Source organism: Mercurialis annua, linkage group LG4, assembly GCF_937616625.2.
Source record: "Mercurialis annua linkage group LG4, ddMerAnnu1.2, whole genome shotgun sequence".
In the NCBI taxonomy this organism is placed as follows: Eukaryota; Viridiplantae; Streptophyta; class Magnoliopsida; order Malpighiales; family Euphorbiaceae; genus Mercurialis; species Mercurialis annua.
In genome coordinates this window covers 18,944,725-19,004,697 of record NC_065573.1, presented here as the reverse complement: position 1 = coordinate 19,004,697, position 59,973 = coordinate 18,944,725, and the positions used below count along the sequence as shown (strand labels likewise).

The following is a 59,973-nucleotide window of genomic DNA, read 5'->3' as shown; positions in this document are numbered from 1 at the left end:
ATAAAAACATAACATCGCATCTCAAGAAAACAATAGTATAAAACATATAAACATGTATTTGATCCGTACGAAACTAATATCCTAGCATGCGACACATCTCTCGAATAATCATATATCACTCAACCCAATCGTAAATATCAATTGCGAGTCCAACTCGCTGGTGGCCCAGCCACTAGATACGGGGACTTCCAGGCTACACCGTAGCCGAGTTCACTCTGCGTATCGAAATCATAACTCAATCGTAAATATCATATTCATCAACAGCTCCCAGCTGTGTCAAGTCATTTCTCAATGCAAACATACTAGACTGACTCGATACTGGTGATCACACAGCCTATTGACACCCAATAGGTAGCTAGTTTCTTCGGATCGCATACTAGTCTTTCATATATAAACTTGATAAAACATATAACATCTCAATCAATCATATATAATGCGATGCGTATAAACAATATACGTATATATATGAAATTAACTTTTATATTAATAATACGCGAAAGTAAATTTGCCACTCACAGTGACCGCTATTCCTTATATCCAAACGTAAGCTCCTGGAGACTGGTCCGTCAATCCTCGTCGAGCTTCTTGGTTCGTTATACTCGTAGTCCGTTACATCTATCATAGGATTCTATCGTTAAAACATATACTTAGAGAATCCTATTCTTAAAAACTGCACTAGATACCTAACACGACAAAAGCACGAAACATAACCGTCGTGCTCTAAACATATCTTTCTCTGCAGATATCTATTCATATCTTGATTACTTATCATGCTAATGTTCATTGCTATAATTTCTTTATTAATATTCATTTTAAGACATTAGTCAGAGTTCTACACCCGTATCATGCCATCGGAAGCCAGTTTTCGCTCCCGGAAGTCCCAGGGAGGTCACAATCAAAGTAGGGCACGTCGTGCCAGCTTGGCACATCGTGCCCTTCATTTTTCATGAAGGGCACGACGTGCCCTTCACTGGTGCACGTCGTGCACCCTTGTGGTGCACGTCGTGCACCCCTGTGGTGCACGTCGCGCACCAGCACGACGTGCTGAAGTGCAGCACGTCGTGCGCACTTTGGAAGCAGCGGTTTTGAGGCTCCTAGACCTTTTTCAAAGCCCCAAATTACTCCAAATTCATTCCAACACATACCTAGATCATTTAAACACATTATTAACACTTTTATCACTTCGAAATCAACCGTAAACGTCTCAATTCCGACGTACGCGATTCGAGCGTAACATTTTCGTTGAGACAGCCTATAACCTCAACTTTTAACATCCAAATCAGCAATATTACCTTGATATGATGCTTAGGATTGATAGACAATCCTTTCCTCTTTCCAACACAACGAGAATCGCTCAATTCCGAGTCCGAACGAAGAAATTATGCCAATCGCAAGTCCGCTCGCGTCGCGAGGTTATGTCGCACGTCGTGAGACCTTGTCGCACGTCGTGCGACACCATAGAACAGCCCCAAATATCATCTCGACATGCTCCCGACATCCCTAACTCATTCCGACATGTTTCTACATCAATATAACACAATATTCAACTCAATAATCATCAAAAACGTCAAAAATAACGTGACTACGGTTGATACGATTCGATCTCGACATGGCAGCCCTATATTCTTCAATTTCAGCAACTAAAACGTCAAGATTACCTCGATTTGAAGCTTAACGATGATAGAGAATTGAATTCTGGACGAATCGATATAAAGAACTCGCGATTTGGACGAGAAAACGGCGAAACCGCGACGGATCGCATTTGATCGTCGAAACCTTCTGTAGGTTTCTTCTTTCTCTGATCACTTTTCCCCTTTTCCTTATTCATAAGGAAAGAAACATATATATCTTGGTTAACTAGCCACTTTGGTCCTTCATTTCTTTAATTTAAACCATTTCTCTTTTAAACTTTCTAATTTAACTAAATGGTTTAATTATCCTTTTAATTCGATTATTTACGTATTATTTATATCCGATAAATAATACTAACTCAATATTTTATTTTTCCGTCATTAATCTTCAAATTGCTATTCTCTAAGCTTAATTGGCTAATTTACACTTTAGCCCTTGAAACTTTTCAAAAGTTACAATTTAGCCCAAACGCATCCGCGTCCAAATTTTTAAAAGGTCTCCGATTGACCCGAAACTTTTACCACATATATTATAAAACATTTCGCGGACCTTGGCGAAATAATTTCCATTTTTATCTCAAAGTGGCTAAATTACCACTTTGGTCCCTATACTTTATTTTGGGCTTTTCTTAACACTTTTCCTTTTAATTCCAATTTACAACTATCATATGATATTAATAACTTCGTCGTTAACTTCCCGAAACCGACCTACTAACATTATGCATTTTAATCTTTATCAGAAATCTTTCTGATATCGCCACTCCGGCGAATCCAAACTGTACACGTGGTCCAATTAGTTAATTAATTATTTTGGGGTATTACATTCTTCCCCCCTTATAAAAATTCGTCCTCGAATTTTCATATACTTTTCTTGACTTATCTTAAACTCTTAACATCTTGAATTCCCTTCATGATAGGTACACCGTGTTCATTTCACGACGCCTATTGGTGCGTGAAGTTATCATTTCAGTTATGTACTTCCTGTACAATAGCGTCATTCATCATTGACGATCTTCATGTTACCACCTTCTTCTATCGTGATGTCAGGTGTATTTTGATGCCTCGTGATCCCTTATCTTTAATCTCTTCGCTTCGATCTTATATACATGACACTTTCATCTGTTCCTTGTTGAGTGATGTAAACACTCAAATGATCCGTACTTCGCTACTTGCGTAGTCTCTTTCGTACTGCTGTTGTCACCATCTGATTACTATTCGTTGTGGTATTTGGAATCTAATTCCATTATCCACCATCCTCACTTGTTTTGTTATACTTATGCAACTTCATCCTTTACTATTGTCGTTTATCAACTGTCGTATATGAGATATTTCTCATAGTGCATCCGTATAATGTCTTTGCTTTCCCTGCAAGGACTTACTTGATCTTCTTCTTTTTATGTTCTTGTACCTTACGTACTACTTCCTTTGTCGTATTCTCGTTGACTTATTTCCTTTTCCCTAAATGCAATGCACTAAACATTGAAATTTCTTACCTCTTTTTACTTCTCATCATTCTGTTTCATCTTTCATTCGTTACATTCTTGGATAACTGTCTTTATTATCCCGTCCTCTATTCTACTTTACGATTATTGCTAACATCTTTTAAAGATTGTTAGTCTTACGTGATGTTTCTTTATACCACAGACACTTGTACATTACTGCTTGATATCCCATAAGAAAGAGATGTTTAGTCTTTATGTAAACCTTCTTGGTTCAAGTGTAGCTGTTATGCGTACGATCTTTGTACTAGGGGAATAATAATTGTCGTCATATTGGAGCTCCACTCTTGATCTATTTGGTGTATCTCGTTTACTCACTTCTAATGAAAATCATTAATTCTTTCAACTCTCGTCGTTGTGTGTTTCTTTTGACAGTGTCATTACTGTCGTCATCCCTACTTATCGCATATATGTTTCACTAATCTTCAATTCGTCAATCTACTCTCTTACTTATCCAATTTCTCTCTGCACTTTTTGCGAAGTTCTTTGCTTATACGTATTATGAACGTAAACATTGTTTACGATGTTCATACCATACTGATCCTTATGATCATTTCGATATTCAAATCCTTATTGCCGTATTTGGCACGTACAATCTCTTCATATCAATCTCCTCTTGATATCAATTTCTCCTTTACTTTTTCGTTTTATCTTATCTATGTTCTTCCTTCTTTCGTCGTCTTCTTAACGTTGATCGTATTACGACCTTTAAGGATGCTTTTAGCATTTATCATTATATTTCACTATTCTTTTTCCGTTCTTCCTTTCAACATTGTATCTTAGTTTGACCTTTCTTATGTTCCATATTCATGTTCTTATCACAAGCCTCGTTTGTCTTCTATTGCATTCTTATTATTCTTCTTCATTATACTTTGTATCTCTTATATTTCTTATTTTAACATCTTTAACCTCGACTATCAATAGAGGTTTGCAATCTATTTCCTTCGAATTACTCGATATGTTACGCTCTCGACTATGCACATATACACTTATTGTACTCTTACTGACAGTTTAACTGTCAGTGGATCCAATCCTATGTCTCTATCCTCTTTATTCTTCTTTGTTTCTATATATCCGCGACTACATAGAATTCCATTTCTCTAATCTCCTTGTCAACTCTCCACGTGACTTTTCTCTTTTCTTTTCCTCGATCACTCTTATCGAGTTCCTTGCGACATACGCAGGTTATTCGTACTTTATTAATACTTATTACCTTAACTGATCTCTTACTATCCATGACTTACTTTTGAATCCTTATATCTTATTATGCATACCTCATTCCTCCTTCCACATGGTTACTCTCCTGTAGATATCTTACTTCTACCTCTTGTCTTATATTTCGATCTATCTGGCGTTACTTTCTTTAGTATAGCCCAGTTCTGACATTAAGTCTCTTCTTTACATCCTTTCACGCATTTCAATACTTGAAGTTTCAATCACATACAAAACAGGTTATATAATGTATTTTAATCCTTCATATAGTGTTTACGTCTTTACTAAAGGATTACTATTAATTCTCCAAATCGATCGCACTATGCATTTCACCTTTTAATCATTCGAGCTTAAAGCTTGAGACTCTACACTTCACATACGTTCGTTACGTTTATACCTTTCTTGGTTTACTAATCCGCTTCATAGTTGCAATCTTGTAATGAAAGTTCCAACTCCTAATTCACTTATTGCAGCACTTATCGTTTATCTCCCTTTCCATTTGCTTTCATGTGGGGTTAATGTTGGCAATACTTAGCTGATCAACTCTCATACTTTATACCATTCAATTCCACACTCCGTACTTTATATTCTTGTCACATGTCTTCTTAGCTCGTCGCTTTTATCGACATATAACCATTATCGATATTCTTATGAAATCTACTTCACGTTCTCGGTTTGTCGATCGTAATGGTTAACACTTAGGTTACCGTCTTAGGGACATCGTGTCCCAGTGTCAACTTGATCCACCGGTTCGATAAAGAGTTGTCACGATCTTATTAAACCTGACGACTTTCTAACATTACGTACTATTCATATTATCCTTTCATAAGGGTAATCTTCTAGCTTCAGGGTGTAAACTGTGAGTCTATTTCTATGCTCGACTATCCTCTTTATTACTTCTATGGTGTGGTAGTATGATGCTCTAATCACTTCGTTTAAAGATAGGAATATCCCAGTTCATCGTTCGATTAGTTACATTTTGCTACTCACATACATCTTACCATACGCTTCTAGTATATAAACTTCATTCTTCTTATAAACTTCTTCCCTTATATCGTAGTTTAATATCTATGACGTCATGTCAAAGAGATACTTACTTTCTAGCTTACCACTAACCTGGTACGCGTCACTTTCCAATACATCTGCGATTTCTAGCTATATTCTAGCTCGTTAACTCGAAACTAAGTTCATATCCTAAAGGCATAACTCCTATGTTCTCGCAACTATACGTATTCAATCTTCTCGTGGCCTTGATCGTAGCTTGCTCGCGAGTACTTCACTTCCTTCACAGAGTTATGGTCTAGGTATACTTACATAAAAACAAAACTCTTTGGAAACTTTCTCAAATAAAACATCTCATTTCGAGATTTAAATCAAAATTCCATTGAAACTTTAGCAAAATTGTGCACTAGGGTGATGACGTCTCTCATCCCCAAAGAGTTGCCACAGCTCACCTTTTGGTCTGAGCGTAATGCATATGATGCATGTACTATTAATGCATGTCTTCATTGATTATTCTTTCATTAATAATGTATGTAGTGATGCACTTCTATCAATGTCGTGGCAATCATACATTTCTATATCGGGTCTAGGCACAATTATGCTTTCAAAATTGTTAAACAAATAACTTTTTTTTTAAAAAAAAAAATTATAAACATCGAGTTTTGTAAGTTCTCTAGACCTTCAAACTCTGTATCCAGAAAGTTTTTCAACTTCTGCCACTTTACATTCCTTCTTCATACTCTTCCCAAAGTTTCGATTGATCGAATTCAATAGCATCTCTTACGTTATAAGATGCTAAACACACATACATACATATCATCAAATCACATTCACAACAATTATACTCTAGTCATAGGAGGCAACACCTCTCCTAGAAACTTCATTTCAAAAAGCATATCTTATATGCATGTCTCATCAAAACAACATATGCGTATATATCTCGTATATACGTGTCACAAAAACACATAAGTATTTCACAAATCAATCAATTATACTTATCGTAAAACAACAATGCAAACTACTTGGATCAGACAGAGCTCAACTCTATAGCTGCAGTAGTTCCTAGGTCACTTAACTGACAAAACTTATATTAGCAGAGGTAACTGGACCAACTGCTCTGATACCACAATTGTCACGACCCAAATTATTGAGCCGAGACCGGCGCTAGGGAATGGGAGTGGTTGCTCCGAAACCCGTAGCAAGCCTAAAACCGTTATAAATTTTTCGCGATTAAAACATATTACTATATACAATACGTTTTCAGAAATCTTCTTTAAATAATATAATTCAATTATTAAAACATCGGATTTCTTTTCTGAAAACATTCGCGAACAAATTCTTAGAAACCAGGGTCTTACCGAGCGATATCTCATATCCAGCACCGCCCTGTTTCTGACCACAGACATAACCAATTCCTCTTAAGGCAATTGGTACACAATTCAAACGAATAAAACGCCATCTTTATAAACAACTTACTTATATAATTATATCAGAGTTTACTTTTCAAATACCGTTTGAAATTAAATCATACACCTTATACTGACACCTACTGACTACTGCAGCTCTATAAAACTTGTACTTTGTGTAAGCCAAAAGGCTGCCAACACAAAGGAGATGGTCTGTCTGATCCGATTCCGGTCACCTGAAAGGAAACACTGTGAGGGGGTCAGTATTTTGGGAAATACTGAGTGAGCTTGCAAGTTACTAACGGTATTAATATAAAAACATAACATCGCATCTCAAGAAAACAATAGTATAAAACATATAAACATGTATTTGATCCGTACGAAACTAATATCCTAGCATGCGACACATCTCTCGAATAATCATATATCACTCAACCCAATCGTAAATATCAATTGCGAGTCCAACTCGCTGGTGGCCCAGCCACTAGATACGGGGACTTCCAGGCTACACCGTAGCCGAGTTCACTCTGCGTATCGAAATCATAACTCAATCGTAAATATCATATTCATCAACAGCTCCCAGCTGTGTCAAGTCATTTCTCAATGCAAACATACTAGACTGACTCGATACTGGTGATCACACAGCCTATTGACACCCAATAGGTAGCTAGTTTCTTCGGATCGCATACTAGTCTTTCATATATAAACTTGATAAAACATATAACATCTCAATCAATCATATATAATGCGATGCGTATAAACAATATACGTATATATATGAAATTAACTTTTATATTAATAATACGCGAAAGTAAATTTGCCACTCACAGTGACCGCTATTCCTTATATCCAAACGTAAGCTCCTGGAGACTGGTCCGTCAATCCTCGTCGAGCTTCTTGGTTCGTTATACTCGTAGTCCGTTACATCTATCATAGGATTCTATCGTTAAAACATATACTTAGAGAATCCTATTCTTAAAAACTGCACTAGATACCTAACACGACAAAAGCACGAAACATAACCGTCGTGCTCTAAACATATCTTTCTCTGCAGATATCTATTCATATCTTGATTACTTATCATGCTAATGTTCATTGCTATAATTTCTTTATTAATATTCATTTTAAGACATTAGTCAGAGTTCTACACCCGTATCATGCCATCGGAAGCCAGTTTTCGCTCCCGGAAGTCCCAGGGAGGTCACAATCAAAGTAGGGCACGTCGTGCCAGCTTGGCACATCGTGTCCTTCATTTTTCATGAAGGGCACGACGTGCCCTTCACTGGTGCACGTCGTGCACCCTTGTGGTGCACGTCGTGCACCCCTGTGGTGCACGTCGTGCACCCCTGTGGTGCACGTCGTGCACCCCTGTGGTGCACGTCGTGCACCCCTGTGGTGCACGTCGCGCACCAGCACGACGTGCTGAAGTGCAGCACGTCGTGCGCACTTTGGAAGCAGCGGTTTTGAGGCTCCTAGACCTTTTTCAAAGCCCCAAATTACTCCAAATTCATTCCAACACATACCTAGATCATTTAAACACATTATTAACACTTTTATCACTTCGAAATCAACCGTAAACGTCTCAATTCCGACGTACGCGATTCGAGCGTAACATTTTCGTTGAGACAGCCTATAACCTCAACTTTTAACATCCAAATCAGCAATATTACCTTGATATGATGCTTAGGATTGATAGACAATCCTTTCCTCTTTCCAACACAACGAGAATCGCTCAATTCCGAGTCCGAACGAAGAAATTATGCCAATCGCAAGTCCGCTCGCGTCGCGAGGTTATGTCGCACGTCGTGAGACCTTGTCGCACGTCGTGCGACACCATAGAACAGCCCCAAATATCATCTCGACATGCTCCCGACATCCCTAACTCATTCCGACATGTTTCTACATCAATATAACACAATATTCAACTCAATAATCATCAAAAACGTCAAAAATAACGTGACTACGGTTGATACGATTCGATCTCGACATGGCAGCCCTATATTCTTCAATTTCAGCAACTAAAACGTCAAGATTACCTCGATTTGAAGCTTAACGATGATAGAGAATTGAATTCTGGACGAATCGATATAAAGAACTCGCGATTTGGACGAGAAACGGCGAAACCGCGACGGATCGCATTTGATCGTCGAAACCTTCTGTAGGTTTCTTCTTTCTCTGATCACTTTTCCCCTTTTCCTTATTCATAAGGAAAGAAACATATATATCTTGGTTAACTAGCCACTTTGGTCCTTCATTTCTTTAATTTAAACCATTTCTCTTTTAAACTTTCTAATTTAACTAAATGGTTTAATTATCCTTTTAATTCGATTATTTACGTATTATTTATATCCGATAAATAATACTAACTCAATATTTTATTTTTCCGTCATTAATCTTCAAATTGCTATTCTCTAAGCTTAATTGGCTAATTTACACTTTAGCCCTTGAAACTTTTCAAAAGTTACAATTTAGCCCAAACGCATCCGCGTCCAAATTTTTAAAAGGTCTCCGATTGACCCGAAACTTTTACCACATATATTATAAAACATTTCGCGGACCTTGGCGAAATAATTTCCATTTTTATCTCAAAGTGGCTAAATTACCACTTTGGTCCCTATACTTTATTTTGGGCTTTTCTTAACACTTTTCCTTTTAATTCCAATTTACAACTATCATATGATATTAATAACTTCGTCGTTAACTTCCCGAAACCGACCTACTAACATTATGCATTTTAATCTTTATCAGAAATCTTTCTGATATCGCCACTCCGGCGAATCCAAACTGTACACGTGGTCCAATTAGTTAATTAATTATTTTGGGGTATTACAAGTAGCTACTAAAAACCTACAAAAAAAACTAAGTAAACGAGAACGTACATAGAATAACAATAACAACCGAAACCTAAAAACTAGCTACTAATAACATACGATTATAAGCTAATTATGAGCTACAATATTAAATTTACAAGTAATCGTAGTAAAACGTGATTGTTGAAGCTGATTCATGAGATGTAAAATATCCTGAAAAATACCACAAGCATGAGCAAAAGCTAAATTGCGAGTATTAATAGCCTGCGATACTTTAAAGTCATCTCCTTCAAAAATCACACTACCCCTTTGTTGAGAAATGGCCCAAAGCAAAGCTTCATGCATTGCTAAAATTTGTAAGATACCAGGGTTCTAAATATGTCGAAAAAAACTGAAAATATGCCTCGAACATAACTCGTACAATCTCTAGCAATCACTGCAATAACTCCTAACTTGGCTGTAATGTTAGATGTAACTGCATAATTCAATTTAATCATGGAAACAGGGGGTAATTGCCAAGATAATTGACAAACAGAATTAGAACCAATTAATCTGTCTCTTTCATTCTGAGAGGTCTGAACATATAAGAATTCATTATAAGCTTCTATCTTTACATCCAGTAATTGTGGTCTTGTAAAAGATGTTTAGAATTATAGTCAATAAATCTCAAGGCGCATGTAACTTGATAATACGCTCTTCCGATTTAAGTGAGGTTGTCGGTCCAAACCATACCCATATATGCAGCCATTTAAAATTTAGAGCCTCCCACAAGTGACCTACACTATTCGAGTGAGGATTAGTCTGAATGTGAAAGGGTTAAAGGTGTCATCTCAAACTTGAAGACTCATTCAGAAAATATCATGAACTATGTGCAAAAAAAAATTATAGTCATTAATGTTAGAAATAAAATGAAAAATATGCCTAATCACTTAAGAATATCTCACTTTTTTGGTTTTGTTTGTTTATGTTTTTATCGTTTAAAATTTTCAATTTTAACCCATATTTCAATTTTTACTTTCAATTATAGCCATTTGTTTAAATTGAAGTGAAAAAAAAAATGAAATAAACCTCTTATATTGCTTTATTTTTGAAATTAATTATGATAAATATACAAATTGAAATAATATAAGTAACATAAACCACAAATTTAACTTTTTCTCACTCCAATTTGAAAAAATTGCTATAATTAAAAGTGAAAATTAAAAAATGGGCTAAAAGTAAGGACTTTGAAAGATGAGACCATAAACGATCTTTTTTTTTGAAAACATGGAGTATTTTTTGGTGATTAAGCTTAAAAAATAATAATAATAAAACTCTATAAAAATTAACACATAATTTAATTTAAACATTTTTAATGAGACATAAAAAATAATATATTCTCTTTTAAATGGGACAGAAAGAGTAACTAATAAAGTATACTTAATTTCTTTTTTAGATACATACATATATATTAAAAATATTTACAATAATATTATAAAATTTTAAAAATTCCATTTGGTACTTGGCTATTTAAATATTTTTAACTTTTATTTATAAAAATACTGAACCTATGAAGATCCTTTAACCATTGTGCAATCTACCTGTAACAGAACATAGAAGTGTAGGGGCTGGTCCTGCTCCTTCACTTGGTAAGGGATGCTGCAGTCTTCATTGCTAGCTGTAATCCAGCTCATCAACAGCTGGAAGCCAGCTCATCAACAGCTCAACAACGTACTTATTTTCATATGTAAAGCAATTATTCAATTGTCTATAAATAAAGGCTTATGTTTATTGTTAATGGTTAATCTTGTAATCTTCAAGCTTTAATCAATATACAAGTTTTTTTTTCAGTTTGAATTTTGATATGGTATTAGAGCGGGTCAGAGCCCGGGAGATGACGTTGCCACCGGTGTTGCCGCCGCGTTTCAGATTGAGTATTTCTTCTCCGGTTAATTGTACTAGATGTCTAGTCTCAACAGATTTGTGATTTCAGATTTATTGATTTGTTTCTTTAGTCCTAGCAATCCAGATTGATTTCAGTTTATGAATTTCAAGCTCAACTTCGATTTCAGATTACAATTTCAATATGAGGTTCTTTCTCATCAATTTATTTTTTTGATCAATCTTTGGTTTGTTCAATTCATAGTTGTTGATTTCAGTTCATATTTGGTTTCAGATTTGCTTTTAATTAGCGTTCACAGGTGGAAATTGTTTGTTCTTCCACTGTATTCCTTAATCTTTCTTCTATCAAATTTTCTCCATTATGTAATTAATTCAAAATTCAAAATCTCTTCCAAATCAACGCTTGTTTTATTCATATAAAGTAGTTCCAGTTTAATTTGTTTTTTAGTTTAGTGTTTCACAACCTCTGCTCCTTTATTTCAAGCTTCGGATGATGATTTTAAAGATATAATTGGAATCAGATTATTGTTTTTCAATTATGCTCATTAACTGTTTATTAAAATCCTTCAATGAAATAGTATTTACTTGAGTAAGGTACAAGGACAAGACGGCTATTATATTGAGGATCTTATTCATTTTACTGATGACTTAGACCGGTTCGTTTCCGATTAAATTTCTTGTCATGGATCTTGAAATGTCTATACGTTCAAGCTCATCTCCATTATGAACTATGGAGTGAACAAATCCTGTCTTCTTTTGAGGTTTTTTGGTGATTCATTTTTTGATAGTTTATTAGCATGATTGAAGTTAAGTTTGTTGATTAACGAAAATTGAAGTTGTACACATAAATGGGGACAAATTATAGCTGTCAAGAGCTAATTTGTGGTTCATGCAAATTAACAAAGGTCATTCATTATGTCGGTCCTCTAGAAGCAATGCTACTGCAAACTGTTGTGAAGGTTTTACTGTCATGTTCAATTTTATAAGGATGGTGTACCCACTGAAGCTCATAAGGCCATACTAAATGCTCTTAATGTACATTTTATGGGTTTGTTCTACCCAATGCTTTTGTTTCAGATGTTTATCCTCCAGTATCATGTTGGCTGCTGCTACATCTCATATGCATGTGCTGCAAAAGTGGCTATATCAAGGCTGTTGTTGCAAGCATCTGTTACCTGCATCTATTTTGTTGCTTTTGTTGTTGCTTCTTCTACTACTCTTACGAAGGGCTGTTGCTGTGAATAAAAGTTGATGCGAATAAAAGTTGATGCACCAATATCATTTCCCAAGCTCGGAATATTGGATACATATGCCAAGCTTGAAAGGGGTAACAGAACATAGAAGTGTAGGGGTTGCTACTACTCCTTCAATTGGTAAGGGATGCTACTGCCTTCATTGCTAGTTGGAATCCAGCTCATCAAAAGTTGGATAACAGCTGGAATCCAGCTCATCAACAGCTCACCAACATGCTTATTTTCATATGTAAAACGGTTATTCAATTTTCTATAAAAGGCTTAGGTTTATTGTTAATGGTTAATCTTGTAATATTCAAGGTTCAATCAATATATAGGTTTTATTTTCGGTTTTAATTCTGATAACCTAACCACCGTTGCAGTTTTGTTGTAATCTTAAGACCAATTATTTATCTCAGGCGAAAAATGTATACTTCATTATTCTATAGAATCCACAAGGCACGTTCTTGAATTATGAAAATCTTGGTATTGTTGTTGCCGACGCTAAGTACTTTAATGGAAATTTTGATAGATTGGTGAAAGTGAAAAGTTTTTTTGATCCATAGAATTTCATCAAAAATGAACCGAGCACTCTTGTTCTTTCTAGTAAGGCGAAAAAAATGATGGCTCTGTTGATTTATTAGAGCATCTCCACTCTTTATTAAAAATGTTGAGATGATATAAAGATGACGGTTCTATTGATTTATTGATTAAAATTATTTATTAAAAATGTATATTTTAATATTTAATTAATAATTATTAATAAGTTTTAAATATTAAATTAAAGCTAAAATTACTAAGAAATGTTTTATGTTTTTTGCATATAAAATAAAAGTCACGATAAAATTAAAATTCCGTCATTCAATATAGCACTATGCACAGAGGTCTAAGTTTAAAATTTATGTTAAAATAGCATTTTGCTATATTTTGTGCTAAAAAGAGTACAAAATATAACACTTACAATAAAGATGCTCTTACTATTCTTAACCAATATCATTTTATTGGTGTATCATCATTAACAATATTATAAATATAATTATTGACGGAGTCTGACCTTCACAACAGGTTTGATCCTGCAAAACAAGGTAGATGGCTTATCGGACGGTAGTTGTCCAATCATCTGTCCGATACTTAAGTCAATATTAAGTTTAAGGGAGTATTATTGTAAATTCATAATTAGTGTTTATGTAGGCATACCCTAATAAGCATGGAGTAATACCTGATAGAATCGAAATAGGGGATTCCTATTCATCAAATGAGTTCAAATAGGAAAGGAATTCATATTCAGTAAAAGTCATATTTAGGGATGAGTGCTAAATAGGATAAACTCCTAAATAGAAATGTGTTTACAAATAGAAAAGTATCCCTTGAGATTCTAGAAGATTTGGGTCTTATAGAATCTCCTTTATTATTAGTATTGTAGTTGAATTATATTTAGAATTTTTGATGAGTTGTATTAGATCTGATTATTGAATCCTATTGGATTCAGTCGTTGTATCTGTTAGGTGAATTCTCTTAGATTACTTTAAGTAGACAAGCTCTAAAGGGCTCGGTATCAGGTTTAACTTGGTTCTCTCTAGACTGGTCCCGAGTTTCACTTCAGTGGGCGAATCCTGTGGGACTCGGCCCATTATATTACTCTGAAATTATATTTCCATCATTAGCTCCCCCGCAAATAAACAAGTATCTTGGTATTCATGTCTTGTTTGATTTTTAGTTTCATTTGGCGGAACTCTTCACTTTTTTGGCGAGTCTTTTTGATTTTGTTTTATCCTTTGACACGTGTCCGTCATGGTTCAAGGATCTTAAACATGTCTCACCTTAGTCACCACGTGTCATTCATCCTGAATGTATTGTAGGGTTTCAACCCTGTAGTTCCCTATCTTATAACATTCTTGGGTTGCGTGCGCATTACATATTTAATCTTCTTTTTCTTCATTTTAATTTTCTATTTAAAAACCATATTTTCTTGAACTTGAAATTTTTGTTTTGAAATTTTCTTCCTACGTTTGCTTTTTTTCAAGATTCGTCGTTGTTTACCGCTTTCAAACGTGTTTATTTTCTAGCATTATATCTTGTGGATTGCAATTGAGTGTTGAGATGATATAAAGTATGTCCAGTAATTAAAAGCGGAAATTGATAAGTTAAGAACACGAGTTTCGGGGAGGTCCACGAACCTGGTCTTTTGGTTGAGCGTACGATAATCTTACCCATAAGCGAATAAGGTTACCAAGTTGTTATAAAAGGAATTTTCTAGCTGGGCTTGGTGGCGATTCCATATTTATTTCAAAACCCTTTCAGGAATAGAGATCTGCCATAAGTCTAGGCAAACGGGACCCTAAATCCCCCGCTTTTGCTCACAGTTGCGACTCCACCGGAGATGTATACAAATCAACTATTTTTAATATATAAACACAAAAACATTTTTAGAATGGTTTTCAAAAATGGTTGCCATGGACCTAAACCGCACGGCTTTGGCGTTATTGAGCTCCGCTTTTACGTACTAGACATATTCACTTGCTGCATACATTAGAACTTCTCTTCTCATCTTACTCTCTAGGAGTCCTTTATCAACCCTGATGCTCATAGCCGATCATATGTCCCGGCGTTGCACTCCAATGTCCGGAATGTTTTTTGCGGAGTAGCATCACTCGCAGCCCAGTACCTAGGTCGCTTGTACTCGTGATTCAGGAGACCCATCAAAGGTATATCATCATGTGGTAGCCTTGAAACAGGTTACTACCAAAACCCAGTGACTCAGCCCACATGCATAAATCTTAGACACTACCCTCTATAAAAATATCCAGCATAATGTGTGTATTTGAGGCATGAATGTCGATGTAAGGATTCCGAGTCCATTTTTTAGATTACCATTTTAATCTTAGTCTTAGGTCAGGCCTAAAGAAATTTTCTAGTTTCAAAACATAATGTTAAGCCAGACGTTAATACAAACTCTGGTCAAGTAAAACTCCTTTTCTTGATTAAGCTACCAATATCCAGTCTAGTGAAGTGTCTGCCCATGCGTTTGACTAGCCGTAAGACTAAATCCTTCCCAGATTTTAAAATGGAACCGTCAGGTCCACTCTCTATGTTTGCACACCTTCAAAAAAGGATAAATAAATTCTTACATCGACTATTGCCGCTTGTCTGTTTAGAACTGCTAAAGAGAGCTTGCAGGTATACGTCGACTCTTGCATTGCAATGCCAGGGTCCGGACCAAAAAAACCTAGGAATGAAACCTCGCCTGGAACACATCTGTGTGAGGAATAAGGTTGGAAGGAACAACTTGTCTCTATGATATTAAACTGCTCTACGTGCTAAATGCTAAATGATAAGTGCTATGTGTTAAAACTAACCCTGCATATCATACATCCTGAATGCAACACATCATAAACTAACCCCTTGTGGATGCAGCCACTAAGGAAACGCGTCCGACTTCTCTTTGGCAAAGACAATCAAGAAGACTCACCAGGATGGCTAGCCTTACCAAGAGACCGGCAACTCTAATCACACCAGCGCAAATAGCCAAATAAGTTTACGAGCAGCTAATCAACTCCATCTCAAGAAAGTCTTCCACCGGTAGAATCTTCAGATCAACCAGTACCTCCGACATGTCAGAAACAGCAAAAGGAGCACAATCCGTAACACAAGCTAATCTCGATCAGTTGAGGGAGGAGGTTATGGACTCCGTCAAGAGGAAAAATGATAACCTGGAGAAGTGGTTTGCGAATTCATGAAGTCCCAAAAGGGGGCAGGAATTGGTCAAAAGACAAACCATCATCCACTATAAAAGGGGGAAATACTGCTAATGACCTCATGAAAGAAATAAGGAAGAAAGATGAAGCCGAGAAGAGGCGTAGAGAAGAGTATGACAAATATACGGGGAAAAACCTAAACCGCCAACTACCGATCAGAATTGGTTCACCAACAATACGAGGAACGACAAAAAGTGGAAACCAAGAGCGAAAAGCTTAAAAACCTGGGATCAACTCAATTTGATTCCTACCAGGACCTGGCAAGAAAAGTGGAACAACTCCAGGCCAATATTCTAGGAAAGAGTAGCAGCTAATTCATCAACTTGGATGAATATTCTTTAAGAAGGGATGAGAAGCTACCGGCAAAGTTTAAGATGCATGACCTCAGCCATTTTAATGAAAGAGCAGATCCTCGCACCCATCTCAACTAGTTCATCTATGTGATGACCACAATAATCTCGACCACAAAATAAATTGTCAGGGCCTTTACAAGGTCGTTATAAGAAAACGCAGCACGTTGGTATTATGACCTGCCAATGAAAACAAGGGGAGACTCGAGCGAGTTGTCCTCCGCTTTCTTGAGCCAGTACAGTCGTCGCTCTAAGCTAGAAGTCACCCTGAGTGACTTAGAATTGATGAAGCGGAAACCTGCAGAGCCATTCTCCGAATTCCTCGCCAGATGATTAGAAAAGGCCGCTTTGTTGAAGGAGAAGCCGTTTGAGAAGGACCGAGTCAGAATTGTGGTTAAGAACGTTCATCCACATTGGGTTGAGCGACTTCAAAATATGAATCCCAAGACCTTTGACGATCTGCTAGATGACGGGATGGAAGTGGAGGAAATAGAATCTGAAAAAGAAACTTAGCGCGCTAACATGAGGTAATCGATCGAATTATCAGTCGGCCAACAAAAGCGCAAGTGTCAACTTTGTCTAAAGGCCAGGGACATGGAATAGGAAGTATTCAGAATTCTATATCCCTCTTACTAAGATTCTAGACATACTAATGAAACAAGACCTCTTACAACCTAGGTCTCTGAAGAATCCTCCAAATCCTAATGCGATGAATTAGAACCCCAACACGCATTGCAAGTTCCATTAGACACTCGGGCATCATACCGATTCATGTACCATGTTGAAACATGCCATCCAGGATCTGACAGACGACGGAAAGGTCACTGATTTTTCATTAGGACAGCCCAGCACACATGTGTGTGGATTTCACGGATCTCAACTAATCCTGCCCCAAAGATTGTTCCCGACTACCAACATTGACCAACTGGTGGATGCAACCATGTGTTATAATCTTTACAGTCTCGCGGATATGGCACAAGGTCTTAGTGATATGAATTAGGTCAATCATGTTTGACCATGTATTGAATTTATCTTTTTATTATTAAGAAGTAGGCACTTTCATTATCATTTTATATTATACCAACTGACTAAAAAAGAGAAACCTTTTCATGAAAGTTTCACAAAAGTCCAAACCTTTCAATTTTATTCAATTTGTTCTAAAACACAGGATTTCGTTTCAATAATGTCCAACTATGCAATTTTGCTGATGCGGCGCCTACGTGATGCTGATGTGGCATTGCCACACATCAGCGCCACATAAGTAAAATCACATAGTTGGACATAATTGAAACGAAATCCTGTGTTTTAAGACAAATTGGATAAAATTGAAAGGTTTGCACTTTTGTGGAATTTTCTTTAGAGGTTTGACCTTTTTAGTCATCTGGCCTTTATATTATAATAAGTTCCTTGGATGGTTAATTCTTCCTAAGATCCTCAAGTATGTGACTTGATAGTAAAACCCTTAGGTCTATTAAAGAGTAATATTCAAACTATCCCTTGTCTTAATAGAACATTAAGATTAGTATTATGTTGACTCGTGATTTTGTTTGAATAATCATGTATATGAGTTATTAAGTCAAATTATAGGCGCTATTTGAGAAATGATGCACTAAATGACTCATCATGAGAATACTACGTAGATAACTGTCATAAGTAATTCTTATTACAGTAATATTAATCTAATCATTTGACCTTAGAATCATCATGGATTTTTACATATCTATTTCATATTTTGATACATTCTAACATTATCTTTAATAGTAATAAATAACCAAAAACAGGGAATGGATCCGATACAACTTCGTGAACTGAGAAGAGAACACACGGTTAGATATAATGCCGGAAGGGATTTTCCAGGAGCTAACTCAAATGCTCAAGTAAATATTGGGTGAAGAGGAAGAGTAAAGTTAAAAGAGTAAGAGTTGAGATAAAAAAAGGAGGTACCTTATGGTTTAAGGATAAAGTGGTTTATATAATGTACTTCTTCTTTTTCACTCGTGCTTCTTGTAATGAGGTGTCCCTCTATTCCGTAGGCTGAGCCGGCCCTTTCTGTTATTTGGTATTCAGAGCGTGGATGGCGCGATGTAAGTATGTTTTCTTGTTAAAGAATCTTCAGTGGTCTTCTAAGTTATTGTGGTCTTTTTTCAATTTTTTTCTCAACTAACGCTTTTGAAGATCTATAATGAATGGCCCGAGATAGGTTATAAAGAAATCCCAAGGTCGAAGAGCTCTCTTTCGGGATTGGATTTCCCAAGCCAAATAGAACAGAAAATTAATCAAAATCCATGCAAATCCTCTATCTAATTTTAAAATTCTTGTAAGCATAATAAGACTACACTTTCATATACACAATAAGCCCCTGAAGCTCTCAAAGGCGGAGAAATATTTTATATATGCTTAGATATTTTAATACAAAATAAATGAACAACATACTATTTGTGGTTGATAATTGATAGTCATATCACTTTACATATGGCTTTTGCCTTCTTGATTAGTGCGTATACAATTACAAACTCTTCAACATTGAAAAAAAAAAACAGTCTCTCCATATATAGCCTAATGGTTGAGACATTATCATTCGACCGGAGAGTTTTAAGTTTAACTTTTTTTTTTCTCTCGACGTTTTAATAAAAAAATACTTGAAGAAAAGAAAACAAAGGTAATATTTTGATACAATATTGACAATGTTTTTCAATTATCCAAGGACTAAGTAATGGGAGATCTCAAACCCTCTTGAGAAGCTAATGATTGGAGTGGATGTTGTTGATGTCTCTTAGAAGAAGCAAAACCATTTCTTACCCTAACCACCCTCTTGCCAACACTATTGAGAGTTCTTCTTGTATGAATAGATTTTGAAAATAATGATAAAACCTTATTCTTATACTTGAGTGACAAGTAAAAGAATATTCTATGGGCTACTAATAGAAACATAAGTGTAGTTAAATCCCACCATTTTGAGTGACTAGTTGGAACCCCAAACAATGTTTCTAAGATTACTTCTCCCTTCATCTTTTTTCCTGGAATCAATGATTCGAACTCGAGCCCGACCATGTCGTTTTTATATTGACCCTACATTAAACATGTTAGATAATATAATTATATCGAACCAGAAATGCCACTCATATAGTATTAAAGTTGTTTTCGAGATTATAAGATTTTATTATTGAGTCCGATCAATAATACCTGAATCGCCCATGTCGCGAAGCTAAGATAAGACATTGGATAGCGCCAAAATATTTTTGGAAGGTCATCTAAGGGTCTAGAGATTTCTGATGCCATCATCATAAGTACCTGCATTTTAATAAAAATACAAAATAATACTATAAACATTCTAGTAGTATGGTTAATTTAATAAAAGTGTTTATTAATTAAGACATATTAATTTTTTCTTAGTTCTTATGTCAAAGTTAAATGCGACAAATATTGTGGATCGGAGGAAGTAATAAGATATAATTAAAAGAAAAATGTTATAGTGATATAAATATTGATATAGACAATGAGAAGGTGACTTACAATTGCACCTGTTCCAGTTCCTATACCCATCAAGACATTTGGCACAAGTGAAGCAACAATCATCATGATACTCTCTATAACAGAAACACAACAAAATAGATTGAGACAGAAAAATGCATAGTGAGAAAATCCTGGACGGAATTTCACCATGAAATACATTGTTGTTCCTGAACAGAGAGCTATAAGAATCAAGTATGGGAACGATGAGAAGAAATTCGACAATACGAACACAGCCTCTCCGTAATGTCCGCCAAGCCTTTCTCGACGAGAAACCTAATTCGTACCATAAGAATAAACTAAATAAATAATTCGTTGGCCTATTTGTATTAAAAAATCAATTAACTTTTGCATTGTTGGCAATTTAAACCAAATCTTTTAGTTCTTGTAATACTATTTCAATTTCATTTTTCGCTTCAATTCTATCCATTTTCTAATCAGTTTTATTATCCCAATTTTCGGTTGAATTTATTTACTAACGCCGTAATTAGCAAAACTCATTTTTTAGAATTTCAACATATAACTTCTAATCCAAAAAAAAATTGTTAAAATATAATTTTAAGTTATCTAACTTTCGGTGGTTGGAATAAAATAAAAAAGCAAGTTTGAAGTTAAAAATGATAAAAAAAACCCAAATAAAGCAAATAATATTGTATTGAGGTAAAAGATTGAAAAAATTAAAATAATTAAAATTGCAATGAAATTATCAGATTGAGACAGTATTACAAAAATTAAAAGTCTTATTTAAATATAAACGCACGTAAAGATTTGAATTTTTTTTCCCGTTAAATCTAATTCTTTAAGAAGAGAAAAAGTAAATACCTTCATTTCTTCAATAAAAAAAGGTAAGCCTCCATTGGACAAACAAATCATGAAACCGTAAATGAAGTTCACAACCTTAACTCTTGCCAACATTGTACCATCTTTTTCGCCAACATGAAAATAGAGAGTGCCGATACTAATTGCAACCATAATGTAGAGAAGAATTCTTAGCCAATAATAACCCATGTCCCTGTGCATGTTCACAAATGATCGATGAGTCATCGTGCAAAGTTGCTTCCATACACTAGCTTTGCTCCCATTATTTCTTTCTATGCCATCTTTTTCCTGCAATGTATCGAATCACGAAACACAAAAATGAAGAAAAACGGGTTAAAAGTTCGAGCTTTTTTAACCCTATTAGCTTTATGCAAGAGGCGCATAATAGATCGATATGAACATTATGAGCTGTCCCGTAATAAACCTCACGTTTGAAAAAAATATCGCATCAATAACTAAAAACGTGATTTAAGTGTAAAAAAATAAACTAAAAGGGCTAAGGTAATCTTTTTGTAAAGTTTAAAAGCGGTGAGAGTCCAAATAGTCTAAAAAAATTAAAAGAATTTTTGTGCTTTTTCTGAATAGTATGAATAATTTTGTTTTTTTTTTGTTACTTTTAGCCTTTATTAATGCTAAAACTATTTTTGGGACATGTGAATATTCTTGAATTTAAACTAATTTAATTTGCCTAAAGTAGACGACAAAATACATACCAATGTGGCCATTTCTTGAATCTTTCTGGTTAGATAGAGTGAGAACTGGGAAGATTTGTACTTGTCAATAAGAGCTGCTCTAATCTCCGATGTTCTTAAATTGAACAGATAATTAGTAGGACTTTCCTATAATTATCAATAAAATAAATAAATATCACAGTAATATTATATAAAAATCCATTCCAAAAAAATAAAAATTAATTACATATAAAATTATGACTTTTATACTAAATTTTAAAAATAACATAACTTTTGAAACGTATCACAGACACCACCTTTCATTTTTTTCAAAAATAACATCGGCGATTTTAGTGGCATTTTGCTGACGTGGCAGACTCATCGGATGTCTAAATCAGCAAAATTTCACCGAAAAATATGTGCATGATGAAATTGAAAAGAAATAAAAGGTGGTGTCTGTGATTAACATGTTTTAAAGATCATGTTATTTTTAAAATTTGGTGCAAAAATCATAATTTTATATGTCATTAATTAAAAAAAAAACAACTTACAGGATGCTTTTGAGATAGGCGGAGAACTTCGTTAATAGTATCAAAGTCTAAACTAATACATCTTAGGAAATGATCTGAAGGGTTTCTTCTAGTTGGACAAGGGAACCCAGCATCTGCAAAAAACTATTTCACTAAATTCTCTTAATTACATTATGTTAAATCATATCAAAATATCAAATAAAAAAGATGAACATAATCGATATAAATAAAATATATTTTAATCCCTCAACTTATTTTTAACAATTAAAGAAAAACTCATAAAAGCTTGAGAAATTAATTATTCAATTTATCAAACAAGAATTTGGCTGTTATTAAATTATCTTATGAGTTTTTAATTAAAAAAATGTGCAATTAATTTTCTGAAAATACGGTGATTATGATCCGCAAATTTAATTATATCGCGGAATTAAATAAATTCAATTCGATCAATCAATACCAAAAACACCCAAAACATTCTAAAATTAGATCAAATAAATCCAAATCGAAATGGAATAAAAGATCCAATTTGAATTTATATGACCTAAAATTATGAATTTCTTGGTCTATTTAATCGTAACGGATAAAACGGAGCCTAATTGATTTTTTTCATATAAGTATATAGACCAAAATGACAATTTTCCCAAAAAACAATTAATAGATAAAAGAAAAATACCTTGACAGCAAGACTGAGTTGTCCAAAATAAACAGTTTCACCATTAGAGAGAAGAAGCAAATCATCAAACAAATTGAAGAGATCACTACTTGGTTGGTGAATTGAGCAAATTACAATTTTGCCATCACAAGCAATATTTCTTAGAGCTTGAATCACAAAAAAAGCTGAAGCACTGTCTAATCCAGAAGTTGGCTCGTCAAGAAACAAAATATAGGGACGTGTCAAAATTTCAATACTGATGCTTAATCTTTTCTTTTCACCATTACTTATCCCTCTCATGTGCCAATTTCCAATCATTGTATTTGCACAATCTTCAAGTCCCATTTCTTCAATTGTTTTTTCAACCACTTTATTTATTTCTTGTTTGCTCATTTTATCAGGAAATCTCATTTGAGCTGAGTATGCTATTGTTTCTCTTACTGTTAATGTTCCTAAGAAATAATCTTCTTGAGTCACATATGACTGCAATTTAGAGAAGAAAATTAATTAAATTAATATTGCAAATTGAATGCACAATATCCAAATTAATTTTTAGTAGTAGAAATGAATAAGGTACAATTTGATCCTTGAACTTTTGAGTTTGGCTAGTTCAAAATCTGAGACTAATCAAATAAACAAACCGATAAATGTAGTCTGATTCGCCTCGATATAATAAAATTAAATTCTTAAAATTGATTCATTGTGGAAGTAAAAAAAAATCAGTTCAGCATTAGTACAAATCGAACTGAAAAATCAAATCAAAATAAAATAAGGCACCGATATACGATAATTAACAGTTTGATAGCCCTAATTTCAAAGTTCTACTTAATTGTCTATCACTTTCAAATTCGTTAACTATTAGGCCTTTCGATTAATTTCGACACTTACTTTCAAACACCCTATTTTCAATTTTGAAAACGATTTGACCCCTCACTATTAATTAATTAAACGATTTAGTATCTCACTTTCAAACGATTTGGTAACCCACTTTCAATTCCGTTAACAATTTGGTACCCCAAATTAACAGAAAGGCCTAATGGTTAACGAAATTTAAAGCGAGGGACCATTAAGTAGGATTTTCAAACAAGGAATATCTAACTGTTAATTATTATATATGTGAAGGGTCTAATGGTAATTTTCTCTATAAAGAATTAGTGGAATTATTGCATTATGAATGAAAATAATTTTTTATATCAAATTATTTTTTTGTGTCATATTCAAATATAATCAAATTTTTTAATTTTTATAATTATATTTCAATTTTTTTATAATTATGTCCAATCCTTTAAATTTCATTTTTTAATTAAAATATTTAGATTTTTTATCAATACAAATGTGATTTAAGATGTTCTTATTTGACCGGCGAGTTCACAAATAAAATATACTATTCGTTTTATCTTTTAATCTACTTTTCCCATAAGACCTTTAAAAATATGTTATCTCCTTTATTTTCGTATTCTATTTCACTTTCGAAAGTTTAAGAAGGGCATAATATATAATATTATCAATTTTTTTTATAATTTGTATCTGCAAAATAAAAAAATAAGAATAATGTAATTATAGAAGTGATATATATGACAAAGTATAAAAATTAAATTTTCTGGAAAGAAAGTTGGGTGATTTAAATACTAGTATTTTGATTTGTGAAATTTTTCTATTTTGGCATGAAACATGAACCCACACATGCATTAGGTTAGTTTGGAGAAAGTAGGAACTTGTTAAATTGGCTACATGGTGTACTTTGAAATTTACAAATTTAGTAGTTGCTATCCATCATCAAATTTTGGCACCTACTCCAAATATCGGATTCAACTAAGGCCATGTTTGGTTCATGAAATAGATGCGGAATAGAATAACTATTTCATATAGAATGACAATTTTTTACTTTGGTTCATGTAATAAGTATTTCATAAAATTGCTATTCTATGATTTTATAGAATAAGTACTCCTCTCAAAAACTAAAAAATGATTATTCCATTTCTTATGAAATAGCAATTCTATTCCAAACTAATGCATTCCATGAACCAAACATGGTTTAAGGGCAGTGATTAGTATTTATTTGTAGATCAAAGAGAACCAATATCCCTTTATTGGGAAATTTTAAATGACGACACTTGTATTTTGGCATGGAATAATATATCAACTAAACTACTTAATGTTTATGACTTTAAGATGTTTAAAGCACATCATCATATGATTCATATTGCAATTTGATATATGACTATATAGCATACCACTAGAATTTCAAGGCTTGGCCTAATGGGCAAATCATTCGATATACACGAGGTAGAGGTTCGATCTCCAATTCTCTTCGTACTTCAGACTATAGTTTGTCTGATTTAAAAAAAGTTTAACTGTACTAAAAATCACCAACTTTTACGTGTTTTTAATATTTAAAATAATAATTTTTTTTAACATATATTTAACATTAACTTTCATTTTTTTTGCATATTTGTCCACGGTTGCGTTTTCTTTGAAAAATTATGATGGTTTGGATGCAAAACGTCGCCGTTTTACATCCAAAACGGCGCCGTTTTACATCCAAAACGGCGCCGTTTTACATCCAAAACGGCATCAAAAATGGTCCACCGCATAATGTTAAATATGTCAAAAAAAATATTATGTTAAATACCAAAAACTAACAAAAATTAGCTAGTACAACGGCGCCGTTTTGCTAACAATTAACATAGGGGGTGTTTGGTTCAGCTTTTTGGTGGAGCTTTTAGCTTTTGCTTTTCAAAAAGTTCCACCAAAGCCAGAGACGGATCTAGGGTAGGGCCAGGCAGTGCCTGGGCGCTATCTCAAATCCTTTTTCAATAATATTACCTTAGGCATTATTTGTAAGTTACATTTGTACAGATTTTTTAGTTGTCCTACAACGATGCATATAATGTTTTCTTCTATCAATATACTTATCTTTTGAAAAAAATTAAAACATTTGTTCTTTATATAAATGTCCTATTTTATAATTTAAAACTTAAATTTCTTTGTATATTATTTAGGCTTAATCACAAAAAAATACCAATTGTGTACGAGTTTCGTCAGTTATATTCAAATATTTAAAAATTGGCCCATTAGCCTGTTTTAGCATATTTGATACTTTTTATAGCTATTTTTTTTTAAATCGAACCGATTTTTTAGACGATACGTCGGCCACGTCACTGCCAATTCAACGAATAGTGACATGGCAACATTACTCATCCAACTAAACCACATAAAAATTAAATATTTTGGCAAAAAATTGGTTTGATTCAAAAAAATGGTTATAAAAGATACCAAATATGCTAGATCGGGTTAAATGTGCTATTTTAAAAGTTCGGATATAACTGACAAAACTCGTAAAAACTTGATATTTTTTGTTGATTAAGTCTGTTATTTATAGTATAAAATTTTATTTTTTTTAGTTATATTGTGCCCAGTCTCATATTAGGGTCTGGCTTCGTCACTGACCAAAGCGTTTGGTGAGATTATTTTAGAAGCTTTTTGCAGCTTTTTGAACCTCCAACAGCTGCTGTTTGAGAAGCTCCATTTTGGAGCTTTTTGCCAACAGCTGATAGCTGTTTCAGTTTTTTTAATGATTTAGACAAAATTACTCCTATTAGAATATATCCTTTTTTTAATATATAAAATTATTTAAATTATTTTTAAATACTCTAATTGTTTATAAATTACATAAAAAAATTTATTTATATTAAAACAACTATAATATAATAATTTTTTAAAAATAAATCATAAATTTATCAAAAAAAATCTCTAAATAAAATTAAACTAAAATATTGCCTCTTATAAAAAAATAATTATTAATATTTTATTAAATATTATATAATATAATATATTTATAGTTTAATAAATAAAAATAAAAAATATACCCTTTACAGTCATTTTATATATAAACAGCAACAACTAATCAAATCTCACCAAACACGTATGGTCTATCAGCTATCAGCTAACAGCTATCAGCAACAGCTAATAGCTGCCAGCTACAAGAAACAGCTGAACCAAACAGGCACATAAAATAGGTCTACTTTTAATAAAAAAAACATACAACCATAGTATTTTTAATAGTGTATTTAGTGGTAATATTTCACTAATCAGTTTGATTATTTGGATAAAGTTATTTATTTAACAAACTTACTTTATTCCTTACTAGTACTTTAATAACTTTTTAATATAACTTTTCTAGTATAATATTTTTTTTACTAAAGGTAAATTAAGATAAATGTTTAAATTTAAAAAATAAAACTTAAATTTTTAAATACAACTAGACAAAATCTTTTAAATTGGAATACAATTAAAAATTAAAAAAATTAGTCATAATTGATTAAAAAAATATAAAAGATTAAATTTTATAATTGATTTCGTCTTGTTTTTATATACTTACAATATCTTTGCATTCTAAGGTTCGAGTCTTTCCATTAATTAGAACTTTGCCAGTCATTTTAACATTTGCAGCCAGCCTTCCTGTATGTCCAAATTAAAACAAAAAGATACATAAATCTGTAAAAATTTGCAATAACATAATAATTATCTATGAACAAAATTATAGAGATTAAATAATTCTTGGAAAGATTTCGGTAATTTTTGGGCATGCAGTTCAATTTCAAAGAGGTCCTTTTTGTATATACTTTGTCTTTTTGTTTTTTTTGGATATGAAGAGAGAAGGATCATATTGGTTCATAAATTTATGTAGCCAAATCAATAATTTAATTTAATTAATTAAAATCAAATTAATTCAGAAATTTATAGTTTTAAATAAAATGAATTCAATTTTTATTGATTTAATTAAATTTTTTTACTAATGAACTATAGCTCAAATAGTATAAGTGCTAGGCGGTAAATTGCTAGGTCGTGGGTTTGATTCCTCCCACAAGCGCTCCCGGCCTCCTCAATTATAAAAAAATATATAATTTTTTAATTATGCAATATAAATTTATTAGCCGAACTTGAAAAAAAAAATTAATTGCCAAAGCAGAAAAAAAAATTGCAATTATTTATTTGATAATTTGTCATCACCCATGGAAATTGGCATTTAAATTGTGAGAAGTATAATTAATTTTTAGAAATTTAATTATAGTAGTCTCAATTGGGGCGGAGTCCAGGAGTGGCCTAAAGGGACTTTTGGCCTTTCAAACTTTATAAAATTATCACCTCACCTCTATATTTGTTTCTGAAAAAACTCCTAGATATATAGGTCTTTCCAAACTTGATAAAATAGCATGAAAAATTGCAATTGACTCCAATAATGAGCTAAATATTTAAAAATAAAAACAGAATTTAATTATCTTATTCAAACTGTTTAAAAGTAAAATTAATTAGCAATCTATATTTTTATTTTCTAATAGAATGTGAATTATAAAATAAACTTTTCTGGTATATCCAGTTTTTATTTAGTTGTGGATTTAAGAAAATGTAATTTATATCAATAGATGATATTTTAGGATTTTTAGGTGACTTTTATAATTATATTATAAATTTATCTCATTTATTAAATCACTCCATTATATAGGTAATTTAATTTTTAAAGTTAAATTTTTCACTAATTGAACTTATATATAGGATTATTTTAGTTTTTGTCTTTATAATTTAAGATAAAAAGAAATACTTTTTTAATAATAATAATTTAATTTATAATGAAAACTAAAAATACATGGAGATAATATTACTTATGACCCTTCCAACTTCAGAGCATCACCATCAAACCCTCTCTCACAGTATTTATAGTTCAATAGAAAATTGATGACTTGCCATTGAATCACATCAGTTTGAAATAAATTTCATAATAAATTTTATTATTCATTTATTTTTTGATAATTATAGAAAATAGAGTTCTATTTGAAGAAATTGAACTTACAATCTTAACAGTTTGTTGATCAGCGCTTATACCATTTCAGTTACAGCTCGTTGATACATGTTATTATTTAATAAAAAAAACACTTAAATTTATTTATAAAAAATAATAAATTTCAAAATATTTAAGAATAATATATTTTAAGAGATTTTAATTTATTAAAATTTGAAAGAGTGAAACTATAAATAATTTAGTGCTTAATTATATGAGAAATTATGCATAACTATAATATTACATAAATAAAAAAATTGTCCATAAATAAACTTATTACATAACTCTAATACATTATAGAATAAATAAAGCGAATAAGAATTATTAAAATGAAAATCATTTATTTTAATCTTTAATCTCTCTAAAATATTGTCAATTTTTCTGATTTTGTGGTCCTCTCAAATTAAATGTTACTTAAAATTAGGTAGGAAAAAAAGTATATTACAGTTATTTGTAAGTCAAACATGTCTTGTATTCTGTGGGTAACTCTTATATTTCAAATATAAAGCATTTTAATAAATTGTCGGCAAGAATTGATGCTTGTATTTATGTGTGCATGAAAATAAAAAAAAAGTATATTTATCTGAAAAAAAGTATATAAATATTATATTAAATAATGCAAGAAAAGTTAAATTTGTATATTAGTAATAAATAATTTAGGTTATTTTAAAGCATAATATGTTTCTTATAATATGTCAAATAGTATTTTCCTGTCAATAAGAAATCTTTCATCGCTAAAAAAAATCTTTCACATTAAAAAGTACAGTTTTAAAGTTAACGGCATTATTTATTAATTAAGTTCGTCAAAGAATATAAAAAATTTGACCAAATTCGGGGGTAATGGTCCCTCTCTGGCCCCATAATAATTCACCCGGTGCTTCTTCATCTTCCGAGAATTTCCTTTGATTAGAAATAATAATTTTACATTTCATCTTCTATATTAAAAAATGAATAATAATTTATCTATCTGTATATTCTAATTCGGTAGAATTAAACATTTAAAGTATGTTAATTTTGATTTTTAAAAGGCATAATAGCAAAATAATCAAACTGTTGCCGGTTATTGCACTTTGTACCAAAGCTTTTAATTTTTATAACAATGTCTTAATTGTTGCTATTTTATCAAAAAAAAATCTAATCAATTGAATTGTTCTAATTTTTAGTTAAATTTTATAAATTAACTATATAATTAGCAAAATTTATTTTTAAAATTTTAAAATTTGACTTCTAATATAAAAAAAATCAGAAATAATGTTATCTAATTTTAAATTTTCTAAATTTTTGGTGATTGAAGAAAAAGAAAAAGAAGAGTTTGAAGCTAAAAATGACATGAAAAACCAAAAAAAAACTAATACTCCCTCCGTCCCGTTTAAGAAGGGACAAATGACTTTTTCACATATATTAAGAAAGCATTAATTATTATAGTGTTTTCTTATTTTACCCCTATTTATGATAGTGTTGTATTTTGTGTATAAGCTTATAGTCATTAATTATGGAAAGAGAAAAGGGGGTAAAAAAGGAAAATTCATATAAATTGGCACAAAAAATACGATATGGCCTTCTTAAGTGGGACAAATAAAAATGGGATATGTCCCTTCTTAAATGGGACGGAGGGAGTATGTATTATATTGAGTTGAAAGATTGAAAAAACTTAAATTGATTTAAAAAAAATGGCTAAAAAGTACAATTAACTGTTAAATTATGACATTTTTACAAAAATAAAAAAAATTGATTAAAATTCAACCATGCATAGAGATTTGAAATAATTTTATTATTAGACCATTCTAAAACATAGAGGCCTAAACACTCAAAAATGCCTTATTGTTTTTGATTTTTTTCATTTATATTTAAACTTTCAAAAACGTCATTTTGATATAATTTTGATAGTTACATTTTAATCGTAGTCAAATATAATTTTGATAGTTACATTTTAATCGTATATCAAAAAAATCAAACCCTTAAATTTTTTAATTATAGCTCAACCTTTTATTTCAACAAATATATACTTATCAAATTGAAAATACAATTAACACATTAAACATTTTGGTCATAAATAAAAAATAAAAAAAAGTTTTATATTCTTTTAAAATAATTTAAATAATTACCTATAATTGAAATATACTCAAAACTAGACCAAAACAGATATTTTTAAAAGGAATATAAGATAAAAGAAAAAAGGGTTATTAATGCCCTTAAAATTTTACTTTAAGATCAAGTAAGCTCTCAACGTCTGCAAAGGTTAAATATGCACCCAGCGTCTTGAAAAGTGAACAATCACACCCTCCCAATTACGACAACCAACCCCCCAACGTTTCATTTATAAGTCAAAATGGGTCCTGCTTCACTTTTTAAGACGTTAGTGGTATATTTGAATCTTTTCGAAAGTAGAGGGCTTGTTTGATCCTAAAGTCAAACCTTAAAAGAATAAATGACTCTTTTTCCTAAATAAAAAGGGCGGAAAAAATTCTCATGTACAGTTTAACGGGAATGACTCCCCTCAAATTCACAATTTCCTCCGTTTCCCTCAATTCCACTTAGATTTTGACACCTAAGCGAAATGATAAAAATGGAGAGAATTAATTATTATTTTGTTTAAGTGTCAAAAATCTAAGTGGGCTGCCCGCACGGGTTTGGTCTAGTGGTATAAGTCTCAGCCATCGGGACGCCAAAGGTCGTGGGTTCAAACTCCGGCTACGCCCTTTCTTAATATGGAGTGGTTGAGGCTGGGTTGCTAGCCATTATAGCCCGGATTTACCAGGTATGTGGGTTTGCGGGCGGTCTACATCTCGGGGTTTGACAATGATATTGAATTTTGGCTCAGTAGAGTGAGTTCTCGTCACCAAAAAAAAAAATCTAAGTGGGCTTGAGGAAATGGGAATCGTGAACGTCAGCTGATGTACTTAGATTTTTGAACTGAATTGAACGGCAAAATAATTTGTAGGTTACCTTTTCTGAACTGAATTGTTATGAATTACTAAAAAGCAAAATATTTACATGAGTTGTACAATTATGTATCCCAAATTGGAAACTGAAACTACTCATATGTTAACCTATTATTTGCTCTTCTAGAGCTGAAACAGGATCGCGAGAAATATTATGGTTATAAATATTTAATCAAAACTCAAATATATAACCTTCCAACCTTAAAAATTTATATAAAAATGCATAAATTTCATTTTTTTCCTATGTTGCAAGATGCACTAAATTGTATTTTCACTAATACAAAGAATTACTGAAGCTAATTAGATAAAAATAAATGAATTTTACATGATAGACTAATTGATGAACACTGCTAGGATTACGTACCAGCCAGGGAATCAAGAAGGGTTGATTTGCCGGAGCCAGAAGGACCCATAACAGCCATGATCCGACCCGGATCAGCAAAACCATTCAGCTTATTAAGCAATACCTTATTTTTATTATCATTGCTTGAAGAACCATTCCCTTTATTTGGTACCTCAACACTTAAATTTTCCCACACTAAGTACATTCTCTATTCCTATACCTTCCTTTGCTTTCACTTTTCTAACATCTATATATAGTAGAGCACTTGATTTCTCTTTTGCCAAACATATTTTTTCCTATTTAAAAGTTATTTTCGGATAGGGACCAAATCGAGGGACCGGTTCGACGATAATCTATTATGACCGTTGCTTATTGGTTGTTTATCTCTTTGAAAAATTAATTTTTGTAGTCGTTTTATCCTGTTTTTTTCAGTAGGGTGGTGGTGGTCATCTCTTTAGACCGTCAATTGTCGGTTACTTTTAATTCTTCTTTTACTCCTTTCAGTATTATTATTTCTTTCTTCATTTTATGTCGTTATTTTTTTTTTCAGCTATTGTTTTTTTTATTAATTATTTTTTGATTCTACAACGGTTTTAGGCTTCCACTAATATAAAGTCAAGAGATTTGAATTGACAAGCATATTAAAATTTAATTTCCAAATTATTTATATAAAATTTATTCATTATTCATGTTATCCACCGGCAGAATAAATAAAGTTTTCCACATACATCAATAAATTAAATGTGTGAAACTTTAATTTGTTAAATATTATTATTGATATTATTTTTAATAATGTGATAAATATAATTGATTTTATTTAATACAACACCTCATTAAAATGATGGCAATATCGTAATATCACCATTAAGATTTGAATGCATTTATTGCACAATTATTACGATATTGCCATCATTTTAACGAGGTAGCATTATGAGTGTCTTAGTCTACGGATGACGTGTTAGACTCGGTCTATCTAAGAATTTCTTCTATTTAGAAATGATGTATCGCATAATATTTATAAAAAAAATATCATTTCTGATAAAAAAAATTATTTTTTATTCATAACATTCGATCACCATAAATTTATTTTATCTTAAAAATAAAATTCCTTATCAATCGTAAAGCCTATACATATCACAAGTTTCTCCATAATTAGCTTCAACTACCATAATGTCCAACATGATTCTAGATATACGGTAGAGTAAATGGAAGTCTTTTTTACAGCCACGGCAGCAACGTCATAAATTGCCGCAACTACATTATCTAACTTTTGTAAACTACTTTTACCAGTTAAAGAAACTAATTTTAGGGCAGCATGTGCAATTTTTTCTGGTATATATACTTTTTCTATACTCATGTTATATGTTGGTAAAATGTCAACTATTGTCTTCTAATTCAGCACTTAATTTTTTTAAATTGATTTGATAATTACAAATAGACCAATTTAAGTATTTTTTTTTAGAGGAAAAGGAGTATTATTGCAACTATAAGTCAGACATTACAATAGATTGCATATCATCTGTAACGATATTTTTAGAAAAGTAATCAATTTGATGTTTCAATCCCCAACTAGGTAACCTAGTTCGCCACGTAAAAGTATAAATCATCTATTAAATATATGACACGTAATTAAATGTCATAGCCAATCACAAAATAGCATTTAATTCTAATTAAAAGATCATTAATTAATTATATTTAATGATTGGCTATAATATTTAATTACGCCACGTGTCATATATTTAATGGATAGTTTTATAATCCTACGTGACGAATTAGGTTCAGACAAATATTTCTGGTGAGATAGACCGTTAAATTACCCCTTTTTCAGTGTAATTTTAGCAACACAGTAATTTAATACCGAGTGTCAATTAACCTATTCACTATGGGCGGAACTGGGGCCATAATCGAAGCTGGCCAATCCAACCATTCTTGTAGTACAATTGTTCAGATCTAATAGAGAAACATGTAAAATGGATCTATCTTTAATGTTAATGGTCCACTCGTATACTTTAGACAATAAAAAAGTCCACTGATTATTAAATATAGCATTTAAGATGGATTGTCAGTAGGTGAAATGTTATATTTTGGTCCTGTTTGGTTCAACTGTTTCTTTTCTAGCCAGTAACTATTGCTAGCTGTTGGTTGATAGCTGATAACTGATTAACCATATATTTTAGTGAGATTTGATTAGTTGTTGGCTTTTATATATAAAACAACTGTAAATGACATAATTTTTATTTTTATTTATTAAATGAATAAATACATTATATTATATTTTATCATATTATATTTAATAAAAATATTAATAATCATTTTTTTATCAAAATCAATATTTACTTTAAATTTATTTAGATTTTTAAAATAAATTATGATTTTTTTAAAATAAATTATAATTATTTTAATATAAATAATATAAATTTATATAATTTATTAATGATTAGAGTATTTGAAAATAGTTTAAATAATTTTATATATTAAAGAAACGACATATTCTAATAGGAGTAATTTTGTTTAAATAATTAAAAATATTGAAACGGGAACTCAATTTAACTTGATTGTTGTATAACTTTGGCATTGGACTAAATATGGGTGATTACTCTATGTTTGGCTTATTCTTTGGCTTGATTTGATGTTTGTGCTAGTATATGTGGTGTCTAGTACTCTCTAGATTTGGGGAATGATTTTAATTATTATTTATATTTTCTTAGACTCTGTAATACCCCGTATTTTTATAAGCTACGTGTAAAGCTTTTATTAGCCGGGAATACGTAAATTAAATTTAAGCGTAAATTTAATTTATAAGTATTCCTAAGATTATATCGTAATAATAGGAGTTTAAAATTTAAATTGAGAATTTAAATTTTAATAAAAGAATATGACGGGACTAATAGAACCAGAAATACGACTAGAGTCGTAAGATAAAAATATATTGATAATTAATATATCAATATACCACTCTTATTGGAGAGTTTTATATTTCGGATAAAACCCCAAAATTAAAATATCGAAACTCGGAAGTCTCGACGTGTTATTAACGAATATAAGTTAAGATATATATATATATATACTAGTTTCGCATTACGTGCTATGCACGTGGCTCGTAACGTAACTCGTCAATGTACATATTTGTAAATTTATTATAATTATATCAATATTTTTTTTATAATTAATATTAAATTAGTTAAAAAAATTTGTAAAAATAAATATAATATATCCGGTTATTAAATTTTTTTTCCATACTGAATTTATTTTTCTTTTGGTTTTATAATAAGCATATTTAAATAATTAACTTAATTTTATTAATAATATCTTTAAAAATAATAAGATTGAAATTTAAATATAATATATTGACCAAAAACAGTGTTTTAATTTTATAGTTCAATTAAACTAAAAGATAGATATTCCTACTAATTTGGAGACAATTTAGTTATTTTTTACATACTAAAAATTAAATTGGAGATAATTTAGCTACCTATTCTAATTAGGACTTTAATTATAATAGTGATTAATTAAATAACTAATTAGTTAATGACTATAAAACCTTTATTTAGTAATAAACTGAAAAGGATTATTCAGTAAATTTGCCTGTCCCCTCCCCCCATCCGTGCTTTTATATATAGTATATATATATATATATAATAAATAAATATATAAAAAAAAAATGAATTATAGGTGAGGCGGTTATGAGTGAGGGGAAAGTAAGGAAAAATGTTTTCTTTAATCCCTAAACTTTTACTTTAATTAGTTTTCAATTATTAACTAATTAAGTATAATTTATTAGTCCAAATTAAAATAAAATAATTTATAAGCCCCGAGAGAATAATTTTGGTGTCAATATTCGCAAAATAATTTGACGAAGCTATCGTCAAAATTTCATGAAATTTGGACGTAGAAAGTTTAATCAAGTGGGGCTAATTTGGACCTCATAAATCTTTAGAGATTTATTAAGAATAAAATATAAGTCGGATAAGAATAAAAATTATATTTTTATTCTTACTATATTTTATTAGATTTTTGGGTAAAATTTTACGAAATTTGAAAGTCGTTTCCGTTTGGGCTACGGACGACTAGTTTAGAAGTTGGTTTAAAGTGCATGATTGAGCTAGTACTAAAGAGCACTTTAACCGAATCTATATATATAACATTTGAGAGCCATATTAGGGCATCTGAGCCCATTTCTTTCAAATGAAAGAAATGGAGAGCTGCTATGCTCTCTGAGTGTGCGGCGACGTTACGGTTTCGAGCCGATCCGTCCGATTTTCGATTCTAACTCCGTTTCTTCGACAATTACTCGAGTAATCGAGGTATTAAACCCGTATTAAACGTTTATTTTAATATATTTCGATATATTTCGAATATATATTCGTTTATAAACGGTTACCGTATCGAACGATTGAAATATACGTCCGAATTGTGATTGGATTGTGTATACGTGTATTAGGACGTTAAAATAGGGCGTTTTTGACATTTTTGGAAAAAAGGAACACGTCGGAACAGCCCGGGAATCGAAATTCCCGGGGCTGACTTGTTGTGCGCCCGCACAGCAAGCTGTGCGAACGCACAGTGACTTAGCGGGACGTGTGCGTAGGGACTTTTCCGGACTTTTTCGGCGGACTTTCGAGGGGCGATTTTGAAATGTTTTCGCCAAGTAACTCAATGTGTTGTCTGACCGAAACTAAAATATTTTAAATAAATATTTTTAAACATAAGTCAAAGACTTTTAAAATGAGATTTTAAAAGTAAAGTTAAACGTTTAAAAAGGACTTTAAAAGAGTTAAAGTCGACGTTTAACCAGTTTAAAAGATTTAGCAAACGATGTTGCTAAATAATTAGTATACGACTATGAATTGTTTTGGCAATCAAGTCTATACTATTAAATGATTTTAATTAGGTATTGTTATACCTAAAAGGACTTCTAGAGTAAAGTTTAAATGTTTTCTTGAGATGAAAACAGTTTAAATAATTTTAAAAAGAACGAGACCATACGTGTTAAGTGTTACATGTTAGCCTAAACTTAGGTTTCGGAACCTAGATATTTATATTGGAAACAAGTATTGATGTGTTGTCTTGTGTGTTTTGTATGTTTGATCCGACTAGCTGTCCAGCAGTCAGACCAGGACTCCAGGGAGTCTGTCACACATACGGCAGGGCTAAGTAGTTACTTAGCAGTACTATGAGTTTACGTGTTTACTTTTGAATATCAGTATTCAACTGTTTTAAATCCATAATCGCAATAGTATAAACTAGCCAAGAGAGGTCCATTGGAACGAGCTACCTATTGGGCGGCAATAGGGTTGCGTGATCACCAACACCGATTTCTAGATATACTTCTGTCGAGGTATAGAGGTATGTCTGTCGTGTAAGTCATTGGGAAAGTAGATGCCCTGACTTCACGGGTAAACCCTGAGACGACAGTAATACAGTTACGGTCGCCGGTAAAACCGCGATGGCAGTTTCATGATTACGGTCCAGGTACCAGAGATACAGAATTGGACGGCAGTGACTCGGGTCACGGTCTTTATTCTGTTGTCTATAAGCTCGTGATAAGAGTATGTCTATAAGGAAAATTGTGGACTAGGGTTTCATATGGATCAACGTATTGGTAATATTTTTTATATATAACTGTTTTATATATATTATGCGATTTTGGTATTTACCTGTAAACTGTTTACTCACTCAGAAATATTTATATTTCTGACCCCGTTGTTGTTTCCCATTTTTCAGGAAACGAGCTTTGAGGTTAGTCGAGCTTCCAAATCCCTTCTTCAGGAAAGCTCTTCTTTGGTAATGTACGTAGGATTTTGTACTCTTAGTATGCTGCAATAGTATAAGTGTGATATGCCAGCAGCCGTGCCACTAGTCCTCTGTTTAGATACTCTGATAGGATCTAGTGCATGTGTATATCTTTTGGGTGGCTGCTTAGTGGCATATTGTATCTAGTTACCGAGTCGGCCTCTTGGGTTTTTGTGAGGGTCAAAAACAGTATGTTTTAAATACGCCGGCTATGTGTAACCGGTCCGCTGTGTATTTTAATATGTTTAATACCACCGTTGCGAGACGCAGAGGTGTCCGCTTTATTTTATTGAACATATTAACGGTGGCGTGTGGTCTGGAACAGGGATGCATATGTGTTAAGGCAAGCGAAAGATAAGTCCCTGGTTTTCCAGTAATCACCACGCCAGGTTTTCAGAAGGCAGCGAGGGTTGAGATAACGAGGTTATCCAACCAGTACTTCTGAAAATCAGATTTCGCCTATATGTGTGTTTTCAGAAATGTGTTTTGTTAAAAATGGTATTTTTTGAAAACGGATCGTACGCGAGGTGCGATCTTTTAATAATATTTGCGAAAAATTTCTAGAGGTTCTAGGCTTGCTACGGGTTTCGGAACAACCATTCCCATTCCCTAGCGCCGGTCTTGACTTGGATTAGGGTGGAATTCGGGTCGTGACAAACGTGGTATCAGAGCAACATTTTACGTACTCGATTATCCGAAGTACTGTTGCTGATACTGATAAGTAAGTTATGTTAGGATTGGTAAGGATTCCTAGTAGACTATTGCAGCAACATAGGATTCGAGTCATGTCTTGATCAGTTTTCAGTTGTTAAAATCATTCATCTATAAGTAGCAATCCGTATACTTGTATAGTGTATATGTGATGTTTGATCAGGAACATATGAGATGTTCTTGTGTTTGAAACGCGATACTAATAAGGGAACATATGAGATGTTCCTGTGTTCGAGACGCGCTATTAGTGTAGTACGAAATGGTCAGATCAATTGACCAGTATTCAAGAAAGTTGATTCTGTTCGAATACAGAACGAGGCGAAGATTCCAGAAGAATCGTTTGTTCGAGAAAATAGTTAGATTTTCTCTGAACTATATGTGTGATTGCTATGTGTTTTATTTTATATGTGTTTATAAGGTGTTATCTGTTATATGAAAATGTGTTTTTCTATAACTGTTATATCGGCTACTTGCGTTATGGCCACATGTGTTTCAGCATGTCTGGGCCTAGTCGAGCTCAGCCGCATGTCGTGCCTGATAATCCATTAGAGGCTGAAGATTTTGCTTCAGTTGATAAGATGGATACAGACGATGATGCTATTGAATTAGAGGATCTGGAAAGATTAATGGGAAACATAGATGTTATTGATGACAGTATTGATTCAGTGTTTGAATCTACTGTTGTATCATCCTATATAGGGTTTAGGCTAGAGAAGTACTTAGCAGAGGTGAACCATCTGAGAAATATCCAGAAAGGGATAGTTATACGCCGATGCGAACGGGGAAAAGGTCTGATGATTCGAAAGGCATTACCGCCTCAACAATCATCCTCAGGTATCATTTAGATATGTGTCTTACGTTTAAGTAAGTACATTTATGTGTTTTAGTATGAGATACTAAAACTAAGAAAGCATAAAGTACAAATAATGAATATCCTTAAACAAGAACACACATATGAATGAATAATAATTGTTCATAAGCAGCCTGACGATGAATAATAACATAAAAGATGAATGTTAAATAAAGAACAATAAAGCCTAATGTGAGGATTAGGAAACCTTGAAATGGCACAGAGAAGTAGTTTGAAAGAAACTTATTAAAGTTTTGTTTTACAGTTGAACATATAATTGTGCTCAGATGCATTAAAGGTGCATGTTGCAAAAATCACTATAGAAGAAGCATACCTGAATTTTATATATATCATATATATACATAAAATGATTTTGATTAGGGCATGCATCATATAAATTGATATATCAGTATATCAATAAAAAGTGGATTGAAATAGCAACTCCTTGGGGATGAGAGGTGTCATCACCCTGAAGCACAATTGTATGAAAAAGTTTTGAACCGTGAATTCGAGAATTCACAATTTGTTTGAAAAGTGAGATTTAAAAAGGCCTGCAGGCAGGACAAATTATAATTATCTCAGATGAGATAAATTGTATTTGTCTGACAAATTGATTTGTATTTGTTAAGCGTCAGTGTACGCGAGACAAAACTGTATTTTCTCAAACGAAAACTCTGTGATAGTGACAAGGTAGATGGGAAAAAGGGATAAAGAATAACAGTTGTATTATAAGAATAAATAATAAAGACCTAAATTCTAGTGTTTCATACCGAGACATTAGAGATTAATGAAAGTATGGGAAGAGTAGAGAGAGTGAGAATCTATATTCTTACTCAGAAATAGACTGACACAAGTCTAGTGATGAACTTTTATAGTAAGTAAAAGTTCGAGAGTAAACGATAGAAATTGTTGCGATTAAGATAAGAGAGTAGGATCTAATTGAACACGACTCGGTTTGTTTGACTTCAAGTAACTATATGTGAACAAAGTCATACGCACGTGTTTAATTAAACGGATTGGAGATCAGTCTTACAAACAGAACAGATGTTAGTAATGGACATATCTCTTAAATCCATACGAGTGGTTAGATAAACCAAAATTCATAAGTCTGAGAAGAGTAAACCTCAGCACTAAAATGATAAACAACAATGAAACATCTAAAAGGAAGGTGATAAAGGAAGTGTGAGTATTCTCAGAACTAGGTAGGTACACTACTAGTTCTGATATGAATAAAGAGGATCAATGAATATGTTAACGACTAACGGAGTTGTCAAGTCGTGTTAACAGATATTCATTAAGAAAATGATTAATAAACCATATAACAAATAAATAATATACTTAAAAAGTATATCAAACCTTGAACCAACATTAGATAAAAATGTTATCAAGGTGTAATGAAGATGGAGATAGTAAATTGGACAAGTGAGTTTCAGAAGTTATCTGGAAACTAGCAGGGTATAATAAAACCCTAATAACTTGTGTTCGAACCGTTAGATCAGTTTGATATTGGGATATGACAATCCCAAGACGGTTATCTAAGTTTTAGCCGTTGCGATCGTCGAACAGAGAGGTAGACAATGCTCGATGATGAAGATATTGTCGTGGAACTTGCGTGAATTTTGGCAGTAAGCCAAAAATGTAAGTGACAACGATAAGAAGTATAAACTTTAATTAACTTGGAATTATCGACATGAGCTCCATATATTTATGTAATGAAAATTGTGTTGAGACAACAATTTCAAAAGATGAAAATTCCGAGAACCGAGCCTTATGACTATGAGATCTAGGCTGTCTGGTAACGGAATATACATGTAGTGTACATGTACATTGAATGTCGGGCCAGAAATGTGTAAAGTATGGCCGATTAAAAGTGGAAAAATGTTTAATAAACATTTTGTTTTCAAAATGAAATATTTTGAAAACGGAGCTTAAGTTGATAGTCAGTTAATTAAACACGATAGTAACAGCTATAGTACAGTTATGATAACTGTTAGCTGTGAACAAGGAAGCTAGGTGTGTATACAAAAGAGGTTAAGAAATCTAATTAACCTTGGATATACCGAAAACTAGTGACGAAACACAGTTTTGCGGTGACTGTGGAGCAAGTTAGAAGATGTTCTACAGGGGAGATAGTTAGGTTATAATCTACACATACACCTAGATGACCACATCATTAGTATGAGAGGAAACCAGTAATTCAATCTGTAACAGGAAGTTACTATAGATTGATAAGGAATTAGTAGACATTCTATACAAGATATAGAATCATGAGAAGATAAAAGACATTCTATACAAGATATAGAATTATAAGAGAGTGTAAAGGATGTTAAGGAAGAGTAGTCTGTTTATGGAACAGGAGTTCCAACAGATGAAGAGGGTAAGATTAAAGATTAAAATACTTAACCAACATTACCCTAAAGTGGTTAAAAGATACGAAAAAATTTATAATAAGATTAAAAATCTTAGTTATAAGAGGTACAATAAAATGTACAATCAATAATAAAAATGAACTAGAGAGTTCAAGGGAGAAAAAAGGAAAAGTGAATTCAAAAGGTGATATCATAAGACTTAATAATCAGTTGATATCCCAGAAGTGAGTTTAAAGTTTGTACTGTCTGTAAAGAAGTACAACGAATAGGAAAGGTAATAAGATGTATTAAAAAATATAAGCTTGGCTAGTAGCCAACTTCAAGGACGATTTCGGAAACCGAAAAGAGGTCGGATTAAGTTCGACTCTTCACGGAAGTTGTAGATTGAATGTCAAAATATGGGAATTTGAAATAATATTTGGAAAAAGACTGGTTTAAATGCTTGGTTCATTGGCTTCGACAATAGCCATGACGGCAGTTTAGCAGTCTCCCTCTCAAAATTTGCTCGAAGAGGCAACTTTGAGATCGATTTCCGAGACTTTCGAGAAAGAATCTTAACTCGAAGTCTAAACGGAAGTTGTAGAACGCATTGCCAACTATAAGAATACCAAATTTATTTGGTAAACGGACGCTTCATGATAAGCGATCCGGATAGCCAAAGTAGGCCCAAAAAGAAGTAACATAAAGGAATAATTCGAGGTTAATGAATACCAAGACTTCTGATAACATAAGTCAAGGTGATAGGTTAGAAACCTATAAATAAAAGTACAATGAGAGGAGATGGAAAATGATTGAGAGATATAAGACGCGGTCAAAGAAGAACTGCAAGGTTTAGATAACCGGTGTTCGTATACTAGTAGAGGAAAGTATACGGTCTATAAGGACAAGTAAAGTAGAGATGGAAAAATTGATAGAAAAAAAGTAGTTAGTGAGCTGTGCATAGTTGTGCTATAGTGGCCAACAGTTGTGCCATAGTCGACAGCAGTTATGCCACAGACAACAGCAGTAATGTTTATGCTGTGAAAAGCATAGAACATGAAATGGAAGAGTATTGTTGGCTATATAAGTAAAACAAAAAGTGTATGTAAATTCGAGGACGAATTTATATAAGGGGGAGAGAATGTAATACCCCGTATTTTTATAAGCTACGTGTAAAGCTTTTATTAGCCGGGAATACGTAAATTAAATTTAAGCGTAAATTTAATTTATAAGTATTCCTAAGATTATATCGTAATAATAGGAGTTTAAAATTTAAATTGAGAATTTAAATTTTAATAAAAGAATATGACGGGACTAATAGAACCAGAAATACGACTAAAGTCGTAAGATAAAAATATATTGATAATTAATATATCAATATACCACTCTTATTGGAGAGTTTAATATTTCAGATAAAAACCCGAAATTAAAATGTCGAAACTCGGAAGTCTCGACGTGTTATTAACGAATATAAGTTAAGATATATATATATATATATATATATATATATATATATATATATATATATATATATATATATATATATATATATATATATATATATATATATATATATATATATAAATGAATTATAGGTGAGGCGGTTATGAGTGAGGGGAAAGTAAGGAAAAATGTTTCTTTTAATCCCTAAACTTTTACTTTAATTAGTTTTCAATTATTAACTAATTAAGTATAATTTATTAGTCCAAATTAAAATAAAATAATTTATAAGCCCCGAGAGAATAATTTTGGTGTCATTATTCGCGAAATAATTTGACGAAGCTATCGTCAAAATTTCATGAAATTTGGACGTAGAAAGTTTAATCAAGTGGGGCTAATTTGGACCTCATAAATCTTTAGAGATTTATTAAGAATAAAATATAAGTCGGATAAGAATAAAAATTATATTTTTATTCTTACTATATTTTATTAGATTTTTGGTAAAATTTTACGAAATTTGAAAGTCGTTTCCGTTTGGGCTACGGACGACTAGTTTAGAAGTTGGTTTAAAGTGCATGATTGAGCTAGTACTAAAGAGCACTTTAACTGAATCTATATATATAACATTTGAGAGCCATATTAGGGCATCTGAGCCCATTTCTTTCAAATGAAAGAAATGGAGAGCTGCTATGCTCTCTGAGTGTGCGGCAACGTTACGGTTTCGAGCCGATCCGTCCGGTTTTCGATTCTAACTCCGTTTCTTCGACAATTACTCGAGTAATCGAGGTATTAAACCCGTATTAAACGTTTATTTTAATATATTTCGATATATTTCGAATATATATTCGTTTATAAACGGTTACCGTATCGAACGATTGAAATATACGTTCGAATTGTGATTGGATTGTGTATACGTGTATTAGGACGTTAAAATAGGGCGTTTTTTGACATTTTTGGAAAAAAGGAACACGTCGGAACAGCCCGGGAATCGAAATTCCCGGGGCTGACTTGTTGTGCGCCCGCACAGCAAGCTGTGCGAACGCACGGCTAGTCAGCTGTGCGAACGCACAGCTAGCTGTGCGAACGCACAGCCAGTCACGTGCGGACGCACAGTGACTTAGCGGGACGTGTGCGTAGGGACTTTTCCGGACTTTTTCGGCGGACTTTCGAGGGGCGATTTTGAAATGTTTTCGCCAAGTAACTCAATGTGTTGTCTGACCGAAACTAAAATATTTTAAATAAATATTTTTAAACATAAGTCAAAGACTTTTAAAATGAGATTTTAAAAGTAAAGTTAAACGTTTAAAAAGGACTTTAAAAGAGTTAAAGTCGACGTTTAACCAGTTTAAAAGATTTAGCAAACGATGTTGCTAAATAATTAGTATACGACTATGAATTGTTTTGGCAATCAAGTCTATACTATTAAATGATTTTAATTAGGTATTGTTATACCTAAAAGGACTTCTAGAGTAAAGTTTAAATGTTTTCTTGAGATGAAAACAGTTTAAATAATTTTAAAAAGAACGAGACCATACGTGTTAAGTGCTACATGTTAGCCTAAACTTAGGTTTCGGAACCTAGATATTTATATTGGAAACAAGTATTGATGTGTTGTCTTGTGTGTTTTGTATGTTTGATCCGACTAGTTGTCCAGCAGTCAGACCAGGACTCTAGGGAGTCTGTCCCACATACGGCAGGGCTAAGTAGTTACTTAGCAGTATTGTGAGTTTACGTGTTTACTTTTGAATATCAGTATTCAACTGTTTTAAATCCATAATCGCAATAGTATAAACTAGCCAAGAGAGGTCCATTGGAACGAGCTACCTATTGGGCGGCAATAGGGTTGCGTGATCACCAACACCGATTTCTAGATATACTTCTGTCGAGGTATAGAGGTATGTCTGTCGTGTAAGTCATTGGGAAAGTAGATGCCCTGACTTCACGGGTAAACCCTGAGACGACAGTAATACAGTTACGGTCGCCGGTAAAACCGCGATGGCAGTTTCATGATTACGGTCCAGGTACCAGAGATACAGAATTGGACGGCAGTGACTCGGGTCACGGTCTTTATTCTGTTGTCTATAAGCTCGTGATAAGAGTATGTCTATAAGGAAAATTGTGGACTAGGGTTTCATATGGATCAACGTATTGGTAATATTTTTTATATATAACTGTTTTATATATATTATGCGATTTTGGTATTTACCTGTAAACTGTTTACTCACTCAGAAATATTTATATTTCTGACCCCGTTGTTGTTTCCCATTTTTCAGGAAACGAGCTTTGAGGTTAGTCGAGCTTCCAAATCCCTTCTTCAGGAAAGCTCTTCTTTGGTAATGTACGTAGGATTTTGTACTCTTAGTATGCTGCAATAGTATAAGTGTGATATGCCAGCAGCCGTGCCACTAGTCCTCTGTTTAGATACTCTGATAGGATCTAGTGCATGTGTATATCTTTTGGGTGGCTGCTTAGTGGCATATTGTATCTAGTTACCGAGTCGGCCTCTTGGGTTTTTGTGAGGGTCAAAAACAGTATGTTTTAAATACGCCGGCTATGTGTAACCGGTCCGCTGTGTATTTTAATATGTTTAATACCACCGTTGCGAGACGCAGAGGTGTCCGCTTTATTTTATTGAACATATTAACGGTGGCGTGTGGTCTGGAACAGGGATGCATATGTGTTAAGGCAAGCGAAAGATAAGTCCCTGGTTTTCCAGTAATCACCACGCCAGGTTTTCAGAAGGAAGCGAGGGTTGAGATAACGAGGTTATCCAACCAGTACTTCTGAAAATCAGATTTCGCATATATGTGTGTTTTCAGAAATGTGTTTTGTTAAAAGAGAAAAGTTTTAATGGTATTTTCTGAAAACGGATCGTACGCGAGGTGCGATCTTTTAATAATATTTGCGAAAAATTTCTAGAGGTTCTAGGCTTGCTACGGGTTTCGGAACAACCATTCCCATTCCCTAGCACCGGTCGTGACTTGGATTAGGGTGGAATTCGGGTCGTGACAGACTCGTCGACTGTTTATGCGTCAGAGTCGAACCAGGTTTAGTACTTGCCGAGCGTTGTGGGGGATTCGTAAGCAATGAGTTTATATTATCGTTTAACGCTTTATTAAGTAAAGTATATATATTTTGTATCTATATATTGTATACGCAGTTTTAAAATGGTTTTGAATTCATTATGGATTTGGATTTCAACGAGCTACTTGATGGGCATCATCGAGACTCTGTGCACCAGTTATACTTATTACCGGTAGATTATTATCTGGCTTACTTTGGATTCATCAGAGTTATATCTCTGGCTACTTTGGATTCGGTAAAGTTATATCTCTGGCCTACTTTGGATTCGATAGAGATGCATCTCGCCTATTTTTTATTGATTCAATACTTATTCCATAATGATTATATATAAGTATAAAAAAATTTATTATTTTTAACAGTTTTAACTTAATAAATGTAAATGGTAATATGAAGTCATTTCAGTGTATCTGACCCCGTTATTTTCCCATTTTCCAGATTTATGGTTTTGAGCGCACCACTTTGATCTCCAGTTTTCACATTCCATTGGAGGTCTCATTTTTATTTAATAAAGATGGTCAAAACTATTCAACTCTTAGACGTTAGTCGATGTTTTATTTATTCTAGACTCGTGTTTGTAAGATTGGTTCGATTGTTATTATATTAATATTGGCATGTTTACACTTTTTGGTTTGATTATTATTTATATATATGTCATGTTGTTGGAGTTTCGAAATTGAGCCAAGCATTGCTATATTTATTGTTAATATAAATTGCTAGATTAAGGTTGGAGTCTCGGTTGCGCCCGAATATTGGTTTTATGCAGGTTGATTTTTATATTACATGTTTGTTGGTTTATCCGCGAGGCTAGCTACGGGTTTCGGAGCTACCACTCTCATATCCTAGCGCCGGTCACGATCTATGTATTTGGGTCGTGAAATTTACCCTTCACTTCTTTCTGAAAACTAGTGTGGAAACACTAAAAATCAGGTTCTTATTTCGTTTGTCTTATCACATAGGTAACCCTGTCTTAGACCGCACTTCAACCTTTACTAAAATAATATGTTTAATAAAATAACTCAAACAACTTCGCACTTCAAAACCGTTATATTAAATATATTAAATTATATACACGGCGGACCGGTTACATATAGCCGGAATATTTAAAACATAATATTTTCGCAACCCAAAAATATAAAGCCTGACTCACATGTAACAGACGGGTAACCAGCTGCGTGATGCCAACTATGCAGCCATCAAAATAGTATATACAAAAGTAGTGGATCCTATCAAAGTATATGTCATGATCCAAATTCATGAGCCGCGGCCGGCGCTTGGGAGTGAGAGTGGTAGCTCCGAAACCCATAACAAGCCTAAAAACAAAGAAAAAATTTCGTTTTTCAAATCGATTATACTTTCTTAGAACAATTTCATATATGTATGTGACCCCATTTAAACCAATCGTCAGAGTTAAAACGCGTAAATGTAAATACATAGTCAAGAAATTCTAGTCTATTACGGATTTTTAGAATGAAAGTCTTTCTTTCGAATCTCGTATAAAGAGACTTCCGAGGAATTAAAACTTCGAAAACTTGCTTCTTCAAATTGATACTTACATATACCTGAAAAATGGGAAGGACGCCGGGGTCAGTATAAAACTGAGTAAGTTCACGATATTACAAGCAAACATTACATAAAGGGTGAAAACGTTCTAAAACCGCTTTAAGTAAAATATCGTCTTTTAAAAATTATTACTTGAATATTATTCAAGATAACTCGTATTTAACTTGCTCACAAATCGTATAGCTGTTTCTTATTCATGTTCGATGGCTTCTATTTATTAATGCGTATTCGATAGCTTTTATTTCTTATTCATATTCGATCTTTTTGTTTTATGTTAAATTTTCTTAATCTTACTTGTTTGACATCGATAGCAAAGTCAACTGATGTGTTCCTAAACCTGACATCGATAGTAAAGCCAACCAATATGTTTCGATCACATGACATCAATAGCCACGCCAATTGATCTGTTTTCGATCATCTGACATCGATAGCCAAGCCAACCGATGTGTTTTTGATTATCTGACATCGATAGCCAAGACAAACGATGTGTTTTATACGTTTCATATCGTAGTTATCGTTATTGTATTGGTTCTCGATATACTATATTTGATTTTTTTATCATATGAATCCCGAGGACTTTTATCGACAATGCGTGAGATACAGGTCCCGAAATAGTTCTACCGAGTTACCTCGTATCTCAGATCTGATTATTGGATGTATTGTAGTACAATTTACTTATTTTAATCGTTTATGTACTTTATGTTTTGTTCTTTTGATCCTTATTTGGACCATAACATGCACATTACAAGTTAAGAACATACATCTATAACACACGCCAGATAGTATTATCATCATGATTTATAGTACATATAGGAATGTACGATACTTCTTTATCTGTATATTATTTGATACTCTATTACGTGTTATATTTACTTTACCATTCCCCAGTACTTTAAGTACATTGAAGTTCTTCCATATACTTATGTTATTATCAAAATAACATAATACAATAAACAATAATTTTGAAAAATAGATTATGCAATACTATCAAACATATATTTCAACATAAAATATCTTTATATAGCCTTTAGTATATAAAAATACTCAGCTTTATGAATATCAACAAGTAATAAAGTGTACTTACCATTTGCTATGCAAAATACTTCAACATAAGTAAAGAGATGTCACGCTCCTTAAGTTCCAAGCCCCGTCGGTAGTTGCCTCGTCGGGTCTACAAAAGTACGATAATATCACGAATTAATAAGAATTCTAATTATAACTAACTTGTCCAAAACAAATTTTCAAGCCAAATTCAGCTATTAAAAATGCTTATCTGAAACAGTCTGACCACTAAATAAAATTGATATTCTTAAAGTTTGGAATGTCTTCTAAAACTTTTGTTTAGACCTCAGACTGAAAATAGCACCTGAAGGTGTGAAAATTAGCTCGGAAGTTGCTTTCCTAGGCTATTTTAAGGTGTGCATAATAGTCTGAGCAATATAATGTTATGCTCAAACGAACGTCTTAGAAACTGAATTAGGAAAAACTTAAACTTAGACAATTGTAGATAACATCCCTAAGCTTATGTACCAATAAACAAAACTCAATTTGGAGTTACACAACTCAATATATTGATGTCGCACCGAGGCTGTTTTTCATTACAATTTCTTGCAAAAACATCAAACTATTGTTTATAAACTCAAATTGAAACCATTACGCATCGGGGTTGAAAAACCATCGAAATAACGCTCCCAACACGCTAGGCAATTATCTTGCACTCAAACCCTACACCAAACTCAGCCATTCAATTCAACCACAACAATCACAATACATAGCTTACAATCATCAATACAACTCAATCATGGATTTAGCTCTACTGCCGTAAACCCTATCAATTAAACCTTCCACCATCTTGTTCTTACAACTAATAACCCTAACTTTAAACATCACAAATAATCCACTAATTCAAGATACTCACCATCACATAATTGCGTAGTTTAATTTCATCTAATCATGGCTTAAAACATGATTTTTAAGCATGAAACCCATCAATTCTCAATTTAATACACAAACAGCCAACAATTCTCCAAATCCTAACTATAATTTAACATCCTTACCTTAAATTTAAGCTTTATATCAGTAGGTATTCCTATCCCCGTTCCAACGCCACAAAAATCGCTCAATTCCGATGTCAAACGAAGAAACGGCAAGGATTTGAAGTTTAGGAAATTGTTGATGAAGATGAGGATTTCTCCTTCTAATAGAGTTGCTGTAAATTCTGAGGAGATGAACAAATTATCAATAGCTAATGGACTCATATAGATTGGAAAAAGTGCTCATTTGATCCTTTAAATTGCCGACTCAACCGTTTCATTTTCTAACTTCTTTTCTCGCTAAATTTAGTCCTTTGATCGCTTAATCGTTTGAACTCGACAAATTCTGTATTATTTATATTTAAATAAATAATACTATTTCGATACTTGATTAATTTATTTTCTGATAATTTATTATAATAAATTTCAGCTAAAATGCTTAAATTCGAATCTGAGACGTAACACTCATTTTCTTACTTTTTTGTCTATTTCTTTGCTCCATAAATATCAATATCCAATTAATCAATTTTACCTTAACAAAAAAAATATTAATTCCCGTCAATAATCCTTAAATTATATTTTTCGAGAATTAAAATAATATTTTTCTATTCGGGAATTAAACTTAACTTTATTCCATATTTTTTTCTTACAACATCCTTTAGTCTCGTTTTCATTTATTTTATTAAATTCTAATATCCAATTTTTCTTACTGGAATTCCAAAATCGACCTACTCAGATCTCCTTTTATTTAATTTCCTCGATAATCTTTTATTCTTATCACTTTAACTATTCAAAATAGGCTCGTTGCTTACTTTCGCAACGTCATTCTTACGGGGTATTATATTATATAAATAAAAGACCACTGGCACGACTGCTGGCATATCATTCCTAAACTACCGCAACATTTTAAGAGTACAAATCTTTATATACATATAGAAAGCTCGACTAACCCCAAAGATAATCACCTGAGAATGAGAAACAACAACGGGGTCAGAAATATAAATATTTCTGAGTGAGTAAACTTGTTTACAGCTAATTCCAAAATCACATATATAAATCATTTATAGAATCAAATATTACCAATTTGTCGATCTAGATGAAACCCTAGTTCACAATTGTCCTAACTGACAGACTTGACACACAAACCTTATAAACTGAAGAATATAGACCGTGAACTGAATCACTGCCATCCAATTCTGCACCTTGGTACCTAGACTGTAACTATGCTACTGTCATCTCAGAGTTGCCCAATCCTGGGTATCTGGACCGTAACCGTGTTACTGCCGTCTTAGGGTTTACCCGTTAAGTCGGGGCCATCGACATCCCAATGACTTAAAACAGACAGACTTACCTGTATACCAACGACAAAAGTAATTATAGTATCTGTGTCGGTGATCACGCAGCATTATTGTTGCCCAATAGGAAGCTTGTGCCAATGGATCTCTCTTGGCTAAGTTTCTTACTTAATACGATTCCTGGATTTAAAATAGTTAAATATTGATATCCAAAGTAAAAACGTAAACTCACAACACTACTATGTCTGCTACTTAATCCTGTAGTATGTGTTATAGGCTCCTTGTGGTCCTGGTTTGACTGCTTGATAGCTGGTCGGATCAAACATACAAAACAAACAAGATAAACAACAATACATGTTTTCAATTTAAACTTCTAGTTCGGAAACTTAGTTCCAAACAAAGCATACAATCATATAAACACATAGCATTAATGGTCTATTTCTTTTAAAATCATATGAGCAATTCTCGTCTAGAAAAAACGTTCAAACTTCTCTTTCAGAAGTCACTTTAGGTTTAAAAACACCTAAATAAAATCACTCTGTAGCATAAACTTGATTGTCAAAACAATTCATAGTCATTTACTAATCATTTAGCAAAACGGATTGCTAAATCTTTCAAACCGCATAAACGTTCACTTTACCTCTGTTGAAGTCTGATCAAAACGTTGGGTTTTACATTTAAAATCTCTTTTTTAAAACATCTAGCTTTAGGTTTAAAATGTTTGTTTCAAAACGTTTTAAGTTTGAACGGAAAACACCTCGAGTAACTAGACGAAACCCCTCAGAATCGCCCCTGAATTCATGCACGGTGCTGAGGTATCACGACTCCATTGGTGTAATTCGCTGAGGTGGATGTCATTTTACACCAATGAATGAGAGCCACCTCAGCACCGTGCATGAATTTGGAAAAAAAGTGGTAGTTCATGCATGAAAATGAGAAAATTTAAACTGCGTGATTAAAATGAGAAAACGTGTAAAGTTCGTGCTTTTTTTTGACATTAACCCCAAATTATTTTAACATTTTACACTTATACCCATAAATTATTCGATACTCATAAAAATATTTATATATTTATTTATAATAAAATATATTATAAATTCTAATAATATATTTTTTAAATGTGCTCATATTTTTTAAAATATATAAAATAAGGGATAATGTCATAAAAATTCACCAACTTTACATGTTTTCTCAATTTAATCATGTTCTTTAAAACTTCTTATAACCATACACCAACTTTCATTTTTTGCCAAATTCATACACGGTGCTGACGTGGCACTCATTCATTGGTGCAATTTGCTGAGGTGCAAGTCATTTTTAACCAATGAATGAGTGACATGTCAGCACCGTGTATGCATTTGGGAAAAACTGAAAGTTGGTATATGTTTATGAGAAGTTTTAAAGAACGTGATTAAATTGAGAAAACGTGTAAACTTGGTGAATTTTTATGACATTAACCCATAAAATAATAATATTTATTAAAAAATAAAAAAATATATTTTTTAAATAAAAATATTAATATATATTTTATTTATAAATTATTGAATTAATCAATGCAAATCTATTTTAAGAAGAGTTTGTGGTGGACAGTTGTCCATTTTATTATTTGAATTTTTAAAAAAATTAAAATTATAAAATTTAATAATATAATTTTTTGCTTAAAAGTTTTTAGTACTATTCACTATAAAATTTATTTTTTTTTAATTTTTTCCATCTTACGGACTTTCATTACAATCTTATCCATCTTATGAAGAAAAAAAAATTAGATCTGTTACTGATTATAATGATAAATTTAAAATCCTACAGTGGTATGATATATAGTCACATAATAAATTATTGTATGATGTGTTGGAGCTTTGGGGCGCTCTTGATGGACTTGAAGCTGCTTGGAGTCACGGATTTCGTTACGTAATTCTGGAAATGGACAGTAAGCTTGCAGTGGACAGCTTGAACAACATGGAAACCAGAGTTAATGCTTCTACTAGTATTCGAGGTGCTATCAAATTGTTATTGAAGAAGGAATGGTGTGATTCCATTCAACACGTTCATAGAGAAGACAATCGGGTTGCTGACCGTTTGGTTAGTCTCGGATACCATCATGGTGTTGGTCTGTGTCACTACGATCCGATTCCGGAAAATGTCTTCAGTTGCTTCATGGACGATCTCGCTGGATTATCGATCCCTCGCTTATGTAGAAGGCCCTAGTGGTTTGCTGCTTTTCTGGCTTTGGCCAACCTCACTTTTTTAAAAATAAAACATCTTAAAGTCGTGTACGTAAGAAGTAGTTTAGCTTATATAGTATTCTAAATATTTATGTAAAAGCCCACATGAATTTGATATGGTGATCTAAATCTCAGCCATTTGGGCACCAAGGTCGCTGGTTCGAACCCTCAGCTAAATAGAGTGAGTCCTCATTACCAAAAAATATTATGTAAAATAATACTCTCTACAGTCTATGATATTTGTTACATTTGAGAAATTTTTTTGTTCCATAATATTTGTTACATTAGAGTTTTAAGAAAGTATTAATTTTTATTTTTTTCAAATTAATCCTTAGCAATGAATAATTTAATAAGGTTAAAAGGAAAGTCAAATATAAAATTAGTGGTAATTAATATTTACATTGTCCATATTAATTACCAATAATTCTCTTTCAACCGGAGGGAGTAATGTTTTTTGATGTTTTTGTTTTAATTAAAATATAAGTAGTTAAAGTAAGTTAGTATTCTAAATTAGTTATAGATAATTTAGTTTAATATTTAAAATAAATATACTTTTCTATTTTTCTATGAATTAAAATAAAGATTCAATGGTTGAAAGAGAATAAAATTCAAGTGTCGTCATTGTAAATTTCCCAATAAGATATAGGTTCACTTTGATATACAAATAAAGCCTAATTATTTAAAAAAAACTCCACTTTATAACATTTTTTATTTATACGCTTACCTAGGAAAAAGTTCATTTGTATCTTTTTTTTAATTTTTCGTTTTCATCTCTATCCTAAAATTTAAATTTTTGACAATTAAATAAATTAAATGATGAAAATATTATAAATAATTAATAATATTAATATTTAATTAGAATATAAACTAAATATAATGGATCATTTTGAATATTTTTTCAAATGAAAAGAGGTCAAATTAGCTCTTTAGGGTAGAGACGAAAATGAAAAATCAAAAAAAAGGTATAAATGAACTTTTTTCTAGATGAGTGTATAAACGGAAAAATATTATAAGTTGGAAGTTTTTTTAAATAATTAGGCCTATAAATAAATACAAACGACTACCTAAGTTGAATCCGATATTTGGAGTAGGTGCCAAAATTTGATGATAGATAACAATTACTAAATTTGTAAATTTCAAAGTACACTGACATGTAGCCCTAATTTAACAAGTTGCTACTTTCTCCAAACTAACCTAATGCATGTGTTGGTTGTTTCATGTAAAAATGGAAAAGTTTCACAAATTAAAATAGCAATTAAATCACTCAACTTCTTTCCAGACAATTTAATTTTTATAACTTTGTCGTATACTCCCTCTGTCACACTTGATTGATAAAATATAGAACTTTCGGTGTCTCATTTTAATTGACAAAACTAATATAAATATATTTTTATTTTTTTAATATTCCATCTTTATTCTCATTTAGAATTATGTCTTTTATAGAAGGCTTAATCACCAAAAAAACCCTCACCTTTTAGCCCATTTTTAGTTGCACCCTGACGTTGCAATTTTGTCAGTTGCAAATTCGCACCTTTGGGTTTCAATTCCACCCTCATAATCAAATTAGACTTTTTTCCACTCGGAAAAAATTCATAAAAACCCTTATAAAGTACTCGTTTGAACTCTTTTCCACATAAAAAGTTAAAAATGGATGACTTATTTTAATTTTTTTCAAATGAAAAAGAGATCAATTTAGTACTTGAGGGTGGAATTTAAAACCAAAAGTGCGAATTAGGGTGCAACTGACAAAATTGCAACGTCAGGGTGCATTTGAAAAGGGGCTAAAAGGTGGGGTTTTTTGGTGATTAAACCTTTATGTAAAAATAGTGAATTTTAACGAAAATTTGACTAATACACTAATAGCATTAATTAGCTCTATTATCAATAGAAGAGTATACAAGTAATTCTCTTTATCATTTATTAGTTTGTATTGGTTACTATAATTTAGTTATTTTGTCAATTAGAGTGGAACGGGGTGAATATCTCTTCCTATAATTACATAATTTTTATATTTTTTATTTTTTGCAGATAGAAATTATAAAAAAAAATTAATTATATTCCATCTGTCCCGTTTAAAAAAAGACATATCACATTTTTAACTGTTCCATATAAAAGGCCAAATCATATTTTCCATGTAAATCTATATTAAACTTTCATTTTTATCTGTTTAAAAATCCTCAAATATATTTAATAAAAATTTGATTTACAATGCACCTGTGGTTCCAACGCATTATGTAACCGCATAAATAATTTTCCTACTTGGTAATATGATAGACTAATTAGCTTCTTTTTGAAATGATTAGTGTCGTTTTACGTGTTTCACACGTGTCTCGTAGTGTGACTCGTCAAATTATCAACAATATTTAAAATAATAGTTAGTTAGAAATAGTTTATCTTATTTAATATTTTAGATGATTATTTTAATAGTTTAACAGACAAATCTTATAATTATAAAAAATATTAAATAATAATTTAAATAGTAATTTATTGAAAGTAGTATACTTTATTTAGAATTCTATATGATTAAAAAATAATTAGAACAATAATTATTAAATATTTAAAGTAGCAGTTTATTTTAATTAGTACTTTAATTTTAATAATTATCTTAATAATTTTTAATTAATAATTAAAAAAATAATTTATTGGAAGTAATTTTCTTTCTTTGGTATTTTATTTATTAAAAAAATAATTATTGAATATTTGAAATAATCTATTTTCATGTAAAAACAATTAAGAGTGTTCAAATAAAGTTTGAAACTTGTTTAATTGTCATAATATGATGAGCAATCCTAATAATTTGCATTAGGAAAGTGTTGAATTTAACTCAAATAAGGAAACTAATGAAAGTTAACTTTGAATAGGAATTTATATGTTCAATTATGCTTTTTTTTAAATATAATGCTACAAATTAGGCTAGAGTTTCTTATCGTAATCAACTTCTAATTGCAAATAGTAATTTATTTTAATTAGTATTCTAACTTTAATAATTATTTTAATAATTTTTAATTAATAATTATAGTGAAAAAAATATCAACGTAAATGTGCATGACACAATTAATTAAATTCGCCCATTAATATCCACTTGCTAGTTTTTAGCAATTGATTATAAATTTAAATGCACAAAAAATCATCAACTTTTGGGTGTCTTTAATATTTGATATGTACTTTTAATTTTGGCATGCAAATACATGAATTTTCAAAATTTTGCAATAATGACATCGACACCGTTTCAGGTGTAAAACGACACCGTTTTGGATGAAAAAACACAAACGCGATACATAATAATAAAATTAGAAAGTTCATGTCAAATTTCTAAAATTAAAAGTTCATGTTAAATACTAAAAACACGTGAAAGTTGGTGATTTTTTTATGCATTTAAGCCTTGATTATATTAATATGCATTTGCTTTAGCAAAATCAACAATTAATAAGGGTAGACATGGAATAATATAATATTGTCTCATTTTATTAATCTTGATGCAAAATTCATTCGTCCTTTCTTAAACTGGACGGAGGGAGTATTATATATTGTACCCTTCTTAAATGTTTTAGATAAATTTATCTGGGTGACGAGCTTGTGGTATGCTTTTGGATTCAGTTGGCCAGATCCGTGAGCAATAACAAATTTGAATGATTGAAACATAATTAGCTGCAAGTAGCCTATAAAAATTCAAAGTAATTGTGATCTAAGTCTAAGAAATTGGATTAATCGTAATATCTTAAAAGTTTATAGACCAATTTACAAGTCTTACAGATTAAATTGACCATACCCGAACCTGTAGAGTTCCATAAGTTACTCTTTTACTTAGCCTGTAAGATGTAATACAAAAATTATTTAATTAATCCTAATGATAAATGTAAAAGCTAATTCTAATCCTAAAACACTATCACTTCACACACTTTCATTATTCATGTACATCTACAACTTTGACTAACAGACTCCTAACATAACCTAGAGTCTAGCTAACCCTAAGCTACATCTAATCACTATAAATAGAACCCTAGAGTAACCTAACTAAGGGTTGGACCAATAGCATAAAAATCAAACACCAAACTCTAGGAAATAGAGTGTTGGTCGAACATCCTATACCAGCCCCAACGTCTTAAATGTCTTATGAGGAGTAGCATCATACACAGCCCAGTATCTCGGTTGGTTGTACTCGTGATTGAGGAGACCTATCAAAGGTATATTTGTCTGTGGTGACCATAAACCGGTTACTATCAAAACGCATCAACTCGGCCTACATGCATTTCAGTTTAGACACCACCCTCTAGAAAATTACCCAATATAATGATTGTATTTGAGGCATGATGTCACTGTAAGGATTCCGAATCCGTTTTTCAAAACATCAAATTTCAATTTCAGTCTTAGGTCAGGCCTAACAACCTTTCCAGTTTTCAAAATCAAATTTTCAAAAAACATCATGTTAGGCCAGATTTAAATATAAGATCCTATCAAATAAAGTCCATTTACTTGGTTAAATCTCCAATATTTGATTCTAATCAAGTGAATGGAATTCACTTGATCACCTCTAATATCCAGATTCGGTCAAGTAAAGTCCATTTACTTGATTAGTCGGGAAGGCTCATTTACTTCCCATATTTTATTTCAGTGGCATCCTTATTCCACCTTGTCTATATATTTGAACACCTTGCAATTAAGAGGACAAAAAATCCTTACATTGACTGTGTCGTTTGTCCGTTTTAGGACTAGTAGAAGAGAGCTGGTAGGTACACGTCGACCTTAGAATTATGATGCAAAGGTTTAGACAAAAAATGCAAGGAATGAAACCTCGCCTAGAACACGTGTGTGGGAGGAATAAGGTTGGAAGAAATATTATGTCTGTCACGACCCAATTTAATGGATCGCAACCAGCGGTAGGGGAACCCAAAGCTCATTTGAACTTCCTCAAACTTAGCCATTTGAGCACATTGATTGCGAAAATCAAAGTGGGGGAGATTATTGGACCAAGTCCTTTTTGATCTCTACTTTTGAGTTTGACAATCAATTTAAAGGTTCTAATCATGTTTATTATTGTATAGAAACATATAGGAACCATCGCTGATCGATTTGGAGCCATCTAGCGAAAATCAAAAAATCGGAATTCCATCTAATCCAGTAGCTTTTCGCGCCCGCTACACCCTGTGCATCGCGGGTGCTATACTCCAATAGCGGGCGTGATATGATTGGATCACGGGCGCGACATTTGTGCTGAAAAAACCCTTAGGGTTTTGATTTAAATCACGGGCGCGACACATCAGATCGTTGGAGCCCCAACGGCTATTTCTGAGCACCCCACTAAGGTGCTGACACTTGGCTCAATCTTATTGGATGGTTCCAAAGGAATCAAATGTCGCGGGCGCTACAAGGCAATCACGGGCTCGACTTGCCTGCTTCCAGCATAATTTTTGTCTTTCTTCTAGAAGACTCAAGAGGTTGTTGTTGAGGTCATAAATACCCCTTGTCTACCTCATTTATGAGGTTAGACACTTAATCGACAACCAAGATTACAAAGCATTCAATTTATTATTTCTAAAACATTTATTGTGCATCAATTTACATTGATTGCTTTCTTTTTCTTTTGTTGATTATAAATCATTTAATTAATCATTAAGTGTTTGTATGTTTGTGATTAGCCTTGAAAAATCACTTTGTGAGTTTGAGATTAGCTCTAGAAAATCTCTTTGTATTAGTTAATGTTTAGCTTTAAAACACATATTTATCAAAATCTCAATTTTTGATTGAGTAGTGGAGTAGGATCGAGTTGTGATCCGAACCACTCTAAATTCCTTGTGTCTTTCTTCTCCCTAAACCTCTGTAATTTTTAAAATATCATATTCACCCCCTTCTAAGGTAGCATTTGGGATTTCAATATAGAAGAGAACGGTTACGGACACGTAGCAATACAGGATTGGCAACACATGGCGATATAGGAGTGGCGGCACGTGGCGATGAACGGGTGGAGACACGAGGAGAGCATGAGCAGCGACACGTGGCGCACATGCACAGTGACACGTGACAACATATATGTCTATATATAGGAACATTTATAGTTCGCTCTTTCTCCGATTGATATAGTCTTTAAAAAGAGGTATTGATATGTCGCGTTTGTTTGGTCGATATCTCTTTACTCCAATATCGGAATTCGACGTTCTTTATGTCAAATCGAATTTATCGACGCCCTCTTCAACTCTATCTTTTTTTTTGTAAAATTCGACCAAAAACAGATCGAATCAACGACTTATGTTTTGGCCCAAAACGACGTTTTCGGTTCGTCGTGCTTTGATCAATTTTCTCGTTGTTTGAATATCAGAATTCTATGGTTAAAGCTTCCAAACTTGGAGGATCAAATTCTAAGGATTTGATATCTCATCCAGCTATTGAATTTGGACCTTGATGGTTTTGATATATGTGGTGGATTGAGAATAGCGGTGTTTGTGAGTCTGTTATTTACTTTGCGTATTATTTTTATAAATTATTGTTTGTGTTTTTGGGATTTGGATGATTGTGTATTCTGTAATTTTGTGATATGTTTGATATGGTTTTGATACGA

At 32.3% G+C, this 59,973-nt stretch overlaps 1 protein-coding gene across 2 annotated transcripts; it reads right to left on the bottom strand.

Annotated features, from left to right (window-relative positions):
• Positions 1-19,197: 19,197 nt before the first annotated feature.
• LOC126679078 (ABC transporter G family member 15-like) lies at positions 19,198-32,375 on the bottom strand. 2 transcript variants are annotated; one of them, XM_050374014.2, is made up of 9 exons: positions 32,106-32,375; positions 27,342-27,421; positions 22,982-23,443; positions 22,330-22,452; positions 21,821-21,946; positions 21,111-21,395; positions 20,292-20,564; positions 19,962-20,069; positions 19,198-19,847 (listed from the first exon to the last, which is right to left on the bottom strand). In XM_050374014.2, exons 1-9 carry the CDS (start codon positions 32,287-32,289, stop codon positions 19,485-19,487), a joined length of 2,004 nt encoding a protein of 667 aa, XP_050229971.1. In that variant the 5' UTR covers positions 32,290-32,375; the 3' UTR covers positions 19,198-19,484. The 2 variants fall into 2 exon arrangements, with proteins under 2 accessions (XP_050229971.1, XP_050229972.1); XM_050374015.2 differs by lacking the exon at positions 27,342-27,421 and having other exon boundaries at positions 32,106-32,318.
• Positions 32,376-59,973: the final 27,598 nt, after the last annotated feature.

Excerpts from the sequence above, each read along its gene's own strand:
- LOC126679078 (XM_050374014.2), bottom strand. The coding sequence starts at position 32,289 with ATGTACTTAGTGTGGGAAAATTTAAGTGTTGAGGTACCAAATAAAGGG. Across the intron at positions 22,453-22,981 it reads AACTCAGTCTTGCTGTCAAG|TTTTTTGCAGATGCTGGGTT; the intron begins GTATTTTTCTTT and ends TTAGTGAAATAG. Across the intron at positions 19,848-19,961 it reads TCGCGACATGGGCGATTCAG|GGTCAATATAAAAACGACAT; the intron begins GTATTATTGATC and ends TGTTTAATGTAG.